The following is a 71,822-nucleotide window of genomic DNA, read 5'->3' on the forward strand; positions in this document are numbered from 1 at the left end:
ACCTGTTGACCTCGTACTTGACTAAGCATTACGCGGTATTGTTACCTAACGTTTATAATATGTGACAATAGTCAATATTCAACGTATGTGGTTTTGTTATTAAAATATGATTCAATGTGAAAACTCAAATACATATACTTAAGTAATAAAAGTTTAACTTAAAATATTAAAAAATGTAATACTAAAAACGAAACAAATATAATATTATGTATTTTATTTGTAAAATAAATGTAACTATAAACAATTACTTTTATTTACGACTTGAAGAAAAGGATCGTAATATCCAAGTTCGGTTCAATGTACCTATGTATAAAAAAAAATTATAGTTCTTTTTTTAAACTTTTCTCAAAACGCTCAAAACGATCCATAATCCGTTCCACTTGGGTTTGTATCACTGACGCTCACATGCTAGTGGAACGGGAAAAACTACAGTCTTGAGCGTTAGCGTTTCAACGTCATCTGGAACGTAGGGATTATAAGTTTATGCTTTGTACTATCTTAGCGTGAATCAAATATATACTAGTAAACTGTGGCGTGAATTAGATTTATTAATTTATATATTTGTGTATTGAGTTAGTTAGAGTTAGTTATTAAAGTATACTAAGATGTCAAAAATAGCAGAAATACGAATGCTGTTCGAGGCAAAAATTAAAGACGGTATACCGAACCCACCGGGATCTTTCGATCAAAGAGATTTGGACCGAGTTAAAAGTGATAAATACTTGTACCGGGTACTGGAACATTGCGAGAACAATGTTCAGTTAGCCGTGGAGATGCTCTTCAACCTGATGCTGTGGCGGAAAACCAACGCCGTCAACGAAATCACCGAAGAAAATGTAAATGCTGAATATTTACGCGACGGACTCTTTTTTCCGCGAGGACGCGATATCGATAGCTGTATCCTGTTCATTATGAAGTCAAAAAAATTCGTCAAGGGCCAAAAAGATATGGACGCACTGAAAAAAGTTATAATCTACTGGTTCGAACGCTTAGAAAGGGAAGAGGATGGCAAAAAGATGACATTATTTTTTGATATGGATGGTTGCGGCTTAAGTAATATGGACGTCGATATTATTATGTACATGATTACGTTATTGAAGAACTATTACCCAAACTTTGTGAACTATATTATAGTTTTTGAACTTCCATGGATATTGTCTGCGGGTTTTAAGATAGTAAAAGGGATTCTTCCAGCCCGAGCAGTAGAAAAATTGCGGACCATTAATAAAGATAAATTAAAGGATCTGGTCGCTCCAGAACAAGCTTTGGTAAGTTGGGGTGGTAAAGATGACTATGTATTTAAATTTATTTCCGAAGGGCAGACTAAAAGCCAGGAAAGTAAATTAGACACTGATTATTCTCCTGGTGAAATGGTAAGCTTGAGTCCTTCTAAAGTACTCACATTCAAAACTGAAAAAGATGTAATAAGTGCTCATTTGACCATCAAAAACATGGAGGATAGTATAATATCTTTCAAAATAAGAACAACTGCCCCAGAGAAGTATAGTGTTAAACCGAGTTCTGGCATCTTAACAAATGGGTCCTCCCAAACCATTCATATTAATGTTAACTCTGGCTTTTTGATTAATTCTGTTGAGAAAGATAGGTTTCTAGTTTTATGCATTCAGGTGCCAAAAGCGAATTTATCACAGAAAGAATTGAGTGAGCTGTGGAAGAATTCTGGTGGTAAAGCAGATGAGTACAGATTGAAGTGCGACTGCCATGAAACAGAAAAAACAACTGTGACTAAAGATGAGCCTGATTTCCTGAATGTTAAATTAAGCAACCTACAAGATAGTCACAGAATAATCATGCAGAACATCAAAGTGCTGAAGGTGTATCAAATATCCACAATGATCCTAACATTTGCGACTGCTCTTCTAGGATATTTTGTTTACACAAGCAGAAATACACACTCATGTGATGCATTATAATTTAAAGATTATGACCTTGTAGGCACTGGAGGTGAAAAAAAACTGTTGTGTCAATTACTTAATATTCAATCCTAACAGTTTGTTATACCTTTTGACAGCAAAGTGCGAGGATTACATCACATTCAAGGTTATTTGTAATTTGACAGAAGATTTGGGGCCACTGATGTGTTATTATTTCTACTAACACTACTAACTAAATGTTCCACACTATATTAATACCTCGATTGTGAGAAAACCAGACAATGCTATTCAATTGTTATTGTGGCCCACCTGGGCCTCTTGGGATTTGAAGTGTGAAGTAACATTTTTTTATGTTACTGACGTGAATTTTTACTTTTGCCAAAAATGGATTATGGATGTGGTATTTAAAAAAAGCCATCAATTATTTCTAAAGTATATTATGATCAAAGAGATATAATAATTATATCTCTTTGATCATAATATTATATTTTATTGTTTCATAATAATTATGTGGGTAATTTGACATACCAATTTGAGCTAAGAGGCAATGGGGGTGACTATTTCCGATATTTTCAGTTTTCACCCTTCCTATCATATTATGATTAAAAGTTATACATAATATTTTGAATAACATTTAATCATAATATTATTTTTATTATAGTAAGGATGAAAATATTGCAAATAGTCACCCTCATAGCTCAAATTTGTATGTCAAATTACCCACATAATTATTATGAGACAATACATATAAAAATTATGATGTGATGATTGTTGTGTTTTTAAAGTATGGTAATCTTTAGGAGTTATTTTATAGGGACCAATGATATAAAATATGTAACATTAAAACTTTGTTATAAAGAACTAAAACAATACTATAATATATGGACACTCCTTGTCATTCTTGAGAGTGATATAATATTATTATGTTGCCACTTGCCGCTATAAATGTACCATCAAATCTGCCTAGGAATCAACTTCTCCGATAGTACATATATAAGTTGAATCATTCATTGTTGAGATGAGGGCACTAGTGATATGATGTACCTATGTGTTAAAAGAAATGTAGAATTTGGTGGAGAAAAAGTTGTTGGGGGTGCTGGAGAGTAGGTACATTTTATTTGGGAAAATTTTGACCGTCGGCAGATATTATGAGATATAGTTCTTGCAATCTACGAGCATGCGGCGCCCTTAGTAGTGTGAGTGACCATCTATTACACGCGTACATGGCTCGCTCGGTACTGACTGCTCTGCACGAAATACAAATTACTCTGATCCGTCAGGTACACAGTATGCACACTAACGAAAATGTCTATTTACAATAATTATAACTGCAAAATATAAAGGCTACGCGCGTTCGTAGATTGCAAGAATTGTACCTAGTTATTTAGTATTTTATGGGCCCTGTCAGAGGTAATATAATTATGACTGAAGGATACAAGTAGACCAATGTGCAATGACATTTTTTTTTATGTTTACCCACATGTTATATTATAAATACATCATTTTGCATTTTATGAGCTTTAAGATTTATAAATTATATTTTTAGTTGCATAGGTACTGAATAATTGTTGATGTTTTTGCTATTTTAAACTTATATTTTATTTAAATATATGTATATTCAACCCAGTCAAACTATCTGTACAATTTGTATTTACTGAGTTACCATCATTAAATAACTTGCACTGTATTACACACTTTATAAAATAATGGCTAACGGAAATATTACTATTGTGTTTAATTATGAAGTTAAATCATCATTTTTGGGACTTGCGACCCTTTCGTGCTATAATGCGGGAACCGTTGTTACCCGATATTGTTTACTATAATTAGCTGCAGCGCAAAGCACAATGCCCGGGGCACGATTCTGAAATGTATGAATGATGTGGGCTAGCCTAGCCCACATCATTGGGGTTGAAATTTAGTTTTAAACGTGGTTTAAAGAAGACAGAATTGCTAAGTTATAAAGTAGGTATAAATATTAAAGGACTTAATTATTACAATAATAATTATTATTATGTAATTTTGATATTTTATTAAATGGTTTTGGTGAATAAAATATTTAATTTTTTAATTTTTATAATTTACTTGACCTACTTTTTTTCTTCATGCTAATCGCTTCTTAATCATTCATTTTCACAAAAAAGCTAATATTTTAATATTTTACACAGTAGAAACTACGACAGTAAATATTAAATCTATGGTAGAAACGCATAAAAATGTTGATTGAAAAATATGCCTTAGGCTGGTTTTATAGTTAAGGCTGGTTTTACAGTCACGCGTTTCGCAGCGCCGTTGGAGCGCGCGCGTTCGAAGCTGTAAGGCTGGTTTTACAGTCACGCGTTTCGGCAGCGCCGTCGGAGCGCGCGCGCTCGGATATGTATGGGGGTAGTAGTTGCGTTTTAAAGTCCGCGCGCTTGAGCAGCGCCGTTCGTCCATACGTTTGTTACAGCTTCGAACGCGCGCGCTCCAACGGCGCTGCGAAACGCGTGACTGTAAAACCAGCCTAACAAACGTATGGACGAACGGCGCTGCTCAAGCGCGCGGACTTTAAAACGCAACTACTACCCCCATACATATCCGAGCGCGCGCGCTCCAACGGCGCTGCCGAAACGCGTGACTGTAAAACCAGCCTAAGGCTGGTTTTATAGTTAAGCGTTTCGGCGTTTCGGCAGCGCCGTTGGAGCGCGCGCGTTCTAAGATGTACGGGCGAACGGCGCTGCTCAAGCGCGCGACTTAGAAACGCAACTACTACCCCCATACATCTTCGAACGCGCGGCGCTCCAACGGCGCTGCCGAAACGCTTAACTATAAAACCAGCCTAAGCGTTTCGGCAGCGCCGTTGGAGCGCCGCGCGTTCGAAGATGTATGGGGGTAGTAGTAGCGTTTTAAAGTCGCGCGCTTGAGCAGCGCCGTTCGTCCATACGTTTGTTACAGCTTTGAACGCGCGCGCTCCAACGGCGCTGCGAAACGCATAACTATAAAACCAGCCTTAAAAATGGCGCCGAAAACACTGTCCGTCTTTTTACTCAAAAAAATTTTTATGTGCTAAATGTACGAGTCTAAAATTGCCCAAAAATTATAAAATAATTAAATAAGAAATTAGAAATCATTTGTAATGTTGAAAACTTTTGGAGAAAAGATTTGGCCATTTAATTTCCCGTTTACACCTAAACGCAGTAAAGAACATGTCAAAGGTTTCGAGGAAAACGCGGTCAAAGTTGAAATTTTATTTTTTGTTGCCTGCACTGTGGCTCAGTTGCCGCGCGACTAGCGCGTAGAGTGGACAACTGCGCAGCGTCTGTTCGTCCCGTCGCCTTGCACTGCAATGTTGTACGTTGACGAAAGCGCAACCGTAAAAACAATAAAAAAGAAGATTGAAAATATGCAAATATCTCTCTCTCCCTCTCGTCTTGTATTGTAATTGCAAATTGCAATCACCCAGATTTTTCTCTTCTTTCTTTTTTTGATATTTATTGTTGCGAGCACGGCTGTGACAGCTACAGCAACTTTTTGACGTTTCGATAGTGACGACGCGACGGCATGATGTAAATACGATAATACGTCCAACTCTTTCGAAATTCGCGTATATAAACTGAGTTAGGGCCTGATTCGCAGAGTAGTGTAATAAGCGCCGCACTAACTAGGGTACATGCCCACCCTGCATGTAGGGCACTTCATATCGTGTGGTGTAATACACGTTTAAATGTTATTCCACTTGACAAAATTTTTGAGGATCCTAGCTAGGACTCCCTTAATAGGACAAGTGGAATAAGCGCTTAATAGGACAAGTGGAATAAGCGCTTAAATCTGTCAAATGTCAGTTTTCATCAATCAATTGATCTGTGGTTGTCATTTGTTTCATACCTATACTAGTAATCTGTGTTTCATACTTTCATACAGTTTCCACTTTCCAGACATTTTTTAAACAAAACGAAAAAATAAAACTTTTATTATTTTCGGTAAACTCGTTTAATGTAGGTGTTACAGTGTTTATATTATACAACATCTGGATAATCAATATCCTGCTTTTTATTGTGCAATATGACAACTGCGGATCTGCTTAACTTATTCGAATCCAAGTTGAAGGAAAAACCTGATCATGATTTTCACCCTTTGGACTTGGAACGTTTGAAAGATGAAAGATATCTAACGAGAGTAATGAAGCACTCGGAAAACGACCCAAAGCAAGCTACAGAGATGCTATGGGATATTTTCACTTGGCGCAAGACGCAGGGTGCAAACGAAATAAATGAAGGTAATATTAAAATGGAATATGTTACGGAAGGAGCTTTTTTTCCTCACGGTCGTGACATCGATGGTTGTTTATTGTTAATAATGAAGTCAAAAAAACACATCAAAGGTCAGAAAAATATAGATGAAATTAAAAAGATAATAATTTACTGGTTCGATCGCATTGAAAGGGAAGAGAACGGCAAAAAGGTCTCATTATTTTTTGATTTGGAAGGTTGCGGCTTAAGCAACATGGATATGGAATTGGTCAACTTTATTATCTCACTGTTTAAAAGCTACTACCCATTTTTCCTGAATTATATTGTCATTTATCAAATGCCATGGGTTCTATCTGCTCCATTTAAAATTATTAAATCATTATTGCCCGCTAAGGCTGTGGAAAAGATGAAGTTTGTAAACAAAGACACTTTAAAAGATATAGTTCCACCCGAGCAAGCCCTCACCTGCTGGGGTGGTCAAGATGACTATGTATTTCAGTTTGTACCTGAGAACAAAGCCCAAACTGAACACACACCTAAAAAAGTTACATTTGCCGAGCAACCTAACACCCAACATTCCCCAGGAGAAATGTTGCAAATAAATCCAAGCAGCTTGATCATTTTTAATGTCGTCAACGATGAGATCACAGGACAGTTTACGATAAAAAATATGGACGAGGGACCAATATCTTTTAAAATCAGGACAACATCTCCCGAAAAATTCCGTGTCAGACCCAGTTCAGGTGTTCTTACCGGTGGTTCATCTCAGACCATTGTTATTGTTGTTCAACCTGAATTTCAAATGCGTAATGTATCTAAAGATATGTTTCTAGTTATGTCAGTTCAGATACCTAAAACTGACCTATCGGCCAATGAATTACGGGAGGTGTGGCAAAAATCTTCGGGAAGTAAAGTCGATGAATACAGATTAAAATGTCAATTCCCTATTAAAGAAATACAGAAAAATGGAAAGGTTAATGAAGATTTGAGCATAGACAAGCCCGATTCTATTGTAAATGCTCTGAACAACTTACAAATAAATTATGAAATGTTGCACCGTCAAGTGAACAGTTTGAAGATACTTCAGCTTATAATATTACTGCTGACGGCTATATCTGTGGTTTTAGGTTTCATGCTTTTCCAGAACAAGGACCCGGAGGAATATTGTGATCGCATCTAGCCCTCGAAAGTGGTTCTATTAACCACTTTAAAAGAACTTTTGTACATAATTTTATTGATAATGTTGATGGTCAACATAATATTATATATGAAATACTGTAATTTATTGTATCATATGGAAGAATTAACATATTAACTGATATGGTACCATATTAAGGAAGCTAAAACTAGCTATGTAGTCATTTTATTCTACGGATGAAAAATTTTAAGATAAAATCTTTTGCAGAAACATATTGTGTGTTTTTTAAGTATGCTTTGTAGAATTTTGATGTGTGATTAATATGTGATTAATGATTAAATATGCCATTGTTTATCTTTTTACTAAAATCTATTAGTTTGATTCTGAATAAATCAAAGAACCCTCAGACATGTGAAGGAACTAATAAGTACATTCCATATAACTTGTGTTACTTCCAATTACACGTTTCTGTTACACAAAAATTATTATTAAGTGATAATTATTATGATGATAATATGTAATCAGTAATCACACTAATCAAAGCTATTTATAAAAATGTGATTGTACAATTTAGTGATTTAGATATAAATTATGCTAAGGGAATGTAAAATAAGTGGGTTTTTAGTAGTTTTAAACATGTTACAGGTCTTTAAATTATATTTGGTGTTGTATTGTTTATGTTACCTAATATTATAATCATTTTTGTTTAAACTTTTAAGATAGGAATACTGCTTTATATTGTCATGGAATTAATATTATTGTGTAAGTTAAGGTAATTTTTTCTAGGGTTGGAGTTTTCTTAATTATTATAAAAATATTGTTAGTTAAATTTCCCATCACATAGAAGTGTGTAACACTCTTTATTTTTGTTTGTTCTGTTTCTTTATAATTATTAAATTGGAACCAACAACCAAAACACAACATAAAACTTTTAATATAGTCATTATTTATTAAAGACTCTTTGCTTTGCTGGGAAATAGGTATGAATTTATTTTTTAAATAATAATATTATCTATAGTGAGTGTGGCAAAGTGCGCTATAATTCCATACTGCTGATTGGAGATTGGAAATCTCCAGTGAAAGCAGTATGGAATTATAGCTATATTATGTAATATATATATATATATATATATATATATATATATATATATATATATATATATATATATATTTTTTTTTTTTTTTAATGTGATAAGGGGGCAAACGAGCAAACGGGTCACCTGATGGAAAGCAACTTCCGTCGCCCATGGACACTCGCAGCATCAGAAGGACTGCAAGTGCGTTGCCGGCCTTTTAAGAGGGAACAGGGTAATAGGGGAGGGTAAGGAAGGAAAAGGAAGGGAATAGGAGAGAGTAGAGAAGGGAAGGGAATAGGGTAGGGGATTGGGCCTCCGGTAAACTCACTCACCCGGTAAAACACAGCGCAAGCGCTGTTTCACGCCGGTTTTCTGTGAGAACGTGGTATTTCTCCGGTCGAGCCGGCCCATTCGTGCCGAAGCATGGCTCTCCCACGTCAAAAAATATAGCACCACCACGTCATAAATATATAGCGCACATGCCGGGTAGGCGCGCTTCGCAACACTCACTCTAATTAGTGATTACTTTTGATTGATGTACACATGTGGCCACTATATATTTATTATATATTTTGGCCACAATATAACAAATTATAAAAATTTCAGCAGACCTCCCCACTAATTATTATACTTGTTTCCTTTCAACTATCGTATTAATATCGAAAGTCATGTTTACTAGAAATGTTTGTACAAAATATAAAAGCATAAATTATTGTTTTACTTTTAAATTTGTAAATCTTTTATAATAAACCTTTTGATATTGTAAATAGCCTGATAGCAAACTCAGAGGAGGTGTGTTCAAATTTTGTTAAATAATATAAGTACAATATTTTAGGAAATAGGATAAAAATATAATCAAAGTAATCAAGTATCCTAGTAAGCCTAAAAGATGCCAAGGTTTAAAATTAAGGGACACTTATGTATCAATTTTTAAAAGGTGTAGAAGTGTTTAGAAATTATATTATCTTAAAAAGTAAATACTTTGCCTATGTATGCATTTAAGTGTTGCTTATTATTATTATAGTTTAGTCAATAACAGCTATTTTCTAAGTTGATGGCTATAACAAAGTATTTTATATTTGTTTATTGCTTCTACAGGCTTCAACTAATGTATATTTAAACCGTATATTTTAAACTAAAAAATGAATTTTAATAAAACGTCATTGACTAAGCTATAGTAGGTATCTTGTGGTCATATGTATTTAGAATTCTACAATCATTATTATTCTTTGATAATGAATATATGTTTATTGTATTCAATTGTTGTTATTATATCTGCTTCGCCCTGTTTAAAGGTATTTAATAAATTATTATAATGTAAAATTAAGTGGTCCTTGAGACTAATTAAAATTTAGTTATAAAGACTAGTGGTTCTCTCAGAGTCTCATGACCAAGACGAATCTATTATACCTTCAAGTCGTTCATGGCTTAGAAAGTGCCAGGGATGAGAGAACAGACATACATCCACTTTATTGAAAACCATTCTTATGGCAATGAGTAATGACAGAAAACAATAAAATTAAATACATTAATATACCTACAGCGCCATCTGTTGGTAAGACAATTTTTTTATTTTGACAAAAGATGCACAAAACCTTGCACGGAACGGAAAAGTTCTGTTTACTTATCATTAAAAAAAGTTGGAAAATTAACAAAAATATTTTATTTATAATCATTAATACATCTAGGAAGTAGATTTTTTTACAAAAACTACAGACGACACGACGCTACCCACTTTCCCTCCAAACTTAAATTGCGGTGTCGGGATCACAGTTTTCAACGCAAATCTGTCGCCAAAATGTGATATTAACTCTGCCTCAGTCCAATTGCATGATGTTATAACAAAAATACCTTAAAAATAAACCAACATTAGCATTCTGTTGTAAATTGTAAGTAATAGATGTTGCCTGAAACTCTGTTCACCTCGATTCCTCGGAACTCACGCTTAGGAGGAGGCAAGTCGGGGCCTATGCCCCGGGCGGCAAATTCAGGGGGCGGCCAAATTCACACTTCTCGGAGTACGGACCAATGGACAACTTATCATTTATTTTACTTTGACCACGTAATAAATAATAGCACAAGTACAGCAATTTCATGGCCATATCAACTGGAACTTTTTAAGCGGGACTTAACGCGACTTATTTAAGTAGTAATGCTACTACGAGTACATACTTTTTCTCGACGTTTAACGACTAAAATAAGTCGCGTTAAGTCCCGATTAAAAAGTTTCATTATAATGCAACGCGAAAGTTTAAAATGTTAACATATCAACTGGACCGATAGCCTGAGCGCGGAGTAAGACGTGTTGCACGAACATTTATTATTCGCGAGGCCTAGGCATAGTTCTAAATACGCGCCCGGGTCCCACTCGCTTTTAAACCCTACCCTGTTCAATATATATACTACTTAATGATCGCTGAAAATGAAATGATATGGATGATAAAGGTGAAAACGGAGTAGTGGTCGAACATACAAAAAAAAAAAAATATATATATATATATATATATATATATATATATATATATATATATATATATATATTTTAGCCTAGTGCTGGCGCTAAAAGATTTCAATAAAGATTTTTTTTAATATGTAGGTACTTTCTATAACCATCAGTATATTCAATCAGATTGATGAATGATGGATCAGATTGATAAAAAACTGATCGTGTAACCTACGTATTACAACAATAAGATAAAAATATACATAATCCACACTTCCATACTAACATTATAAATTAGAAAGTGGTTCTGTCTGTAACCTCTTCAAGTCTTCACGCCTGCACCACTGGACCGGTTATGATTTTTTTAAAATGAAATAAGGGGGCAAACAAGCAAACGGGTCACCTGATGGAAAGCAACATCCGTCGCCCAAGGACACTCACAGCATCAGAAGAGCTGCAGGTGCGTTGCCAGCCTTTTAAGAGGGAATAGGGTTATAGGGGAGGGTAGGGAAGGAAATAGGGGAGGGGATTGGGCCTCCGGTAAACTCACTCACTCGGCGAAACATAGCGTAAGCGCTGTTACACGCCGGTATTTTGTGAGCCCATGGTAATTGGTATATCTATGGTAATTGGTATATCTCCGGTCAGGCCGGCCCATTCGTGACGAAGCATGGCTCCCCCACGTAAAATTTGGTATGCATATACACATAGGATAGTTTTTATGTCGAAAAAATGTACGATTCCCGTGCGATAAACGAATTTCGCCGCAACGGAGTTGCCAGCGTCATCTAGTATTCTTTAAAAAAGTACAAAAATACTTTTCTAAATCTTAAATTACAAGGTACAAAAAAGTTTTACCAACTCACCATTTTCACTAAGCATTTCTGTAACTTTTTCTTGGTACTTTAATTCATTCTGTTTGGGGTTTTCTGGATTAAGACTGATAGCATCATATGTCCCTTTATCGTGAACTAGACCAAATTTACAACCTAATTTTTCAATGTCGTCATTGATTATATCATAAACCTGAAATTGAAAAGAATACATTATTACAACTATAATATACATAATATTATTAATTCTATTGTATATTGTATGTTATACAAATTTAATTCATGAACAATCTTTGATAATATTGCAATTTATAGCCGCCGTGCGGCCAAAGTTTTGCGGATTTAGTTTTAGCAATTCCCCCTTTAGAGAAAAAACAGATTGCCGAAGGGCGAAGGCCTCTAATGAGAGGTTTTGTAACATACTTGAAATTTTAAATGTGGGTGTTGACTCTGGGCCACTTTATTTGCTAAAATGATTGCTTCTTCACAGTAATCCACACCTAGAAGATTTGTGAATCCCTCTCTGGCTAATTCTAATAAAGTATATCCATTGCCGCAACCTACAAATAAAGATAATGCATTTTCCTCCACTGGTCCATGGAGGTCGAGGATGTCGTGAACTACATCAGTAAGAAGACATCCCTCCACTTGAGGGTCGAACGTCTGCAGCCTCACCACAAGGTCAACTATAGTTCCTTTGTGGTGAAAGTGCTGACGCATCTTCTGTCGCCCTTTGAAGCGGAGGAATTCTGGTCGACTGATCACTGATATGGTCTACCGAAGGTTCATTCCGAAGACTCCGGAATGAAGCGCGCGTCACATCACCGATAACATCGTGATAAAGTGTAATTATTAAGTGTATATAATTTATATGTATGTTAGTCATTAAGGTATATATTGTATGGACCTATGTAGCCTGATATAAATATATAAATAAAAAAAAATACTATCTCACAAGGATGTTAAGATTCGTATATCGCACGGGAACAGGGAACCATACATTTTTGGAGGATTAAACGTCTATGTCCTTTACTGGGACTCTAAAGTATCTCCATACCAAATTTCATCAAGATCGGTTCAGCAGTTTTCGGTATGAAGAGGTGACAGAGAAACAAATACAATTTCACATATTTTATAATATTACCTCTAGTATGGATGTAGTATCTGGCCACCATAAGGTCTCTTTTAATAGACAGAGTGGCAGATTGATAGAGGTATAAGTTTTGTCCTTATATTCTGTCAAAAATTTTCGCATCTTATCCGAGGCCATTGGAATGTCGTAATTAGGATGTTGACTTTTTGCTACTTGTTTGTTTGATATGCAAAAATATTCTCATTGCATACTGCGATGATGAGACAACTTAATAAAATAAAGAGACAAGTTGTGATAGGTCATTGGCAGAATTTCTACATGTTTGTTGACCGGTCTCATTGAACTATTATTACCGATCTATACATTTTGCGTAAATCTATAAGGCTTTAGTCTATTGAGATGTATTCTTAGGTCAATAGTTATATCATAGTGATTCATACCCAAGTCAATTGTAGGGGTGTTTTTATCTATGCCACATTTTAAAATCCAGTTAACTACCCTCAAGGCGCTGTCTTCACCAAACCAGACGTCCCCAGTATCACCATGGTGGTCAAAATTTAATAATTCCTTTTGATAAGTTTTTTGCCAGTAAGTCTGAGTTCCTAATTCTGAAGAGTTCAGTTCATCATCCATATCTGATCTGTGAAAAAACATTGTGCTGCAATTATTATGAAAAATAAACTACGTTTTTCTTGTTGAATTTGTTATTCTTGAATTTGAGGTTAGATTTTGGAGACAGTATTATTTAAAACAAAGTTTTTACATTTGGTACATTTACATAAATATAAGGCATTAGGGTAAAACAATTTAGTACTATACTAAAAATATTTAATATAAATTAAAAAACCTACCTTTACAAAAATGTAAAATTTTCAACTATTTCTTGTTTATTATTGTTATTTGTTACGTAGTATATGACATTCTCTTTGTTTACTATCTTCTTCTTCTACTTTTTTAGCAAGTTTTTTTTACAGACTGGCGGCTGCGGGCTGTCGCCTGTCACTACTGACCAAAGAGAATGTCATATATTATGCTATTGCTACTGACTACTCACATGAATTAATTTAATTGAGGTAGTATCTAAGACTGGAGAGAGCCGGTGTATAAGCGTCAAAAGCGTGTAATGTTATGTCCTACTTACTAGGACATAACAAAGGAGTCGGTCTGCATATTTCATGTAATAAAAATGTTAGATATTGTTGAGTTTTGTGGTTCCGCTAAATAATAAACCTTAAGAAAGGCCAAAGAATGTCTCAAACACGTGGATTTAACATTAAATACGTGAGTTTTTGTTTTTTGGGCTTTACTATCGGTATTTTTGTAAGCTAATAAGATAATTTATAAGTTTATTAATCCCTTATTCAGTTGCTTTAAAAGTCGTGCGTGAGACGTGAGTAGGTTTTATAAGTAATAAATCTTTTTAGTTTTTACCTCTACTCTTTAATTACACACCTGTGGAAAGGAAGTCTTCCTTTATTTCATTGTGTGTAACCTAAGTGAAACGTAAAAAAATATTTGACAGTTGACATGTGACAATTGACGTGAGTAATGACATCACTTCGTGCAAACTGTGCTTCTACGGTCTAGCAATACTTATCGCAATTTATTTCGCATAACTGTTTATTCTTGGTGGAAATTATGTGACCAACGCGCGTCTGCCGTTCTTCGTAAACAGTTTCCGAGCATAAGTGCAAAAACAGTGCGGACTTGATTTGGAATTCAACGAATAAGTTATACCTGTATAAGGCCATTCGCCGAATCAATATTTTTGTGCGGTTAATCCTGATTTAAGAACTCGCTTCTCCTATATATTGTTATTAATTGTGTCTCAAATAGCTTCGACGGCGAGCCTATTACATTATTTTTTACGTAACAAGACTATCAAAGAAGACAAGATATTATTGTATTGGTAAGTAGTTCAACATAATATTATTATGGTAGACTATTTGCTTATTTGTGTTAGAATAATATTGTTCTCATTATTCTCTAAGGAGTATTCTCATATATATTTATATATACATACTAAGTCATGATATTCATTTAAGTATATGATATTTGTTAATTAACATTTATAAAGTAGTTATTTCCCATAACAATACAGGTTTACCTAATATTTTATAAGGTAAGGGTTTACAAACCTACCCCATTTTTTTTAATTCAATAATAATTATAAGTCGACGGACTCCTATTTCTGGGTGGTGCACAAAAAAATAACCACAATGGCTAAGGGCACTTGACGCTTGGGCAAATGGCACTTGATTGGGTAAAGGTTAGATGGCTACCCTCCCGGTAACCCAATCAACCCAATCAAATCTTATTGGGCCAACATTGCTGTTAATTACCTAAGAATTATAATATACTGTTCTTATATAATAGTTTTAGAATGAATAATTATCATCCCCCACTCACCAAAGCCTTATGAAGCCTTGAAAGCACTAAGTTAGTAAGTAAGTAACACATAAACACAAAACATATTGTGACCTTATCTCAAGATTACAAAAATTTCAAATGAGAAATTTTCCTAAACGTTTATCTAACCCAAAACATCCATCCTCAACCTTTCTGACCGCCAAAAAAAAAATTGGGGTAGGTTTGTGAACCTTAGCCGAAATCAGTAATCAACATTTAAACCACAGTTGAGCAAATGAGCTACAATTCCTATTTTTAATACCCACCAAGCATCTGACAAAAATTGCCATGAATTAAGATGTTGATGAGATGAGAATATAATTTCACAGATCCATTATAAATACCAGGGTTTGACTTTATCAGTCATGATATCCTAAAATATCTCCCATGGCATTTTGTTGAATACTAAGTTTAGTATAATTCATACAATCCTAATGACAGTGACAGTTTAAATGTCACATATGGATGGATACAGGATCTTCAATTTTCGTTATTTTCCTTCATTCAACTTTCATTTTGGCACATTCAACAATTGAATGCGTCAACAAACGCAATGCCAACATTGTAATTTTTGTTTTTTGGATACGGTCATGCATGCGTCGCAGGCTTACCTCACGTTCGCTGTTGACTGCACTATAACGCATGCCTTTGACGAACAGAAAAAGCCACAGTGTGGACAAAGCTGATTGGGATAGTACAGCCATTAATTATATCGTAAATAAGTAGTGCATGCATGCACCTTAAGTGGTGCAAACGTGGTGGAACCCCCTATGTAATTTATTGTAATCACACTCCACAATATCTAGACTATATCCACTAGCTATCAGGCCGTTTAGCCAAGACGTTTTCTTTACTACTTTTTTATAGAATCGCCAATAGAAATGTTTAAAATGGACACAGTGATTCTATAAAGAAGTGATAAAAAAAGTCTTGACTAATGGCCAGCAGTGCTATTCTCTAAGAGCAAATATTAAAACAGCCGTAATCACATCGGCTGTTACAGCCGTGAGATCGAGATTGGTATTCACTTGTTTATGTTTTCTAGGCTGTTCGATACTAGCGCCACGCGGCTGTAAGTGGGGTGATATGGAATCACTTTTTGACATTTCATGTAAGAAATTCGTATTCTCTAAGCTCAACAGCCTACAGCTTCGATTACAGCCTCGGCGAACGCCTACAACTTTTAATGTCAAACGAAAAGCTACTATTTCGTGGCTGTCGCCAAAGATTTTGTATGATTTTGTACTTATTTACTGAAATGTACACCCTAAATAATGTACTGTTTTAATTTTTTTTACGTATAAACCGAAAGTCAAATGCTAAGTCACTATAAAAATAACTCTTGCGGCTTACCTCAAAAAGTCGCTAGAGCCCCGAGTCCCGACTCCCGACAATGACAAAATTGTAACCACACACAAAAATCTTGAAATTCACGTTTTGTATAAATCTTTCTAGTCTCTAACTTTCTTCTACATACTAAACGGTGTTTTTATCGAGTTTTTACGCTTAACTTACAGCTTGTATGAACACTGAGTACAAAACATTAAACATACGCGGGTACATAGTTACATACCAAGTACTTATTCAATATTAGTTATTTTTTACGTAGCACATTTTATATTAATTACTTATTCACTTATTACAAAACCACATTGATTTACGAAACAAGAATCCAACTTTCACGAATCTCAGACAAAGACTATTCAATGTTTATGAAACCACGAAATATTTCAAGTGGTTGGCGCGGGTCACTCGAGCCGAGGTACACTACTCTTATCGCGTAGTACAAATTCTTTTTGTAAACAGTAAAACTAAAGCTATAATTTAAATGAAGTTAAATCTATTTCATGTCCCTTGGTTTGCACTTTTGTTTACATTCTTTATATTTTGTTTACATACGTAAGTGTAGAAGGCCAAGCGAGTTTTTTTTATGCGACGAGTAACTCAATGGATACGAGGTTCATATCTTGGTACTTTCAACTTTTTGGATATTTTTTCGATGCATTAATAATTTTGTCTATTTGAATTTGTTCAAGTATGTACTACAAATGATTATTACTATAAAAGTTCTAATAATATAGAGTTTATCGGGACAAAATAACTAAAATTCCTAAGACAAAAATGTATCTATAGTCGAGTCCACTATCTGAGCCGCAGCCTCGCCGACAGCCGCAGCCGAGACATCGTCGACGAGCTAATAGAGCTTACAGAATACGAATTCTACAGCCGTGGTAACAGCGAACGATGTCACGGCTGCGACATCCGTGATAACAGCGGAGAGCACAGCCTTAACGTGTTCCTTAGAGAATAGCCTAGCAGGATTGTGGTCGTGTAATTCTACCCAGGCGCGTCGCTTCCCGTGTTTCTCGCTGTTAGTAATGTAGCTCTATAATTTATATATTACTAGGCGTTTCGTGCGGTTTCTTTCTTGGTTTCTCGTTTGTAAATAATTCAATGAGATCCTGGTTGTGAAAACTGAAAAATGTACGGTTCTCGAGAGATATTTCAGCGCAACGCGGGTTATAATATGACATAATATCGTAGTTTGGCCATATATTCCATCCATAATACTCCATACTTATATTATAAATGCGAAAGTTTCTGTTTTGTATGTTTGTTATCTCTTCACGTAACCGCTGAACTGGGAAAGGACATATACAGTACAGTGTACTTCTAATTTCAAACTAATTTTGGCGCAACGGCCTGCGGGCTTCGTCTAAATAAGTTAGTGCATCATCGTCTCTTCTAAACAAGTTAGTGTCGCAGTCTATGTTCGAACTCTGCCGCCATCCTAGGCAGGCCCGGATCCCGGGGGTCGAGAGGGTGCACTTGCCCCGGGCGGCAAAGATTTGATTATTTATTTATTACAATTGACATACAATCGATCGCAGCTAACATTGAATAATGAATTGACATGAAATATATGTCTCTAACGGCCATTCCCAATATTTGATCTATCTCTGGTTTTGCCCTACTAGAGATAGGAATAGCTCACAATTGACATAAAATATATCATATAATTCTCTAATGTCTAATGTGAGCTATTCCTATCTCTAGTAGGGCAAAACCAGAGATAGATCAAATATTGAGAATGGCCGTAAATAAGTTAGTGCTGTCGACCTCTAACGGCCGTTCCCAATATTTGATCAATCTCTGGTTTTGCCCTACTAGAGATAGGAATAACTCACATTAGACATAAAATTTTATGTCAATTGTGAGCTATTCCTATCTCTAGTAAGGCAAAACCAGAGATAGATCAAATATTGGGAACGGCCGTAAGCAAATTCCTACGCGTGTTTACTGACGGCTTAAATGCAATTTTGCAATAAGTAGACATTAAGTATGTATTTACCGCGCGTGGAACCTGTTTCTTCGATGTAGGTCGATAACCACATAATGAAATGCCAGATGTGCTTAACACAATACAGTATACAGTAGGCCAACTCGGTCGTGTTGAGTGAATGCGATATGCGTTTCTAAAAAACTTTGAATTACTTATTCTCTGGGGGTGTCTGGCAAAACAATTATGTAAATTTTGAGTCGCGTACTACCAGGTGATCTTGTGCGTCCTATGAAAATTTCATGAAAATCGCTAGTTCAGTTCGGAAACCATTCGTTACCTTGTTCCCGTCCAGAAACCGAACGCCTTTGTAGTATACTCCGGGCGGTTAAGAGCGGTCTGTCAAATTTTGCTGTGTTTTTTAACAAGTATTAAGTATTACGATTTACGATCCTGGAAGACGATTGACTCAAATGAAATTGAAATTTATTTAATCATTGTATATTTATCTGATATTTGGCTAACCGAAAACACGATTCACTTATTTTGACTCGATTTGGGCTATTCAAGAAATATTTGTTACACTTATTGAGTTACTATCATTAAATAACTTGCTTCACTACAATCACACACTTTATGAAATAATAGCTAAAGGAAATATTAGTACCTATTGTATTTAGTTTTTAAGCAATCATCAAAAACAGTTTTGGAACTTACGACCTTTACTTTCGTGCTATAATGCGCGAACCGTTATTACGCGATATTGTTCACTATTAGCTGCAACGTAAAGCACATTACCCGAGAGCATGATTCATGGAATCATTGTACACGATTGGAGGATAGCGGTGTGTGTACGCGGGGCTAGCGTTTTGACAGTAGGCTCTTAAAACGAACGGGTCAAAACCGCGCGGTTCCCGCGGCTGTGTCTGGACCATAAAGCCTAGCGGAATAGAGAAACAAAGGCCTGAGCAAGCGAGATGTCACTATCAGTAATGCTGCATGGTAAAAAGAGACGTGTGGTACATGACAGCAGAAATTTTTTTTTCATCTATCGAACTGAACGTCAAGTCCAGTCGTTTTTTTGCGATTTTTGAAGGGTCATATTTTTTATTATCAGTAAATTTAGAAAAAATCGAACGTAGGGGCATAGATTTTACAGATCCTAAATTGTATAAAAAAATCATTTGTTTAGAGTCTAGACGCATTGTCCAGGGAGTAAATTGGAGAATACGTTTGTATGGAAAAAGAGTCTAAGGGGGATATTAGATTATCATATATATTGGATCCGAGATCATTGAGTCAATGATATTGGTTAATGTAATATAGATATATGATTAATTTCTTCCTTGGTCATAGATTTTTGACATTTGCTGAGAGATTGGATCCAATACGGTCATAGAAATAGGTGTTGCCAGTTATTTAATATAAAAAAGAGTTCATAATTTCTTGTTCGTTAATATGTTTCAAATAATGTAATGTAATTATTTTTCTAATACTTGGATAATCTTGCTGAAATAACAAAAAACAAGCCATACTTATTAAAAATGACGATGTCTTTTGACAAATCGAATTCTCTGAGATCCTGGTAACCCTGACGTCAATACCTGTCAGCGTTAGCGCTCTCCATTGGCTATTGAAAAAAAGGATCAATGAAATATGATAATGTAATATGCAGATATGATCAAATGATCATATATATTGGATCCTATATATGATCATAGAAATGATTATATATAAATAATAATGTAATACCCCCCTAAGACTGGGTTGCACCAGAGGCGTGGGTAAAGTTAAAGTTAAATATGGCGTTCAAACACCCCATATCTCATACGACATCTGTCAATTTTTCCGGTTATAGTTAAGGTTAAAGTTAGTTGGTGCAATCCAGTCTTAGCGTTTACTCTTAAGTGCGGACATATTTAACTGATAAATTACAGTCAGAAAACCTCAGAAAATGTGTCTGAATGCTCTCGGTTTAATATGAAAACTAGCTGCGAGTAGCTTGGCTATTGTCATCACAATCATCATTATCGTAATCTGTCATTACATTATGGCTATTTGTGGCAATCGCTGTAGTAATGATACTGGTAATATAATGTGTTATACTACAGTCGCAGTAATGACACTACTACAATATTACTGCTGGTACAATTTCCTGGATTGTTAATAGGGTCATGCTAGGTGCATGCATTAGTGTTTTTTTTTTCAAAATTCGACTAAACCTCAACTACTTCTGTACTCAATCTTCATTCGTTTGAAATCGCCAGTCGGTACCAGCCAAGGACCCCTATCATTAACTTTGTCAAAACCTGAGCTAATCCGTGCAGGTATGTAAACAGTTGTAAAGTGAGTGGTTCTGTTTCGGTATCATTTGCACTTTTACTTCTCAATGGTTTTAACCTGTAATATTTGTCTCTGAACTGGATTAAGAAATGTCAAACACGAACGTCAAATTTGACTAACGGAATTGTTTTTTTTTTAGGAATTGAAATGGCTTAGCCATAACGACTAACGGAAAAATTGTAAATCAAGATGAAAATATAGTTTAAAAAAAGATTGATATTTTTTATTATAAAATATACTATTTTCTAATATATAACGTGGTCAATGTAGGAATAGTTACTTTTGCACCGATTTATTGTATTTAAAGGTAATTATTATAAATGTGTAAATGGTTTTATTTATATTTTTTGGTATTTTATAAGCCCTTTATGAAAACACTGAGAAAATAACACTCCTTCATGTTTATATTATCACAAGCATGGCGATCTAGAGGAGAAAGAATTCTCTGACATTGGCAACTAACTGAGTCGGCAATTAAAAAAGAGAAGAAGAAGGAGACAAAAAAAAAAGATAATTAGATATTGTTATTAAGTTTATAGAGATTATGTTTTAAGCAAGAAATTGATAAGTTTATTATATCCTATACCTATTTGATACCTACACTAAATAATCTACCATGAAAAAGTCTTAGAAATGCATCAAACTTGTGGATTACAATTACATGCATTACAACAGAGTTGATGTCATGAGTTGAACATAGTTTGTTGAACTTGAACTCATTCTTGAACACCTACGTTTTTTTGAGCTTTCAAATAGGTATTATTGTAACATAAACAGGCAATTTATAAGTTTAATAATCCCCTTTTCGTGCCTTGTAAGGCATTTTACATTATTAGTACTGTGTACGCTGAACCAAATATTTTTCAGGATAAAGAATGATTGCTAACACTGAGATACTATAAGTACTACATTTTATAATAAAGAATTGCAAGTGTAATGATGACGAAGTCCTAGGAAGATAATATATATTCACTCAAAAGCTTTAATTAAAAGAAATTTAATAAATACTCGTTTTTAAATGTTTTTTCATTTATTTTCTCACTTAAATATACCTACCTTAGATACATATTCATACACAGCTTTCATCAATAGGTACTACATTTGTCTTTAACCTTATTATCAACCTAGTATCAGATAGGCAAGTGTTAAATCTCTTTTATATTATACTTATAAAAATATTTATACAGCGGAAATCTTAAACAAGGTCTTGTCACTTAAAATCAAAGAAGATGAATCAAATATCCCTTGTGTAAATATTAATTTATTATTATTAAAGGAGTTCAAATACCAACTTTTGATGAAAGATAAAAACAATATTATAATTTCAGACTTTTATTTGGCAAACCAATAACAATTAGAAACTGCATTGCAAGTTGCAACTATGGGAAATTGCCTGGGATATCTCAGACAGAGAGCGGTCAAGGGTTTTGTGTTCTTTGTGTTGTATTATGTTGTAGAATGCCACACACACACTGACTGCTCCAACGCAAATGCTTCAACGCGTGACCACTCTGTCTGATAGGTCCCTAAAACGACCACATCTTTTTAAAATGTATAATACATGAGGACTTACTAAAGTCCTTATTACATTAAAATTTAAAATGTATTTTAAATTTTAATGTAATAATATAAAACTAATATTATTATTATTGAGGTACAAAAGAATTTTTGGTAATAATAATATAAGTTCCAATGAAAATATTATGTTTTATGAACAATAAGTATGTTTGTTTTGCAATTTTTGTTATGTCTTTTTGGAAAAAGTACTATAAGTAATGTAGGATTATATTTTTGAGTTTTAGTGACTATTCCCATTATATATTATATCATATTGTAGTCAAGAGAAGTTATAAATGAAAAAGTGCATATGAGAATTTAGCTAATTTGGATTTTATATTATCAATGATTTAACTTTTCTAGTAGTTTAGGTGTATGTGTGTGTGTCAATATTTATTCGTGAATATACATGAATCTAAAGTTTCAAAGGTTGTGTTCTCAAAATTCTTGTTATTGAGAAAGTAATACCTTTGAATTTACCTCTTTGGTGCAGCGTTTATCATGGAAATAGTTTGTGAAATAACACAAAGACCTACTGCAATCAAAAGATTGTACGAAATGCTCCTAAGATAGGTTCCTAAGAAGTACATAGTAAGTCCTCATGTATTTTAAGTTTTAATTTAATATAAAACTAATACTTATTATTATTATTGAGGTAAGTACAAAAGTATTTTTGGTAATACATAATAATATATGTTCCTATGATAATATTATGTTTTATGAACAATAAGTTCCATATGTTTGTTATGCAATTCTTATTAAGTAAGTCTTTTTTGGAAAAGTACTATAATGTAGGTTTTTGTTTTTGAGTAAAATTTAGTGATTTACACTATTCCCATCATATAATACCATATTGTAGTCAAGAGAAGAAGTTATACTTAAATGAAAAAGTGCTCATATGAGAATTTAGCTAATTGGGATTCTATGATATTATCAATTATTTAACTTTTCTAGAAGTTTAGGTGTGTCAATGTTTATCCGGAGCATGTTATACATACATCTAAAGTTTAAAAGGTCGTGTTCTGAAAATTCTTGTTAAAAGTAAGTAATATTGAATTTACCTCTTTGGTGCAGTGTTTATCATGCATATACCAATAATACTTCAGATTTACAAGGAAATAGTTTGTGAAATAACACAAAAACCTACAATGCAACTATAAGATTGTACCTGTAGGTTTTTGGTGAAAATTCATACTTGTTTTACAGTAAGTAATTATACACAACACTTGTGTTCCTTAAACCTTGTAAGTATGTGTTTCTTGTGTACTAAATCAATGCAGTCTTAGCTCATCGCACAAATGCAAACCTTATTGTTGACTAGACATATAGGTATACTACACCTCACTTATGTTATTATTCTGAAACCTCACTAACACTAAATGGATTACTAAGGTCTCTACGTTTCTTATGTATCACTTCGTGATTAACTTGAGAATACCTACTTAATCGTTTTCCAAAAATTTGGACACTTCGAATGTTTAGTTTTTTGGTTTTAATAACGAATTATTTTCACTAAAATATATGCTATAGACTAAAATATAACTTATTAAGTAACTAACCAACTAAATAGCAATATAATTTAAGACTAAAAAGTATGTAATATTAATAAATAAAATTACTAAAATGTAAACTATTCAGTAAAAGCTACTCGTTGGCACAGACGTAAAAAAAGTACGGACGTAACCTTCTCTAATCACGAGTGAAGCCTAGTTATGGCCGCCCGTGTAGGACGTGTGCGTGATATGAGGGTTGCCATGTAAATCATAAACTTCCCTACTTTTAAATTTTGTAAACTCAGACAAGTTAAATGTATTTTTTATACTTAAACATATTTTTATGTTTTTTTCGCTTCAGAAATGTAAGCGGTTGTTAAAGATGTCATAATGAAAATATTATTTTTATGACACTATAGATAGAAAAAAAACACATATTACGTACAGAGAAGTATATTATTTACATAACATTATTAGTAATAATGATTATGTACAAACATTTACAATAATAAAATTATTACTAGCTATTTGACCGAGCCTTGCTCGGTATTCGATAAAACACGAATAAAATGACATTTTCTAAAAATAATTCCTAGCTAGACAGATTTATCGCCCCCGAAACCTATATAAGAAACCTGTATACGAAAAGATATAAGATACTTAAGTCCCGTAACCCGTTTCATCAAACAATTAAGTAATGTTAAATAAATAATGGCTTGTTAAATCAGTTAACGGCCTGTTAGAGCTATCGAGAGTTCTACCATGCGCTAACGTCAAATCAAATCCCCTAACATGGTGTTAAATTTATTCCTGGTCTAGAGGTCCATTCAATATTTTCATTCCTACTAGGTCTCAATGACGCTCGGGTGACTACACCAATAGCACCTTCCCTCCCCTACTACTGAAGGAAATCTAAGACAACAATTTTATCTATGGACGCTTCACACCACGTCAGTCTGACCCCGTGCTAAGTACCTGAAGGACTTGTGTTACGGGTACCAGACAACGGAAATATATTTAATACTGTTATACTATACATATATTTAAGATTTTTATTATATGATACACATATTTAATACACACCCATGACCCAGGAACTTTGAAAACTTTTTGTTCCGTCGGCAGGATTCGAACCCGCGACCCCCGGCTTGAGCCACCGACAGCCCACACACTGAGCCACAGAGGTCGTCAAACAACAGTTATATCCACTTTTGTAAATTAAGAAATTAATAGGGGTGTAGACTATTTTTAGGAAATATATTTATTTTACAGATGTACCATCAAGGAAGTTGATTCCTATGCAACTGACAGACCAACGTTATTTGGTCGAATACTTATGTCAATTCAATGTTAATTGTGATCTGTCGGCTGGGTTTGACGTAACGCAACCAAACTACTTATGTCCCCGATTTGCATAGGAATCAACTTCTCTGATAGTACATAAGTATTTTGTTACACCTAAAAATATGTATAAAAAATAAATACACTCTTATTTCAATAAAAAAAATCACTTATTAAATATAAAAAAATATTATAAAGTTATTATGTAAAATATGTCCATTTTCGGTAATTCTATAATACAAACTCTCAAAAAAACAATAATTTGTATTAGATTTCGTTTACTGTCTACACCCCTATTATTGTATTCCTGCCTAATTACTGGTCAATAGTATGCTAAATACTTACATGACACTAATAAAAGACAATAAAATCAATTATTTGATTATTTGAAAATAATTTAAAATTTTCCCCGGTTTGGGGAAAATTTCCCCACTTTGTTATGGACATTACTGACCTGTTGAAGTTGAATTAATATTTACATTATTTTATCAAAATACTTTAAAAATATGTTATCTTACCTATGAAATATTATTCCTTGATGTTTTTTGTGTAAGGTTGTATTGTTCTTGCACCATTTTACAACACAAGATGGCATATTTATTTTTATTTATGAATGACAAAGATGTGTCACCGCGATGCAGTCTAATTGCGTAATGGCGGTACGATCGGCTTATTACAGTGCGAGTGTTTGTGCAAGATGTGTACATATGATCGCCTGGGCTTATTAAGGGTGCTTCACTCATTTCTTAATGGCGATCCGTCCGTATTTTTTTTACGTCCGTGCTCGTTGGTTGGTGTTTATTGAATTGCTGTATTTGACGTAAAAGCAAGCGAGCTTATGTCAGAAGTGTTGTCATGATTCGAAATTATTACTCAGTTAACAATGGAGAAGTGAGTTTTGTGTCACGTGACCACTGACTGGCTGGAAAATAGAGGTCATGGTACCAAAATGCGAGCCAGTCAGTATTCTGGCTGGCTTTAAGAGCTCATGATAGAGGGGCAGAACTGAAATAAGTACTTGACATAGAACTTAGCCAGGACTTCAAAAGAATAAAGATTGAGTACAGAATAAGTTGAGGTTTAGTCTATTTTGAAAAAGGCGCTAATGAATAATAAGGATTATTTCATACTGTTTAGATTATTTTAAGAATATTGTTTTTACTGTGGAAGTCGTGTTAATTTTTTTTGTTAAGAAATAATAATTTTACTCATTTTAGATATCTACAAGACCCATAAAGTTAATATACCTGGCGGAATAGAGAAACAAAGGCCTGAGCAAGAGAGATGCCACTATCAATAACACTGCGTGGGAAAAAGAGACGTGTAATACATGACAGCAGCACTCTTTTTTTGACGTCCAGTCGGCACGTGCCGCACGTTGACAATTTAATCTCATAGAAATCTGTTCAATCATTCTTGTGTAGTTATTATTATTATTATTATTATACGTAAACATATTTTTACACACAGATGAAACCAATTTCGGTTTCGTTTGACAGCTCGAGATTGTTACTCTATTCCGCTAGACGTATATTAACTTTATGACAAGACCACAAGGCTTTATGCGTAAATAACGACTAAAAAGATAACTATTCACATTATATTACTGTAAGCGAAATTGTGGTAAGTAATTATGTTTGCATGCCGTTATCTTTAAGTAAGTTTTCCTAAGAAAATAAAATACATTCATTAAGATTATATACAACACAAGAATTTTGAAAATCGGTCCACAAACAGCGAAAGAGTCCTAGACTGTACCAGAACATTCATTTCTTGAATGTACCCTATTCGTGTAAACAAGTGTGGAATATTTCTGGAAGTCTAACGAAATATTTATATCGAGTAGAGGGTTTTAAATGCGGTTTTAAATTCCCCGTGTGGTTCCACAAGTTGACGCTAGATGGCACTACGCGTCCGTATCCGTAACAATAGTATGGAGAATCTGTCAGATAAGTTGTGAATAGCCTATCCGGCACTTATCAGGAAGTGGTGAAGCAGGCCCTAAGTCGGCATAAAATATAGTTTTCTGAACTTATTAAGTAATAATGGGTGTGTCAATGAATAAGATACACTAGTTACCAAGCCCAAGATGACACTCAAGTAGCACTTTCGCAGTATTGAGCACGAGGCCGCATATATTAGTGTTTTGTTATGTGAAGGCGCTAAAACCGAACACCATTTACAGCGATAAACATGCTGTAATGAAAGTATAAATTAAGAAATAGAAGTTTCTGCAGTGTTTACACGTTAGAGGCAGCACCAGCATAGAAGTAGTTGACGTTTTTTTCATAAAATCAGGGGGCAAACGAGCAAACGGGACACATGATAGAAAGCTACTGCCGTCGCCCATGGACATTCGAAACATAAGAAAAGCAACTATGCGTTGCTGCCTGCTGGCAATATAAGACGCTATCTTCTCGAAGGTTTGCAAATCGTATTGGTCCTAAAATACTCGGTCCTAACGTTTGAGGATTTTTTCAATTTTAATTATTTAATATTGTTAATTATTGTTTATCTACTGTCTGTGCTAATAGCGGCCTTGGCTCCGACCTTATTATATCATAGACTGTAAACAGAAAAACTTTTTTTTACTGGCTATGCTTGTACTGCCTCTAGCGTGAAAATATTGCAGTTTTTTATGTAATAACTAATAAGGGGGCAAACGAGCAAGCGGGTCACCTGATGGAAAGCAACTTCCGTCGCCCATGGACACTCGCAGCATCAGAAGAGCTGCAGGTGGGTTGCCGGCCTTTTAAGAGGTAATAGGGGAGGGTAGAGAAGGGAATAGAGGAGGGTAGGAAAGGAAATAGGGGCGGGCAGGGTAGGAAAGGGAAAAGGGTAGGGGATTGGGCCTTCGGTAAACTCACTCACTCGGCGGAACACAGTGCAAGCGCTGTTTTTTTTCTGTGAGCCCGTGGTATTTCTTCGGTCGAGCCGGCCCATTCGTGCCGAAGCATGGCTCTCCCACGTTAGTTAATAAATATCCTATTTCTTGGAAACTCAAGTCAGTATCAACAAACCTTTACACTGATAACGGCCCTTCGTCCTCAGAACTCCGGACCTTGATAAAGCAGCTTGTCTTGCCCTATAATAATGGTGGCCATACACCATCCTTCCTATCGTCCAAGTGTTTGCAGCCCTTTCAAATGAACTATACCGTCTGTAATTTGTACTTTGTTCTGCATCAGTTGGCACTTGGCGTTTGGCGGGCGTTTTCATTATCTTTATTGTTTAGGCAAGGACAAATCAGACGCAATGTCAATTACTATAATAACTCCCATTGAAATTGTAAATATCTCGGTACAGTTTTGAAGGAAAACAATACTGTTCGCCGATAAAATTACAGCTATACCGCTTAATATTACAGTTAGGTATACTTATATTAGCAATGTTCTAAAATCTAAATAAAGAAGAATTTATGTTCTAAATATAGCAAGCTATGTTATAAATATGGAGTATTACGCAAAGGTTGAAGCAGAGGGCGCTAGTAGCACAAACAGTAAATAATCCGACCAGAAGCGTAGTTTGCCTTGGCAGTCCCCGGTGCCCCGGATAAAAATTTGTTTGGGTGCCCAATTTAGGAGGGGGAAAGTTTTTATTAGTTTTGCTGAAAAACGTTGGTGGCTCCGTATAGTTGATACGGCAAATACGGCGCTAGCTACGCCCCTGAATCCATCCAAAATCCGACATGTTGCACACGTTATAATAATAATTATACAGGGTGCAATTAAACCTACCTGCCAAATTTTTTTTGGGGCTTAGGTATCATTAGGTGAGTCCATTAAACCAAAAAAAATTGGGTGTTAATTTTTTTACAATAACATATTTTATCCCAAAAAAAATCGATGCACAATGGTCACTTCATAAGTTCATAATAATTACGATATTGCGACCGCTACTCCACCGCGCGGGATATCCAATCGGAAGACCGGTTGGTAAAGCGGGGGTGACGCGCGGGGTGGGAGGCGGGAGGCCCGCCGGTCGCTAGCGACCGTTCAGTGCCACGCGCGTAGTTGTATAGCTAACACGTAATTATTTTGTTTGTCACGGCCCCCCCGGCCCACGCGCTTTAATTAGTGTCTGTTACAAATTACAATGTACCCTAACCACGATCGAGTGTTATGAAATGTGGAGGTGCTACATTTTGAGTGGCGAAAGTTTACGCGGAACCCAGAGACTGTACGAGCAAGAAAGCCTTCCTCGTCTTCGTAACAGCTGATTGATGATTCTCGAATGCAGCAGCTGTACTCTGAATCAGAATCGCGAAACAATCAAAGACTCGGATTATGGACAGTTCGCTCTTCGCAACACCTGCACACGCCTAGCCAGCCTCGAAGACATGCCTCTGACGAGGTTAAAAGTGACAAAGTTGTGCTTAACAAACTTTTAAAGTCTTAAAGACAATGTGCAAAACGCGCTAGACTCTGCTTAGAGCAAAACGGATTGCAGTTTGAACTATGTTAAGTGTAGACAAGATTGAAGTAAATAAGATTTAGAGGTGGGTTATTTTGATTTTTAATTAGTTGTACTGTGTACATAAGTTAATTGAATTCTTTAAATACGCCTAAATGCAAAGGTTGTGGTTTAGATTAATTATAAATTTCTAAAGTGCTTATTTTTCGTAATTAAAAAGTTGTAATTTTCCATTCTTTTGATGTGTATCAATTAATTTTATGCTAAACATACCTGTCTACGTCCTTTACATTTGACGGTCCTAAGTCCGTCAAAGTATGAAGAGAAAATTCGCAACTTATGATAATAACAAGAATGCAGTGACGGATTAATCAAATTAAGCAATTGCCTAGGGCATCACGTCTGAGGGGGCACCAGAAGAGTTAAGGTTCAAAGACCGATTTTGATATGGATCGAGTCGGTCGAGATACGGATAGGGGGGCCCACAGGCATGGATTGATGTATTTGTAATATACTTAAATATTTTAAAAAGTTTACACTTAGCTGTCTATGTAGTCACCTACCATCTATTACTACTGTTACTTTATAGTTTTACAATAAGGGTTGTCTGGAAGAAATCGCTTGTAGCGATAAGGCCGCCTTTTGTACTTTTTACTCTTATAGTTATTAAGTATTGTATGTCATGTTTGTTTTGGTGCAATAAAGTATTTTCATTCATTCATTCATTCATTGCTTAGGGCATCAAGTAGTCTTAATCCGTTACTGCAAGAATGTCAATGGAAGGGCGCGGCGTGGCGAGGCCAGGTCGCGCATGTGTCCATATTTTGTGGTGTTTGGTAGGCTAACTTTCGGAGGCTATTTCTCAAAATTTTAGTACTGAGTGATTATAAAAGAAGAAATACGTGTATTTTTATTTTTAACAAGGATCAATATATCCAAATTTGGCAGGAAGGTTAAATTGCACCCTGTCACAGAATATATATTAGTAGTACCAACAGAAGTCCAACTCGTGAAACCCGTTTAAAAAAATAACAACTCTTGCTGCGATACTATAAAGTTCAAATTCCGACCGCGCAGTGCTAGGTGCCTACAATTATATTTGCCTACATGTGCGCTCTCTTTCTATCGCGTAAGAGGTACCCTTTCTGACGAAATCAAAATTGTCACCTTTTAGAAAATAAAATAATCTTCTTTTAATTACTATAGCTACTAATAGCAAACTTTTTTATAGTAATAATCGAGTTTTAGTAACCCAACGTATATTTTATAATAGTTTTATTCGATTGTAGTAGGAGCTGGTCAGGATTTTTTTACAACTTAAACATAGTACCTTCTGTTTATTTATGTGTTGTATGCGGTTTGTTTGTAACAAATTGGTTTATTTGCTATGTTTGTGTATTTTTTTATCTTTTTTTGTATTTTAAAGTCTTAATTACTTTATTGAAATATTTCTTTGACTTTTTTCAATTGTTCATATTTATCAGATTAATAATGATTCTGTCACAGCGGTTAAATCAGTACGTAGTAGTAGATATATGCGACGAAAAAATCATGCGCGCGCGTCACCGCTCGCTTGTGAGTCCCTTGTGATCTGCCCTTTTAAAGGGGTACTTACAGTTCGATACCGAGTGGGACAGGCCTGACCCTGTATTAAATATTGATAGCAACGTTGTCAAACGTCAAACAAAACTTTTGGTTTACTTTCTATGCTGGTAGCACTCTAGCGTAAATAAAAAAACGGCCAAGTGCGTGTCGGGCCACGCGCAATATAGGGTTAGGTTAGTAGCGTTACCGTAGTACCGTTAGTTTCTATATTTTATTTTTCTATGGTCAATGAATGTACATTTATAACGTGTTTTAAATCTTAATATTTCACAAATGGATCCCTAAATCGGAAAATGATCTATGAATGCTCGTAATATTTTTAAAAAACCTACTCAACGACACCCCACAATGTGGGGTGGACGCGAAAAAAAAATCTTCCCCGCTTGATGTGTAGGGGAGACCGTACCATATATTTTTTTAAGATTTCATGTACCATTTTGTCGGCATCATTAATATGTGATAATGTGCATTTTTGCCGAATTAGTTTTGTAGGTCCTATAGTCAGACAGACGGACAGACAGACAGACAGACGGACGGGCAGACCGAAACTATAAGGGTTCCTTTATGACTACGGAACCCTAAAAAGTATCGTATGTCCCTACCCAGAACTCAAAGTATCTTCATAACTAACAGCAAAATCGGTTCAGCGGTTTGGGGTATGAAGAGATAACAGACTGACAGGCACACTTTCGCATTTATAATAATAAGTATTACAGCTCGACAAGGCTTTAAATGAACGTGGCGAGAAAAGAAACTAACGCTGCCATCATACAAAAACGTCATTTTTGACAGTTCTCCTTTACCAGCAGCGCCCCGTCCACATTCATTTAAAGCCTTGGAAGTTGGAACACTATAGTATGGATTCGTAAGGCGAAGGAGTTGACGAATGTGTCCTAAAGGTACAGTTACACATGCTTATTTCAAGCACGAAAGCATTCTTCAAGCGAGAAGTTGCTGCTCACGACCACGTGTCCAAGCATTGCTCAAAATAAGCATGCTTATTTTGAGCATACCCAAAAATCGACAGGTGTGCGATTTTCGAGCACCTGCGGCGCCCTTGCCACCCTTAAGCACGTGTGTTCAAACAGAATGCTTATTTTAAGCCTGATAATAAACTTGCTATTTTGAGCAACTATCGTTCTCATAGTATATTTTTATCGACGTAACTTCATATCGATTTCATGACACACGAGATAAGATAAACGCCAAATATTGTGAAAATACAGATAAGGATTATCAAGGATATACTTTAGCAGTTACCTAATAACTTTATCTACGTTACAGGTAATTCCAGGGGGTTTACCAGCAATTATCTTGGAAAGGAATAAATTAGGAAAATGTCTTATATTATTATTATCACAAGATAACATGAAAAGTACATATTATTTAAATCAGCGACCATGTGGTCGCTGATTTAAATCTACTTGCTACACACGGCCTATTACCTGCTCACACATTACCTACTAGACTAGATGCAGGCTTGGATCACGTTGTTTTGAAAACACGTCTACCAGCCTCTACTCAAATCGCACATTCAGCTTTAACAGATCATGATACAGTCATCATGTTTCTATCGAAACATGACTAAAAGCTATGTAAAGAAACACTCTGTTCGCATTAATCGTGAACAAATAGATGAAGACTTTAGAAAGATAGATTTTAGTGGGGTATACGGTATACCTCACCCAAGACCCTAATGAGGCCGCAGAAACATCGGTGAACCAGATTAGACACGTAATAAATAATAACACTAAAGCAACGAAACCCGCCAATCGTAAAAAAATAATAAAGGCTTGGATAACTCTGGGTTTGCTAAGGTGTATGCGTCATCGATTTTCGTTACACAAAAAAAAATTAAACGAGAAAAAATCCACCACCAATCCACAACCAAATAATGAAGCTCTAAAAATTTATTTTACTAGGTACAGAAACTATTTCAACAAATTATAAAGAGACATTAGAATGCAATTTGAAAATAATGAAAAAAAGCCGGTAAAAATCCTAAATTAATCTGGTCGGCTATCAATGAAATAGCAGAAAGGAATAAAAAAATTAACACGTCATCTCACTTACTAACCACATTGGACTTAGCACAAGAGTCTATTAACCATGTAAATAACTATTTTGTCAAAATAGAGGAAAATCTTGCTAAATGTATTCAGAGCCATCAACAACAGGTAGTAAATACTGACAATCCTAGGACGGCAAAATCGATGGTTATACTGCCAACAGACGAAATAGAGATAAGAAGTATATTAAAAATCACTTCATAGTGATTGTGCTGTAGGATGGGATGGTATATCCAGTGCCCTACTTAAAAAACATGAGAGTGCAATGGTTCCAATACTTACGTTTGTAATCTCGCCATCTCCACGGGCAAGTTTCCACGTGCATTTAAAAAAGCCTTAGTCCATCCAGTTCATAAGAGTGGTCACAGAAACTGTGTTGATAACTATTAACTATCGACCAATTGCCGTGGTCACAGCATGCTCCAAAATATTAGAACGCGTGAGGAATAAACGACTAGTTTACTATCTAGAAAGCAATAAGATGTTTGCATAAATACAATTTGGATTTCGTTCGTCATCTAATGATGCCGTACATGAGCTCACTGACTGTTAGTTACAAAAATGGTCAGAGGGGATAAAGCTACTTAGGGATATTTTTGGGTCTGGCAAAAGCCTTCGACACACTTTCTGTCAAAATACTTGTTCATAGATGGAATGCCTAGGAATCAGAGGTCTACCGTTGAATCTTTTTAGAGACTATCTATGTAATCGCACACAAAACGTTAAAATATATGACTTCACTAATGAGGATCAAGTACTTACCTACGGAAATCTTCAAGGATCAGTTCTCGGTCCTACTCTATTCTTGATAGACAATTTGAAAGGTTTTCTAAAGTCTTAAGTCTAAACTATATAATGCATTAAAAGCCGTCATTCAATTGTTATTTAATTGGACTCCAAGTCGGACAGCCTGAGGTCACAAGAGCCTTTCAGCGTGTTCTTGTCTGAGAAAAATATTATGACTGTATTATGGAAATGGTAGCTGCCATATGGAGACTGCCGCGCTACCATAAATTTCATACAAGTCTCGCACATTTTACATTTTTTGTCGATGTGCATTGTTTTTGGTAAAGAAATGTGCCGTATTGAGTTTAGAAACATACATACACTTTAGTCAGCAAATACTTTGAGTTATTGTTTACGTAAACACAATTTTGCGATGCGTGTCTCACGCAAAGCCACCGAATTTTAGGTCACTTCATATTATCGAAAAAATCTGTAAGCATCGAAGGGTAGGCAGAATTATGTGGTTCATCAATCAACCTATACAATTTAAAGACGTTTCATATTATTCAAAACTGTTTAATAGTTACTATTAGCTCTGATACTTTAAAATTATATTATTAGGCATTAAAAGTACAATTGAAGTGTACTCACTGAGCTGACAAAGAATAAACAAGCTATCCATAATGATTTATTTAAGCTGTTATATATAATATTCTACTAACATTTTTATTTCGTTGAATTCCAGATAGCACGATGAACGAAGCAACGCCATCTACCGTCGCGCGAACGTAACTGGTGACGATGTGTTCCCTCGCTCCACCCGTATGAGCCATGCCCCGAATCAGATATGCATCCATTCTACGGATATTCGTTATACTGGGCTTGCTTTGTGTGTGGCTACAGATAATGTTGTCAGCGACCACTGGCATATTGGACAAAGATGGTGGTGAGTTTTTTTTTTTATTTAAAAAATAACACTGGCCGTTTTCATCCAAAATGCAACATGAAATCAGTAACGGCGTTAGAGGGAGGCGACGCTAGGCGACCGCCCAAGGCACCGGATAAAAAGGGGTGCTGATGGCAGAGAAAAAGCGCTGCAAGCACCCTGGACGCCGATGGAATCTCGCCCAGGGCGTTGATAGTACTAAAACCGGCACTGAATGAAGTGATGAAGAAAGAATAGAACATTATAGCTAAACTTGGACAGCGATAGTATTATTTATTATATTTTCCTTAACAACTAATTAAATGATCACTATTAAGTTTCTTCCATTATCCTCAATAATAAATAAATAAAACATTTATTCCTTATTTATACTCTATCATAATAACAATGTAATATTTAAAACTTTCCAGATACTAAAATCGAGGATAGTTTCTCTATTAGTAACAGCACTACTAACCCAGAACTACCGTTTGAAGGTTTTTTTATTTTAGTTTTTTTTGTTGCTTATTATGTTGTTGTTTTTTTTAATTGTACATGTATTACGTTTTTATATGTGGTGTACATTTCATTCAGCTATAAATTTTGTTAATCTCTCTAATTTTTACTGACGTGTCCTAATATCATATTTGTTTTTGTATCATATTAACTTTTTTACCTAATATGCTTTGTATATTGCTTTTATAGTTTCGTCCAACTTGTCGTTTTCTACTTAGCTTGGTCTCAGATTTTCTTCTTGTTTGTGATTGTATAATACGGGTTTAATATTTAATTTACCATCAGTGACTACCGCAACCATTATTTCAAAAGTTTGAGATGAAGTATAGATATTTTCCAACAAAGTCTTCATAAATAGATAAAATGTCTGAGTAATCTTAAAATGTCTGAGTGTATGTATGTGTTGTAGAACAAAATATGGCCCACAGCAGACATGGGCCAGCTCGCATAGTTGCCAAACTTTTGCAGCTCAAAATGTCTAAAAACCATGTACTTTAAAATTAATTTTTGGTGTTTGACACATAATATCAGCCAATACTTAAAAGTTAAAACAAATAAAAGGTTGCTTTGTGCTTAAAGCACACACTACATAGTTGAACTTTAAAGTTAAAGGATACGTTCAAAGTTTGTCTTTATCTTGCTACTAGATGGAATAGATAAAGCTATTTAATAATTTCTATTACAATATAAATGGAGGGATTTCAACAATTCTATTTGCCACCAGGTGCCGCGATGTAGCCGTCAGGTCTGTCAAATAGACATATTATCGTGACTCATGACAGCTATATCGTGAATCGTGATATATTCATATGACAGCAGTATGACACGATAGACCTGACGGCTACATTGCGACATCTAGTGGCAAATAGAATTTCAAACACCCTCATTGCAAATATTGATGGATTAACCAGAGAAACGTTCAAAGTTTGCCTCTATTCGTGCCGCTATAATGACCTAATTTGTATTGGCATATTAAAATATTGTAAAACATTGACCATTGCTTCCAGAAGAGCTGATGAATTCGAATGAGACGTCGGAGCAGGTGCTGGCGTTGGTGCCGCCGGAGCTACACAAGTACCTTACAGTCCATCCCAAAAATATCACTGGTGAGTTGACTAATTGGCCAGATAGATGGACAGAAAGTCATAATCATAATCTTTATCTGTCAAAGACTGACACTTTCGCGGGAACCGTACATTTTTTCGGGATAAAAAGTTTCCTACGTCCTTTCCCGGGATTGAAAGTATCTCCGTACCAAATTTCAGCAAAATCGGTTCAGCGGTTTGGGCATGAAGAGGTGACAGACAGTCAAGTTTTGCATTTATAATATTTGTAAGTACTTACCTATACTTTTACTGACTCCATTATATTCCAGCGAACGCCACAGAGCGGTACGCGGGGCGGAACGTGTCAGACATCCGGCGCGCGATACGGCGGTACAACGACGCGCAGACCGTCTATAACGAGGATATCTTCGGACCCGTGCAGAACGACACCATCATTATAGCTATACAGGTACTGTGGATGACACTAGATGATTAGACCATAGATACCATAATTATAGCTATACTTACAGGTACTGTGGATGACACTAGATGACTAGACCCTATACACCATCATTGCCATACAGGTACTGTGGATGACACTAGATGATTAGACCATAGACACCATCATTGCTATACAAGTACTGTGGGATGACACTAGATGACTAGCTTATAGACACCATCATTATAGCTATACAGGTACTGTGGATGACACTAGATGACAAGACCATAGACTACCTTTGGCCCGCCCGAGGCAAGTGTTAGGATGGGGCAAGATCGAATCATGGTGCCCTCTTGCTTGCTTGAATAGGGTCCAATTTCATCACTAAGGCGTTGGTCTTGGTTGGTTTGTCTAACTAGTTGATCTGGATGCTGCTGCGGGGCTGCTCAGTTTACCCTATGCTAAGACCGGCCTGCTAACAACCGTACCATTGGTGGTTTCCTCGAGACTTCTGCCACACATGCGCCGATTATCCTCTCCAGTTTTGCCGAAGTTATGTTATGGTCGTGTAAACATCAACAATAGGATATATTACTACAATGTTTTAGTTGTTTTACGCTTGTCGGCTTCAGCTTGTCGCTTGTCAGCCCCAGCACAGACAGTAAACAAATAGTTATGTTCGATGTTTGACAACGTTTCTGTCAATATTCTGATATGAATTGTGCAACATGCCAGATTTTGGTCGGATTATTTACTGTGTGTGGTAGTAGCGCCCAGGGCCCCCATAAGGGCTACTGGCGTCTGTGTGCAAAAAAAGGATTTTGGCTCCCCTTTAAGCTTAGGCCAAACCTACGCGACCAGGCGACTGCGAAGCGGAGCGTCAAGTTGTCAAATGTGTGTTTTGTATACAAATATGGTATATATTATCGATGGCGGATGGATGGCGCCCGTGTGCATTGCACACATTGCACATATGGTAGCGGGGGCCCTGGTAGCGTCCTCTGCTCCGACCTTTGCCTAATATGCCCAATTTTTTTTTTTTTTTTTTTTATATGTAATAAGGGGGCAAACGAGCAAACGGGTCACCTGATGGAAAGCAACTTCCGTCGCCCATGGACCCTCGCAGCATCAGAAGAGCTGCAAGTGCGTTGCCGGCATTTTAAGAGGGAATAGGGTAATAGGGGAGGGTAGGGAAGGGAAGGGAAGGGAATAGTTGAGAGTAGGGAAGGGAATAGGGTAGGGGTTAGGGGATTGGGCCTCCGGTAAACTCACTCACTCGGCGAAACACAGCGCAAGCGCTGTTTCACGCCGGTTTTCTGTGAGAACGTGGTATTTATCCGGTCGAGCCGGCCCATTCGTGCCGAAGCATGGCTCTCCCACGTTTCAAATTTCCGTCTCCCAAATTTCAGTGACCGGAGCTATGTATCAGATTAATCCGGCCTTGGCGGTTAAAGGGTTGAGGCGATTAAAGTTAAATAGCCATTAACTCGTTAATGTGCACGATCACGAAACTCTTAAATAAATAAAAGAACAATAAATTTTAAAACACGAATCGATAATAGTGTCAAGGGTGCTGCAAGGACATATTTTATGATTATTTTTTAAAAGTAGCAGTACTTAAAGAGTTGTATGGGGAAATTCATAACGCTGGAGGGCTTGCCCATACAAATAACAAAAAAATTTGTAAGGTGTCAAGGGACACCCGAATGGAACGAAGATATTTCTTATGTTCAAAAAACCTGTATGTACTATCAGAGAAGTTGATTCCTATGCAAATCGGGGACCTAAGTAGTTTGGTTGCGTTACGTCAAACCCAGCTGACAGAACACAATTAACATTGAATTGACATATTCGACCAAATAACGTTGGTCTGTCAATTGCATAGGAATCAACTTCCTCGATGGTACATATACACTCAAACATTAAAAAAAAAGACGCCATATATTGACGCCCAGGTATACTTACTATCAACGCCCTCCGCCCCTATGCGCAGGTACTAATAAAATACTAATAAAAAGTGTCGAGGTCAAATCAAGATATTATATCATTCTGTCTAGCCTTCAGATTTACACCGAACGCGCGATAAGGAACTTCGTTCCAAAAAACTCTTTCAGCGCTGCTACTTTCACAGTGAACTCTATACATGCGACACATACACATCCTCAAAGTATTATCACTTTGTTTGGTTACACTATGAATACGGTCGAATTAAAAATTCTATTTTTCGGTTCAAAATCCTAACATATAAAAAAAACTGCACAATACATAATATTATTATATTATAATAATATTACCCATTTTATTGAAAGAATTTCGGCTTGCTCGCCCTCCTCTTTGCCAACATAAATTGTTTCGTACTCATACCATTCAATATTTCACGGTTATCTTTCGTCTCATTCTGTTTAGGTGCTTTTATCTCTTTCTCCAACTCAAAGAGACGCTCCATCCAAATGAACTGCTTGTCACTCGGGATGTTCCTTTGAAATATAAATTTTCTGGGTACCTGAAATTATGTTGCGGATCATATATGAAACTAGTACATAAGTCGCGCACAACTTAAGGATTGCTCCTAAAAAGAATACAAGGCACAATGTTGGATTTTTATGTCTCTTTGATGGGAAAGGAGTAAGCGAGCGCAGGGACACCATTGTGTTGCCTCTTTCCCCAAAGGGCCTGGGTTATCCTCTCTACGTTGGAGTATGATGGACATGGGCCAACGGCGCTGTATTTTTTTTATAAAATAAAGGGGCAAATGAGTAAGGGTCGCCTGATGGAAAGCAACTACCGTCGCCCATGAACACTCGCAACATTAGAAAAACTGCAGGTGCGTTGCCGGCCTTTTAAGAGGAAATACGCTCTCATCCTGAAGGTTTGCAGATAGTATTGGTCCGGAAATACTGCTATACACTATCAGTAACACTGCGTGGTAAAAAGAGACGTGTTAATGTGTGTTACATGGCATCAGAAATCTTTTTTTGACGTCCAGTCGGCACCTATCGGCATGTTGACAATTTAATTTCATAGAATTCATGCATTTCAATCATGCTTCAAGTGTAAGTGTATACAGGGTGTAACAAAAATAAGTGATAATACTTTAGGGTGTGTACGTGTTCCTTGTAGACATTTCACTGTGAAAGTAGCAGCTCTGAAAGACGAAAATTTTTTTTCACTTTTGTATGGGCAAGGGCCCGAGCGTCACGAGTTTCCCCATACAAAAGTGAAAAAAATTTTTGGTCTTTCAGCGCCGCTACTTTCACATTGAACTCTCTACAAGGAACACGTACACACCCTAAAGTATTATCACTTATTTTTGTTACACCCTGTATACGTATATATTTTTCACACAGATGAAAACCAATTTCGGTTTCGTTTGACAGCTCGAGATTGTTGCTCTATTCCGATAGGTACCTATATTAACTTTATGGGTGAGACCGCACTACGCGACACAACTAGACGCGACTTTTCACGTTCCATTGAACTGTCGTTACACAGAAGTGTCGCGTTGTGTCGTTTCGCATTAGTGCGGACTCGTACTCGTATTTCTTAGTGCTCTCTTATATCTGAAGAGCTGTTTAGGTCCTACAGCGTACTAGATATGCTAACTCACCTGATACTCGTTGCAACGTTCGTCTGGGGAGCTTTGAGTTTTCCTTTTCTTTTCAACTCTAGCGAACTTGGTGCAAGGAAAATCGGGCTTTTGATACCTGTTTACAAATGTCATTTTTGGTTTCTCTAACTTTGCAATTCGAATGCAATTCTTACTCTGTTTTAATTTATATGAATGTCGCGTTTTAACCTCTCAATAAATACAAAGACAATAATTTGATCGGATTTAATTTTCTTTGTTTAACCACGAGGCTAGTAAAAAAACTTATTAATGAAATTATGTAACTAACCTAATGGTTTTGGATCATAAAACAATCGTTAGAGGAATTCTTACCAGACCATGTCCCAGTGGTCTAGAACTGTAGGCTCAGGTCCGATTTTATTCATCCATCGTAGAATGTCGCATCTAAAACGTTGTTTGATGTTATTTAACATATTGCGAAGTTATAGGGCACGTTTTATTTGATGAGGTATGTCAGCACTCAGCCGCTGTTCAACAGTTCATAATATGGTCATTATTGACAGAACCGAGACGAGGCTTTTTATATAAGACGTAAGCCATTCAATACTGAAATATATTTAGTACAGAAGAAGTCATACATTGAATTGACATACTTCCCGCCCGCGGTGTTGGGCTGCCTATTCCAATTTTGAATGGCTCTCTTAAAAATTCATACGCTTCGTCACGTTGCAATGTAAGCAGCGCGACTTCTATACTAATAAAAAAACGAACATAGAGGTATATACCATCGAAGTGAGAAATCCCTTCCTTTTTGGAAGTAGACTAAAAAGAATCGCGCGGTTGTCGCGCTGGTCCTATTAGCATATTCGCGCTGTCGCGCTGCTGCCGCACTACTGGCGACCTTTTGTGAATGCACCCTTATTGTACTAAACACACCTGTTCCAAAGAGTCCGAACACCCATAGATGGTCCTGTTTGCGACTTGAACCAGGTGCAGTGAGTGAGAGGTTTCCTGTACGGTAGACCTAAGCTTCGTGTGAACCGTATCATCTCCACGCCAAATAGTTCTCTCACTTTCGCTGTGATTATCTACAAGTATAATATTGTTACCAGCACCGAATTTATATTTTTCATGAGAGTAGGCCACTTTATTTCCACCGCTCCGTGTAAGTAATCCGTAGGGCCTCTATGGCCTCTCCAGGATGCTGCCGCCTCTAGGCCGCGGCCTATATAACGACCAGTTTATAATTCCGGGGCTGATTGTTACTGTTTATTATGGAAGGTAGATGGAGGAGAACTATCTTATATGGGGGATATTTGAAAAAGTGTCCAGCTGTACGCAGTAAATAACAGTTGAAAAATCCTCCAAGAGTGGCGCTAGCTGCAGCAAAGGGTATGGAATGAATGTAGCCGTTGGTGACAAAATATAAATTGAATTATATTAAAATATAATCTAAAATAGCTGACAAAATATAAATTGAAGTATATTAAAATATAACCTAAATAGCTGAAATAAAAGCTGCTAAATAATTTAAAATTTACCCTGTTGCTACTGTAGCGCCACCTAATTTAACGCATTTCAGCGGACACTTTTACATACAGAGATAGTTCTCCTCCATCTACACTCCATACTGTTTATGAATAAGCTGTCAAACAAAACAACAGCAACAACAAATTCAACCCAGTAACTTAGGTTCAACAATAAGATCGCTCGGAACTTTTACCTTAATATGTTCGAAGTTTGTTACATTCATCTTTGGCATTTTCGACGCGTCTTCCAAAAACAGCAAGCGTCTTCCATTCACGATGTTTTTTGTAATGCATTCCTTAAATAATAATAACTGTTTTTATTTATTTATTTAACATTTTTATGTACCTAAATAGTGTCTTGTGTGCACACAAGACACTATTTACATAAAAATTGACATAGAAAGACGACACAATTCACAAAGGAACTAAGTATACTAGAAATGCCAACATTTTGTAACTAATTTGAAGTTATAAAAAATCTTCAGAAATCAGACATAAATTTATCATACTTTGTACAATGATAGTCCACATTCTTTTTCCATCCATCGGGCTACGTCAGACTCTGACCAGTGGAAGGCGTTAGGGAAAGGCAGCTGGTTGACCACTTTACTCGCTAGCTCGTAGAGAGTCAACGGGGACTTCTGACAGGGGCTGAGCTTTCTGTAAGAGATAGAGAATTATAGGAATTGATGCATAAATATGGTGGAGCTATGTTATTTTGTCGGGTTGTTTCCAGCTTATCACAGGTAACATTGACTTGACAACATTGTGATTGTATTCTCTTTGAACTTGATATAACCCGATCAAATCTATAATGCAATAAGATCGTAATTCTTGTGTCGCGGCATGAACTCCAACTTCCAAATCCATATTAGAAACAGTTAGGATTTTTTGGAAACTGTTGAAAAAAAGATGTAAAGAACATTCTCTTTCAGTCTTATTTGTTTTTGTTTTAGCTGTTCTGTCTGTCAAATAACTGCTTATAGTTTTGATTTTGGTATATTTTCTTACAAATACAATCCTTCCGACGTTGGAAGAACGCTTGAATACTTACTTATTCCTAATGTAAGGTTCTTCAAAACAAGAACACACGAGGAACGTACAGTCTCGAGGTCTATACATAAGCTGCTGGTTGCGTCTCATTTTACTATTTTACTATAATTTTAGTTTGTAATCAAAGTAATGAAAATAAAGTGAAATATTTTTTAAATTTCGCTGGCCGTGTGACGTTGTCATATTGTGTTTTTTTCATGTAGGTATCCATACTTCCATACGAATATTAATAAATGCGAAAGTGTGTCTGGCTGTCTGTTACCTCTTCACGCATAAATCGCTGAACCGATTTTGTTTTAATTTGGTATTCAGATACGTTGAGTTCCGGTTAAGGTTAATTTTTTGGTAAAAAAACAATTTTGGCGCATCGGAGTTGATATTTCAGCAAATTAGATAGCTAGCTATAATATGTTCACTGTTCGCGTTATGTCCCCGGGTCCACACCTAGTTGACTCAGTATTTCTGCCGTATGTTCACTGTTAACGTTATACCCCCAGGTCCACACGCGTCTGACGTACCTGCGCCACCTGATCGTGTCGCTGGCGCAGGCTCGCGACATCGACAAGACGCTGCTCATCTTCTCCCACGACTACTACGATGAGGAGATCAACAGTTTGGTCAGGAGTATCGACTTCACCAAGGTAAGAGGATCCTGCTTATAGGTGTGATTATAGCGCGACCCTTCTTGTCTTATATATAAAATTCTCGTGTCACAATGTTAGTCATCGTACGCCTCCGAAACGGCTTTACTGATTTTTACAAAATTTTATATGCATATTCAGTGCGTCTGAGAATCGGCTACTGGGTACTTTTTATATTGATGAATGCATTTGGAATAAATAATAGTAAATTATTACAACTTGAGACTGACGGCGACCATTGTTTGTGCGACGGGATAGCGATGGACGTTGCCATGATAACATACTTATTTACTCACTTCAATAAAATAATACGGGCAAAATACTTTATATGGCAAATAAACGTTTGCCGGGACAGCTAGTCACATATTATAAGTATGTAGTGTAAAGTGTCCCCTAGCTCCGCTGCAGCGTATTGTCGCCTAGTGCTGTCACGAATTTCTTGTTAATGATCTTTTAAAATGAACGTAGGTTTTTAAGTGTCTAAACACACTAGGCCGAAGTTACGCGGCGTAAATTCCGCATGATACGTTCGCAATGCCAAACGCATACAAAATACGGACGGAACGCGACGGAATAGTGTGTCATCGGTAATTTAAAATACATTGCGGGCGTAATCATGTGGAATTTACGCCGCGTAACTGCGGCCTAGTGTGTTTAGACCATAAAGTTAATATACCTAGCGGAATAGAGAAACAAAGGCATGAGCAAGAGAGATGTCACTATCAGTAACACTGCGTGGTAAAAAGAGACGTGTGATACATGACAGCAGCACTCTTTTTTTGACGTCCAGTCGGCACGTGCCGCACGTTGACAATTTAATCTCATAGAATTCATGTTCAATCATGCTTGTGTAAGTGTATACGTACACATATTTTTCACACAGATGAAAACCAATTTTGGTTCCGTTTGACAGCTCGAGATTGTTGCTCTATTCCGCTAGGTATATTAACTTTATGGTTTAGACACTTAAAATAATCAAGATATTATTTACAATGCGATTTAAGCTTTTTAGAAATTCGCCTTTAAAACGGTATACCTCTGAACCTTAGTCGACAGTCATGCCAACTGGTGAGCAACACACAAAGTATTTTACTAAAGTTTTATTGATGTTTTACATTTAACGTTCCTCAGGTGATGCAGATATTCTACCCGTACTCGGTACAGACTCACACCAACGAGTTCCCGGGCATGGACCCCAACGACTGTCCGCGGAACGCCAAGATGGAGCAGTAAGTATAGTCCGGTCGACAGGTGGAGATAACTTTGGCTCAGGGATCACCAAATGGCGGACCGCGGTCCGCATCCGGATTCCGGACCGCCGACCCACTGTGTGCGGACCGAGCACTATCGAAGATGAACTTCGTTCAAAATAAATTTCGGTATCGACTTAGTGATGAACATTTCCAGTATTTAATATCATTAGCTTGCACTTATCGCACTCCAAACATTAGAGAGATAATTAGGTACAGAAATTGACACTTTTCTCATTGATTTGTAAATAAATACCTCTGTAAATTCCGTAATTACCTTTTTTAAATCTTATCTTATATCTTTAAACGAGCAATTCTTGTATATATTATATAATTGGAATCTCGGAATCGGCTCCAACGATTTTCATGAAATTTAATATATAGAGGGTTTCGGGGGCGATAAATCGATCTAGCTAGGAATCATTTTTAGAAAAATGTCATTTTATTCGTGTTTTATCGAATACCGAGCAAAGTTCGGTCAAATAGCAAATTTTTTTTAATGTGTGGACCGCGAAGGTCATTTCATTTTTTAATATGGACCCCGAGCGAAACTAATTGGTGACCCCTGTTATAGGTTCTTTCAGTAATTCGTTTCCCTGCACGTTTTACATAAACAGTAGGCCTACTACGAAACCGTTTTGAGACTCAAACAATCGAATGAGAATGCCGCGTCCTGCTCTAACAATGTCATTTTACGTTTGTTACAGTAGGACGCAGCATTCTCGTACGATTGTTTGAGTATCAAAACGGTTTCGCGGTACGGCCCGTGGCTACCAATTTTTCGCCCGTAATGAAAGACAAGCGGCCAATAGACCAATTTATTTCCTTTACCTTGTTATTTGTAAAGCTTGGGAATTGAACAGGAAGAGATTCTTTCATAGACCTATTGCATATTCAGCAGTGTCATTTTGCAAATTCTCTATACTGAATTTAGATGTAATACATGCGTACATTACGCATAGAAATAAATTGACCTATTGTCCGCTTGTCTCTTTCACTCGATCCAGCTTTGTATTTTTATATTGAAAATTTAAACACTTTGTGTTTCAATTTGTGCTGTTTTTTTTTATTATCTGTTTATTGTTATTCCTTTACTGTATTTATTAATTCATTGATTCATTCACGTTTCAGAGCGATAAAGATGAAGTGCAACAACGCGTTGCACCCGGACCTGCACGGGCACTACCGCGAGGCGAAGTACACGCAGACCAAGCATCACTGGTGGTGGAAGGCCAACAGGATCTTCAACCAGCTGCAGCCCACCGCCACGCATACTGGTGAGCACCGCCTCTACTAAGTGATAATACTTTAGGATGTGTATGTGTTCCTTGTAGAGAGTCCACAGTGAAAGTGGCAGCGCTGAAAGACCAAAATTTTTGTTCACTTTTGTATGGGGAAACTAGAAACGCTGGGGCGCTTGCCCATACAAAAGTGAAAATAAATGTTGGTCTTTTAGCGCTGCTACTTTCACAGTGAACTCTCTACAAGGAAGTGAAGGAACACGTATACACCCTAAAGTATTATCACTCACTTTTGTTACACCCTGTATAGTGGCTGGTGATCCAGTGGTTTAGAGCGTGGCTCTTGAGTCGGAGGTCGTCGGACACGTTGGAAACGTGTTATTTCCAAGTTTGGTTAGGGTTGCAGGCTGATCCTGAGTGTCTGAGAAGTAAGATGATCCATGCGTCGGATGGGCATGTAAAAGGTCGGTGCTGCGCCTGACCTCTTGCCAGTCGTATCGGTCGTCCGTCCCACTGGGTAAAGGAATAGAGTGATAGTGACGAGTTGTAGACATGACTGTAGTCAACGAGGACTTGTTGATTACAGAACCCTAAAACGGAACCCTAACTAGCAAATTTTTTGTATATTGATAAGTTAATAGTTATGTATATAATTATTTATGAGTAACATTGTCCTACAAATCCGTCAAATCGAAATATTTAATCCTTTCTATATCTGTTAGCTACCACTTTCGAAAATTTTCGCAGAGGAAATTGTTATTCGTCTTATCAAAATTAAGCTACTCACGAGAAATTAGTTTGATAGATATCAATTTAAAAAATATCTAGGGAACCTGTACTTAATAATATTAATTATGTGTCAAAATATTTTCCAGGAATGGTGGTCTTCCTAGAAGAAGACCACTACGTGGCTGAAGACTTTATCCACATGTTGGGTCTACTCCGAGCCACGGCGGACAAGAACTGTCCCAACTGCGAGATACTGTGCCTCGGGACGTACCTCAAGACCTACCAGTACCACTCCAATAGTGATAAGGTAAATTACTCAGAAAACCTAGACCAGTGCCGGTTTCAGCCATAAAGTTAATATACCTAGCGGAATAGAGAAACAAAGGCCTGAGCAAGAGAGATGTCACTATCAGTAACACTGCGTGGTAAAAAGAGACGTGTGATACATGACAGCAGCACTCTTTTTTTGACGTCCAGTCGGCACGTGCCGCACGTTGACAATTTAATCTCATAGAATTCATGTTCAATCATGCTTGTGTAAGTGTATACGTACACATATTTTTCACACAGATGAAAACCAATTTCGGTTACGTTTGACAGAAACAAAACTTTTTGTTTACTGTCTGTGCTTGTGCTGCACTCTAGCGATATAAAATGATGTCGAGGATATATAACTGCAATGCTTCAAAGCATTGCAGTTATATTCTATTGGTTAATAAAATCGCTATTGAATAGACTCAATTACATATCCATATATTTAAGAGACAAACATATAAACAAAATTTATGTTGATTTCGCTTAGCTTTGTCAATGGAGCTTTGTGTCGTTGTGTGCAAATACTCACACATACACATACACTCACACGCACTTATCACTAACGTCAAATATCTTTTTTCAATATCTATTCAGCAATGGGCAAAGATATTTGATGGATATTTTACCACATTTTGACTCTGTTCGTTAGGCCTTTATCTTTAAACTAGTCGCGACGGCATTTACTGTATGCATTACTTTTTCAGTATAGCAATCTTTCCGACCGGGTTTTTCTTATAACAATGCACGTCGCAGCGCATTGACGAAAACGCAAAAGAGCGAGATGAAACATAATGAATTGCCGTTTGACGCGTGAGACAGAAGATTTGTCAATCAATTCTTTGCGGGTCGCAACGTCAGTATGCCACAATCCTACATCGCGCTATCGAAGTTTCTGAGCACGGCAAGATTATATTTAACATCTGAAATGAGGTCGGTGGGCTTCGGCCTGAACGAGGATTCTATTCCTAAAAGAGTATAAGATAAAAGTGAAATACGAAATAGCGGACTCGACATCATTATTTTTTGCAAATTATAGTACAGCGCAGGCGCATCTAGCGAACATAGTCATAGACATGTAACACGTCATACTTACACAATATGTTTGTAGTGCCACTAAAAGTAACTGCCGCATTTAGATAATTCAATGATTACTAAATTTTTATTTTTAATCAATCAATGACGAATTTGACATATAAAGTATGGAGTTATGTCAAATTATTCATTAACTTAAAGTTAAGTACTTAATCATTAAATGTCTTTTACTGCGGCCGTAAGTCAATAGTTCACCAAACTGAAGTTAGGTGCAGATGCCAAATACATAAGAACTGTAACATGCATCTAACTTCATTTCAAATCAAACCAAACCATCAAACCAAATTACGAAATATTTCAGGCGTACAATATCTATATATTAATAAACCTAATTTTCTATATTTTTCTTAATCTACCCTCGAAACAACACGCAATTTTGAACGTTATTACCTAACAGAGAAGGAAGCAATTAAACCTGAGCTACATTCAGCAAGTGCGAGCTGTGAACGAAGAGAGAAGAAAGAGACAGCAGGAGAGCCAGTGGAATTTCCAAGTTTACCCCAACCTCTATTCCAATACGCAAAAGGTTGTTGTAGATAAGCTAATGCTTGACTTTTAGAGACGACCGAGGTGCGACGCGGCGCTGCTGGGTGGGTATTCAAAATTGAACTTTATTAATGCACAGTATAGTGTATTTTACACTTTTGCTTAAAAAAAACTTTAGACAATTTCGAAGTGCCGCGTGAGCTCTTACAACGCAATTTGTGTTCTGGCATAGTATATAAAGTTCAATTTTGAACAGCTATTAAAAATGCAGCGTTGCGTCGCAATTCAGTGCAAGACTTTTAGTCCCTTTTAGGTTAGGCATGAATCATGATATAAAATGATTATCTAAGTTATGAACCCAATTCTAGTAGCATTTTGGTGCATGGATCGTTTTGCAAACTTTTAAAATAAGTTTAAGTAAAAAAATGATTAAACAAGAAAACATCATCTATTTTAAATGACAAGAAGAAAACTGTGAAACTAAAACTGCCCCAAAAGTAAGGCGGTTGATTCAGGGACACAATAAAAAACTATTCCTGATCTACACGGCTTGACTCTTGTGAAAAACATCAAAATCCGTTTTAGTATAGTATCGGAGCCTATAGAACTAAATTAAAATTAAAATTTTTGCTCTTTATGATGTTAGTACCTATATATTTTCTTTTAGTAGGATCTCTTTTTGTATTCTCATAATTACTTTAGAAATTGTGTTTTAGTCAGAACCATGAGACGAGTCAAAACATTCGTAGCATTTAGGATATTAGTCGGTTAAAGGGTATATTATAATATTATACATTGTAAATATTACATGCTCCTTTATAATTATTATGTTGTTAAACAAAATCATTTAAATCTCGAGTTTTTCAGTCTGCAAATTTTTTTTATTCAAAATTTTTATGCTATATTCTTTCAAATCGTTTTTTCTTAAACCTCTATTGTAAATATTTTTATTAAAGTACTATTTTGATTTTTTGAACCTCATTTGTTTATGAAACAGGAGAGAAAACACGTTTTGAATTTATAATCTACTCCTGTATATATTTAGCACTAAGCATGTAAAAATAGCTTAACTCCCTTAACTTCCCTATACCCTATTCGCGTTGAGAAGAAAGTAAAAATTAATCAATGAATAAGCCACGCCCATGTTCGCGTGATTACTGAAATGAACTTCTTGCCGCGTATAGACTATAGCTACAAAAGGCTGTTTTGTAAGCTTATTTGCCATCACTATAACCTAATTGTATGTCGCAGTCATCTGGTTAAATCTGCTATTTGATTGGATGACTAGCGAATTCTTTGAATGAAACCGCTTAATTTAATGACTACTACTAGGCCAACTCGTCAAGTCTTTAACTGTAAATGAAAATGTTTCATTCAATGTATTCGCTCATTCAATCAAATAGCTAATTCAACCAGATGATTGCGACTACGAGTGGTCTTAAACCACTCGTAGTGCACTAAACCGCTTGTATACAGCATGCTTCAGCATGGCATTCGTAGTTTGTAAGCAGGATGTAAGAACGAATATATTTTTACACCCTGTATATTGTACTGTCGAAAAAATTAATTTATAGGAAGCTGGTGAACCTACGTTCTTTAGTAGATAGAGTTTTGTTAGTTGAATGTTTTTGATGTATATTACAGACTAATTCATGTACTGCCTTCTGCCTTAGGTTAATTTTTCTGATAGTACACACGCATACTTTTTTCCAATCTTTTTGTAAATAAAATTCATAGTAGGGTAGTACGAATGTTGGATAGTGTTTACATTTAGAATTACTTAAAAATATTCAAAACTAACCCGGTTATGGGTGCCCAGAAGTGTATCTCTCCAGCTTAACAAAATGGCGCTAATACAAAATGGCGGCGCTCTATTGACAGTGACATTGACGTTTGTATTTTTTAATTTTCAGGTCGAAATAACGCCATGGCATTCGAGCATGCACAACATGGGTATGGTGTTCAATAGGACTGTGTGGAACAGTATAATGGAACTGCAGGAACAGTTCTGCGCGTACGACGATTACAACTGGGACTATTCTTTACTACATCTGTCCCAGAATAGGCCGAAAAGAGAGAAGTTTAAGGTTATACTGTGTAAGGGACCGAGGGTGTTTCATATTGGAGAATGGTGAGCATTATATCTTCTGATCGCGTTTAGCATTCTATATGCTGTTAGTTATGCGTACAAATTTTGAAATTGACTATATTGATACTAAAGTGTTCACATAAAAAAATTGACATTCTTGTTATATCTATACTAATATTATAAATGCGAAAGTATCTCTGTCTGTCTGTCTGTCTCGCTTTCACGCCAAAACTACCGAACCGATTGTAATGAAATTTTGTATACAGATAGTCTAAAGCCTGAGAAAGGACATAGGCTACTTTTTTACTGAAAAAAAGGGTTGTAAGGGGGTGAAAATACGAAAATTTGTTCAAATTAAGTTAGTGCCAAAAATTCATACTAGATGGCGCCGTGCGTCTCTTACATCGCGCTAACGCTTGCCCAACATCTTTCTATAAGAGGTGGTATCATCATACATTCGAGTTTCGATTTTTTTCGATTGCTATTTCTTCTTTACGTTATTTGTTAAGTCAGTACTTTATATTATATACAGTGACGTAACTTTAAACCTATCAATGATAAATAGTTTATGGGTAAAGTTGATTGGGGGGCTGTATAAGCTTTAAAATTTGGCATAAAATATAAAGTTTAATTTTAAAAAATGAAATATTATGTGCACACTGCACAGCTGTTTTGATTTAAGGCGTACCAGGGTTTTTTTACCGACTTCCAAAAAGGAGGAGGTTATACGTTCGGCTGTATGTATCTTTTTTTTTTTTGTATGTTCAACGATAACTCAGCTGTTTGTGATCCGATTTTCAAAATTCTTTTTGTGTTGTATAGGGTTTAACTCGAATTTAGTACCATGTTCACAAAAGTGGTGATCTGATGATGGGATCCTGGAGGAATCGAGGGGACTCCTTGAAATTTGTATGGAAACATATAGTGATTTTAATTTTTTCTGAAACATTCGAGGTAAATGCTACCAAAAAGTAAGATTTCGCACCAGGTTATACCCTGGATCCGAAGGTACCCAACAGAACTTTTGAATCCTTATAGATACAGGTTCGAGGATTTCGGCGTTGTTTAAACAACTGAAAGCATAAGCCAACACATCAATTTATTTAATCATCATCATCAAAATCATAATTATGCTATGGGTCATCACATTATGACCCAATTATTGATGCTTTTCGTGATATTTTGCATCGAAGCAGATGTTTTTGATCATTATTTCGCTGTTTGTGGACCGATTTTCAAATTTCTTGTGTTGTTGTATAGGGTATAATCTTGATTTTGTATAATAATTACGAAAGTGGTGAGCTGATGATGGGATCTATGAGCAATCGAGGGAAATCCTTGAAATTTATCAAAAGACTCATAGTGGTTAAAATGTTGTTTCTAGTAACTTAAACATATGTTACGAATAAGAGAAAGTTCATACGAAGGTGTCTCTTGGTCCAAAGACACTGAAAAGAACTCCTGAACCTTTAAAGATAAAAGTTTTTAAATTGCAGCATTGCTTAGATAACTGCAAGCATTTACCACAATTTCGCTTACAGTAACATAATGTGAATAGTTAACATTCGTAGTGGTTATTTACGCATAAAGCCTTTTCTTGTAGATAACTAAAAAGAGTGAAATTATTATTTTTAACAAAAAATTAAAACCGACTTCCAAGGTAAAAACAATAATAATATGAACAAAAAGTATTAAATAACTCTTACTCTATATTAGTGCCTTTTTCAGAATTCGTCTAAATCTCAACTATTTCTGTACATACTACAGTCTTCATTACTTTGAAGTCGGTACCAGTCCCAAAAGCTTCAGATATTTTGACATTGACTGAACTCACGATAAAATTAGCTGGTACCGACTTCAAATAATGAAGACTGTAGTATGTACAGAAATAGTTGAGATTTAGACGAATTCTGAAAAAGGCACTATTATAGAGTAAGAGTTATTTAATACTTTTTGTTCATATTATTATTGTTTTTACCTTGGAAGTCGGTTTTAATTTTTTGTTAAAAATAATAATTATAAAAGCTTTTGACACCAATTTTGTTGACATCGCGCCAATGATATTCTACTTATACAGATATGCTACGTCCATACTATTTTCCGGCTTAAATCTATTCCGAACAATTTTCAAATTCAAAATTGCAGACATTGACAAATTTGACAGATAAGTGAAACAAAAGATACGAAAAACCATTAACATAAAAGAGACAGTTCTATTTTTAAACGTCGAATCGTATCGCTGTCTCTTTCTTCGCCTGGGCTATGACGAAAATTCGATTTTTTCCAGATTGTTCGAAAAAATAATTGAAAATGTAAATAATCGAGGTATTTAATGCAATCAAGACATGTGGTAAGAGATTCCATGTGTTTTGTTTACTTTTGAGTCATAATTGGTACATTTTCGAAACACGCACGACGTCATTTTCAATTTATTTAGGTAAGACAAGACGAGGCACGTTCGTGACTGCGCTCGATGCAGACTAAACAACAGACGGCCCAGTTGGGCCGTATTTGAAGCTTCACAACGCGCGCGGTAGTAACTTTGAGTATTTCATCATTGCATCGCGCGCTATAAACTGAAGTCCACGCGGACGAAGTCGCGGGCAACAGCTAGTATATAATATTTTGAGGCTAACGCTAATGCATGTGGCTGACAGCAATATGGATTAACGTAAGCGAGGTGCGATATTATTAACTAATCAGCGCCCGCAACTCCATTGCGCTAACCGTACATATTTCCGGTATAAAACGTAAATTAATCTATGTTTTTTCCCGGGAATCAATGTATCTCCATACCAAATTTTACCAAAATCGGTTTTGAAAAAATTTTTTGGACTTTACATATTTTTTCTAATCCGACTTACTCGATTTACTTTCAGTGGCGTCCACCACAAGAAGTCGAACTGCAACGCGTCGACGGTGATCAGCAAGGTGCAGAAGCTGCTGAAGAACGCCAAGCCGTACATGTTCCCTGCCCGGGTGACCGCCACCATCACGGCAGGCGGCGCCAAGCACAACAAGAAGCTGACTAAGGGCAACGGCGGCTGGGGGGATATTAGGTGAGGGATAGCATTATAATAATAATAAGTCCCACACCGGTTTCGGTGACGGTGGCCGGTTTCATTGAAACCAGGCCAGTTACGCAGGAGTAATTTTATAGTGCCCAAGTGTGTGCGCAATACACAAGAGCACTCTCTATTCCTATTACTTTCATAACCCATTGGGACGGAAGACCGACACGACCGGCGAGAGATCAAGCGCAGGACCGACTTTTTACATGCCCATCCGACGCATGGATCATCTTACTTGTCAGACACTCAGGTCAGATCAGCCTGCATTGTCCTAACCAAACTTGGAAATAACATGTTCCCAACGCGGGAATCGAACCCACGTCAAGAGCCATGCTCTGAACCACTGGAGTGATTGGAGCACTGGGCAATATAATATACAGGGTGTAACAAAACTAAGTTACTTAAGGGTGTGTTATTGTATCTCCTCCTAGACTATAGAGTTCACTGTAAAAATAGCAGTCATATTTTTACAGTGAACTCTATAGTCTAGGAGGTATTTTTTTGTGATTAGTATGGACAAGCGCACCAGCGTGATGAATTTTCCGGTAAAAAAGTTTAAAACTCTTTCAGTGTTGTCACTTCCACAGTCAACTCTATAGGTATTAGGGACTCATACGCACCTTGAAATATTAGCACTTTGGTTTGTTACACGCTATAGATAACTAGCAGACCCGACGGAAGTAAAGTTTAAATTGTCAAAAGCGGATAGGTAACGTGAATAAAGCTAGAAACAAACTATCGCACGCATCCGTAAGTCGAGGCTGATGGATGGGGCTTAACAATGTGCACGGTTCTGCCGCGGACGTCCGCGGATGCAAAAACATCCAATCAGCCAGATTCTGTTCGGACGTCCGAATGCTCAAGGTCACGTCCGCGACTTATGTCAGACAATGTGCACAGTTTAGTGTATTTTTTATTAATCAAATAGAAACAAGCCATTCAATCAGCCGCGACTGACGGACGCGTCAGATAATAATTTGTTTCCAGCTTAAACATTTCTAGGTCGTAAGGTCGTAAAGTATTTCTAAATTTTATAATTGACTACGTAATTTTTCTTTCATTTTCATTAGAAACTTTCTCCTATAATAGCAAGCACAACGGAATAGATTTGTAGCAAAATTGGTTCAGCTGTTTTTGAGATTAGCATTTAGCAACATTTAGTTTGCTTATTATTATATTATTATTACGTTTATTTTGATTATTATTTATTTTAATGAGTTGAAAATATTAATACTTTGTTCTTTTTTCAGGGATCAAGAATTATGTACTAATATGACAAAGATTGGTCGGCAACCGAGAAGGTATACGTATTACGCATAGAATTATATGAATATTAGTCATGTTTTAAAAGAGGCCTTGGCCTGTATGTGGCATACATACACGTAGATAAAGACTTGTATTCGATTCAAATTAAAGAATAAAATGTTAAACAAAAAAAAGTTTGACGTCGATGAATAAAGTCTACAGATTCAAAAAATTTAAAAAAAGACTGTCATTTTTGCCGCGTTGATGTTTCTTTGTTTACATTTTATCTTGTATCGAAATAATTATTGTTGTTCATCAAAATATCGCACAACAATCTAATATTCAGCACCACACACAAATATACAAGTTTGTTATACCAAATATTACTTAAACTAGGATAATGGAACTGTTAGCATCGAACAGTATAGGATTGCTTTAAGACTTGCGATCAAAATATATTTTGTGTAAATATTTTGTGGGCAGAAAAACTAATTTTGTTTGAAAAGACTGACGAAGTGTAAAGTATAGTTGTAAGAAACAAGGCCTTTTAGACCCAGGACAAAGCTGAGTGAGACGGATGTATAACGTATTTAGTTTCTCTGTCTACAAACTTTAGTACTAAGTTTTTAGAACATAATATTTTTTTATTCACTTTTCCGGCCAGTACGCACTAAACTAATGTTTAGTTTAATCGTCAAATTTAATTGTAAAATTGCGCCAAAAATCCTTCTATCCGGCCGCACATTAAGCGAATTTCTGATCAGAAAAATTCGGACACCCGCCGGAACACAATCTGTTCATACAACAAAATGTTGTGGACCACGCATACTATCAGAATTCTGACGTGTCAAAATGTATGGCATCCACTACACGGTAGCATTCGCTGTCAGTTTTACCACAGTCATGGCTGTAACTGATGGATAAACTACCGTGTAAGAGCGTGGCAGACGGTTGCATGGAGTTGATTGACGAACATCTGGATATTTTGATTTTTGCTTCACGCAACCATCAGTCAATAATTTTGAGTGAGTGTTGTCACATCTGACAAAATAGGAAAAAAATTAGAAACGTATACCTTTGAAAATTTTGGCTTTGACTGACATAAAACTGAAGAGAATTGAGTGACCGACTAATATAATTCGTCAGTCCATCAGTCACCATCAGTCAAACATAATTCATGATTGACGGAATTTACTGTCGCTTGTTTGAGCGTGTAATGGATAGCGGGGCGGAGCGTCCGAATTTTTCTGATCAGAAATTTCGGATAATGTGCGGCCGGGCTAATCGTCAAACAAAAGATTATATTTTTTCTTCAATTTTCTAATGCTATTTCTTAAATGCAACACTAGCACTATTTTGTTTTACGTGGTACTTTTTTAATTTAAAGATTTTTTTTTTAAGAAAATGAGTAATTTTAGTCATTTATTTTTGTTATGACCTTATTTTCTTTTTATTTAGTTCAGTAAAAAAATTGTTCGTGTATATAACATTTTTAAATACCTGAGAACAAATAAAACACGATCTTTAGGTATAGTCTGGCAAGAAAGTGAAGAAATTAAAAAGTGGCAACATCGTAGTGTCATCCCTTTCAAATTATTAATCTAGAAAAAAGGGATGACACAGCGATGTTGCCACTTTTAATGACATATCCTGTTGATAAGCTTATTGAAATACGCGAATGAATTTTGTGAATTTTTGAATCTTCATCTCATATGAATCAACTTCTTCGATGTCACTAATGAGCGCCATCTCTTGGCGGACGAGCGTCAAAAACAAGTGATTTTATATCGATTGTGCCACAAAAACGGCGGCTATATTTCGTAGTAATGGTGCAATAAAATTTGATTTGTTCTATTCCAATAATGTTTCTGAGATGTGGTTTATTTTCTTTGCATTTAAATGATGAAGCGCCCAAATTAGAATTACGAGTATTTTTGTTCTACTTTACGATGCATCATCATTTTTCGTGCTCGAATCTGTACTGTCTACCACGCTGCTAATGGCCGTTGGCAATTTTTAAAACGATAAATGAAAAGCGACAGTCGCCGAAGGTCATTAAGATCGTGGCCAACCTGCACCTGTCATCTACAATGTAAATGTGTATTTAATGTATGCTAGTCAAGTGTTAAGTTGTATTCAGGGTTTATGGACGTACAGGCCGCGCACAATTTTAAGATTGGTCGCCAAAAATGACCCTTTTTTTAGGTATCTTTAGGCCAGGCGCGCACTAGCGGGCAGGTCGCGGTGGCCATCGAAAGTATGGTGTGGCCGCTGGCCGCCGTGCGGCCAGGTGAAACCGAAGACCACGGTCTTCGGTTTCATACTAAGGTCTCGATCTCGATGGCCGTCGCGACCTGGCCGCTGCGGTTTGGCCGCTAGTGCGCGCCCGGGTTAGTGTGATAAAGGTGTTTTTTCTTCTTTTATTAGTGGCTAATATGCACATGCGTCGAGTTTTGAGGAGCGATCTTAATATTGCGAGCGGCCTATAGTTGTATCGTACAAAAGTCTGCACTAGTTCGACCACTTATTTGTAAGTTAGTCAGAAATATAATTTAATATCAATAGTTGGTAATAACATTCCCACAAAATATAATAGTCTCAGAAAAAAATACCTTCAATATTCTGATTTCAAATTTTAAAAACTTATAATAATACAACTTGTTACAGTATAACAACTTACTAATGAAAATATTTACACGATACATAAGCTATAAGATGTTTTGTTATTGTCTGATGTTAGAAAAGTCACATGCCAGAAAATGATAACATATTTTTTATAATCTTCTTTCTATCTATATCAATGAAAATTAATTTAAAATGTTACTCTCGCTAAAACTCGCGAACGGCTGAACCAATTTGGCTCTTGAAATATTCGTGAAAGTCCAGGGAAGGTTTAATTAGGAGGGAAATGTCATCAAGTTAATAATATGGCTTATACATTGTGTAACTATTTTTATTAGCAATTCCATGGCGAAGGTACTCTCGTCATAGTTGCTGTTCGACCAGGCAAATGTAATCTCACCCACACATACTTAAAGGTTATCGCACATTTATCAGCGTCGCGCACGCACGCGCCGAACGCGCCGCATTTTAGAATTCGTTGTATGAAATGATGTGAAACCTCGCACATTCGTCCGCACCGTACACGCCGCATTTCGTACGGCGCGTACAGTACTGACAAATATGCGATCAGCTTTACTGGTAATAACACCCCTCTTTTTTGTCGGGGGTTAAAAAGGGAGTTTTAACTATGCTAATCGTTACAAATATTTTAATCAAAAGGTAGTCGTTTGGATTAAAATATTTGAATCAGCAAACTTGACAGTAAGTCATATGGTCGAGCTGAAACTTTGCCGATTTTTAATATACTTACTAATGTTAAAAGGTACTTTGTCAACCTATTTATTATATCGTTGTTTGTATGAAGCGCGTATTCCGTTGACTCATATCAATATTTTTATGCCCAAGAACCGATAATTCAATTTACTATCAGAAAAAAATATTCATAGGCGGATATCAGACCTACGTTATTTGGTAGGGTTCTGTCAAGTCATCAATAAGAATATAATTTATTTAATATAATTTATTGTGCACAAGAAACCTTTATATGCACAGTAGGGCGAACACAAAGAATCTGCTTATTTCTAATAAGGAATCTCTTCCAGCTGCCCTAAGGAGAGAGATAGGATTAAGGCAGCAGATAGGGCGTGCATATGTCGCAGCCGACTGGTTTAAATAGACGTTCAATTAAACAGCTAGCCCTTTGACTGAACAACGCCATTCAATCACACGGATATACGTCGTTTAGCCGACTTGTTGACTACAACGTTCAACACTACAGCTAGACGACGCTTAGCTAACTGGTTTGTTTTTGTTTTGGTGCCCCCCTTTTATTTGACGGCGGTCGCCGGCTGCTGCCGCAGCACGCTCGCTGCACTCGCTGGGATCCCTCTGTGTTGTGGTCTAAGTTCTAACCTAACCAACTTTTGGACTTTCTTGTTTGTTTTTGTTTTGATGGGGGGCTGTGCCCCCCGAACCCCCCTTTCGGGGGTGGCTGCGTCTGTCCATTTCATAATCCCGTAATTTCTCCTCGAATATTTGTTGAAATTTTTATTCACTCGTATGTGCCTCCACAATTTTTGTCTCTTTAATAACACTTGTAACTTTTATTAACTACTTTCTTTCCGAAAAACAACCACAAACACCAACAAACACCTGCTAGTTGACGCCATATTGTAAATAAAACGCACCTAGCGCCACAGCGGTGCGCGCTGAACTACTTCAATTAGACGGCGGCTTTTGAATCAGCTGTAGTGTTGAACGTTTTGAGCGACTAAAATATTCAATATAAAAGCTAGACGTGTGATTGAATGGCGTTGTTCAGTAAAAGGGCTAGCTGTTTGAACGGCTATTTGAACCAGTCGGCTGCGACACATACATCCTGACTAAATAAAGTAGGCTCCTTATCTGCCTATGAATGAATTCCTCCGATAAAATGAAGTCCTACGTGCTCCGCTACCGTAGTTTAGAAAATTACGTTATTCACACACACACATATTGTATGTTACGTTTTGCTAGCCGTACATATTTTAACTGTTAAACATTTCTGTTAAAGTTTTATTGAATGGAAATAATATTATGTAGATGTAGGGTTAATTCAGACCGCAACGCGAAGCGTAGATGTGCATTTCTAGTTTTTATTTTTTATGGATTTGACAGATTTGCAAGACGTCTCACGCAATTAAAATCTGTCAAATCAATACAGAATTGCATCTACAACGTCGCGTTGCGGCCTAAAATGACCCTAAAGGTGAGACCGCACCAAGTGACATTACGCTGCAGTGGAGTTACGCGACACTAAACGGCAATTGTATGGAAATTGTCGCGCTAATGCAGCGCGGTATCGCCTAGTGCGATCTCACTTTGACCATTTTTATACAAATAATGTAAATGTACAAAATGCTTACGTTAGTTTCGCCGTCCACACATTTTGTTTAGCGCCATCTGTCGGGCGCGGACACTAAAATTGTGTAATATTTTTTAGTCAAAATCAGCCCCGACACGAACCACTAGGTATTATAATAACGAACAATTACTATTTGAATGAAATATAGATGAAAACAAAAATTGTTAAAAATCTTAGACCCAGTCAGTGCACGTTTTACAGAATCTTTGTCGTCATTTGCATAATATTTCATATCGACTCTGGTTTAATATGCAAAATTGAGTACTTATCTATAGCACAGTTGTTTTAAAAGAGGACTTTATTTTGACTGTGCTAGAGTCCATAATCAGAATGCAGATGGCGACGAGACCTTTCTGTCGACAGTGCACTTAGGCCCTCAGAGAACTGAGTTATGCAAGTTTTTTTTTTCAATTTATGTTTGTAAAAAGATAGTTCTCTAAGGCCAAGAATTGCATCCGGCATTCTACCTCTGAGTAAATTCGTTAAGTTCCTTCAAGTATTGAAATTAAATTCAAAGTATCACATAAGGATCTTAATTATATTTAAATGCTTGAAATAAATGAAATTTCCTATAAAAGGTTTTTTATTCGCTCTGTTTTTACCCGACTGCCGGGAGGGTTATGTTTTATTATCTAAGAAATAATAAGGCTATGTAAAATTAAACTAGAAAAGCAAATCAACCCAATTTATTATTCTACAAAGTAAGAGGAATGGTCACAACGAGTAAGATACTAAAATAAAAACTATAAAATAAGAATTAAAAGATTTTAATTTACAGACAGATGGAATTCACAACAGTGTTCCCAGTGGCGTAGCTAGGTAACCGAGGACCCAAAACTAAAAGTAGGGTCCCAACCAACGGTGACAAAACTCGCAAGACGTAAATTTGATGTGTGCAAAACCTTCTCTGTGCCAACTAACTTTTGCAAGTTATTAGTTAAAATTTGTAGACTGTAAATTGGAGGTTTGAGTGCTGAGCATGGAAGCCCCGGGTACCACCCCACTTTGCCACTTAGTAGCTACGACCCTGAATGTTCCCTTATTTTTTTGGTCCATAGCCCGATAGTAAATTTCGTATATTGTTGTAGGGTATAAGCTTTGGCGGCGACGCCACCTCGCAGGCGCAGTAGCAGTTCTTGGTTCCTTCCGGGCCTTTCGGCATGATAAGCACTTTGAATTTCAAGTCTGTCTGTATCGCTTGTAAGCCTGGAAAAAAATATTTTTGATTATAAATAAAAATTACTACACACTATATAAATACTACAAAGCGAGCAGTACGGGCCTTATCACGCTGGCGATTAGCGAGCGATTTGAAAGCAACACGACTGCGCGGCGTGCACGCAGCTTGCCTTCGGCGTTTTGGACACTCAGCAGCAAAATGGATTTTGACGTCACTACCTAGACGAGTCTACTATATATAATAATCTGTGTAGACGAGTGTACAAAATGGCGTCCACGCCACGCCGCGCAAACGCGGCGTGTGCGCTGCGCAGTCGCGTCGCTTTCAAATCGCTCGCCAATCGCCAGCATGATAAGGCACTACATGTATTAATTTATCTTTATGCAGTACAATTTCAAAAGTTCTTTAAGAGTGACTTGCATGAACTTACTTTAACTATAACAAATTTATGAATCTCTGGCTTAGTCAATAATGGATAACACAATTTTAACAATTGTTAAAATGACACCATATTTAACGATACCCGTAACTGCTCGAATTTGGTCGGTTATGAATTAATATGTAAACTATTTACCTGACCCACCGCAGATATTACCAGGTCCATTATTGCCAGGACCTGCTGTTCCGGGACCTGCTGGAGTAGCCAATGTACCGTCTGTAGATCCTGGTGGATTTGCAGGTATCATTGGGCCTAATCCTTGGCCTGGTGGAGTTGCCGGTGTACCGTCACCAGAAACAGGACCAGTTGGGTTTACGGATGTCGTTGCGGGCGATCCTGGGCCTGGTTGTGGAGTTGCAGGTGTACCGTCACCAGAAACAGGACCAGTACCAGTTGGGTTTACGGATGTCGTTGCGGGCGATCCTTGGCCTGGTGGAGTTGCAGGTGTACCGTCACCAGAAGCAGGACCAGTAGTAGTTGGGTTTACGGATGTCGTTGCGGGCGATCCTTGGCCTTGTTGTGGAGTTTCAGGTGTACCGTCACCAGAAACAGGACCAGCTGGGTGTACGGGTGTCGTTGCGGGCGATCCTTGGTCTTGTTGTGGAGTTGCAGGTGTACCGTCACCAGAAACAGGACCAGTACCAGTTGGGTTTACGGGTGTCGTTGCGGGCGATCCTTGGCCTGGTGGAGTTGCAGGTGTACCGTCACCAGAAACAGGACCAGTTGGGTGTACGGGTGTCGTTGCGGGCGATCCTTGGTCTGGTTGTGGAGTTGCAGGTGTACCGTCACCAGAAACAGGACCAGTACCGGTTGGGTTTACGGATGTCGTTGCGGGCGATCCTTGGCCTGGTGGAATTGCAGGTGTACCGTCACCAGAAACAGGACCAGTACCAGTTGGGTTTACGGATGTCGTTGCGGGCGATCCTTGGCCTGGTTGTGGAGTTGCAGGTGTACCGTCACCAGAAACAGGACCAGTACCGGTTGGGTTTACGGATGTCGTTGCGGGCGATCCTTGGCCTGGTTGTGGAGTTGCAGGTGTACCGTCACCAGAAACAGGACCAGTACCGGTTGGGTTTACGGATGTCGTTGCGGGCGATCCTTGGCCTAGTTGTGGAGTTGTAGGTGTACTGTCACCAGAAACGGGACCAGTTGAGTTTACGGATGTCGTTGCGGGCGATCCTTGGCCTGGTGGAGTTGCAGGTGTACCGTCACCAGAAACAGGACCAGTACCAGTTGGGTTTACGGATGTCGTTGCGGGCGATCCTTGGCCTTGTTGTGGAGTTGCAGGTGTACCGTCACCAGAAACAGGACCAGTGCCGGTTGGGTTTACGGATGTCGTTGCGGGCGATCCTTGGCCTGGTGGAATTGCAGGTGTACCATCACCAGAAACAGGACCAGTACCAGTTGGGTTTACGGATGTCGTTGCGGGCGATCCTTGGCCTGGTGGAGTTGCAGGTGTACCGTCACCAGAAACAGGACCAGTACCAGTTGGGTTTACGGATGTCGTTGCGGGCGATCCTTGGCCTAGTTGTGGAGTTGTAGGTGTACTGTCACCAGAAACGGGACCAGTTGAGTTTACGGATGTCGTTGCGGGCGATCCTTGGCCTGGTGGAGTTGCAGGTGTACCGTCACCAGAAACAGGACCAGTACCAGTTGGGTTTACGGATGTCGTTGCGGGCGATCCTTGGCCTTGTTGTGGAGTTGCAGGTGTACCGTCACCAGAAACAGGACCAGTTGGATTTACGGATGTCGTTGCGGGCGATCCTTGGCCTGGTTGTGGAGTTGCAGGTGTACCGTCACCAGAAACAGGATCAGTTGGGTGTACGGGTGTCGTTGCGGGCGATCCTTGGTCTGGTTGTGGAGATGAAGGTGTCCCGTCACCAGAAACAGGTCCAGTACCAGTTGGGTTTACGGATGTCGTTGCGGGCGATCCTTGGCCTGGTTGAATTGCAGGTGTACCGTCACCAGAAACAGGACCAGTACCAGTTGGGTTTACGGATGTCGTTGCGGGCGATCCTTGGCCTGGTGGAGTTGCAGGTGTACCGTCACCAGAAACAGGACCAGTACCAGTTGGGTTTACGGATGTCGTTGCGGGCGATCCTGATCCTGGTTGTGGAGTTGCAGGTGTACCGTCACCATAAACAGGACCAGTACCAGTTGGGTTTACGGATGTCATTGCGGGCGATCCTTGGCCTGCTGGAGTTGCAGGTGTACCGTCACCAGAAGCAGGACCAGTACCAGTTGGGTTTAATGATATCGTTACGGGCGATCCTGGGCCTGGTTGTGGAGTTGCAGGTGTACCGTCACCAGAAACAGGACCAGTACCAGTTGGGTTTACGGATGTCGTTGCGGGAGATCCATGGCCTGGTGGAGTTGCAGGTGTACCGTCACCAGAAACAGGACCAGTTGGGTGTACGGGTGTCGTTGCGGCAGATCCTTGGTCTGGTGGAGTTGCAGATGTACCGTCACCAGAAACAGGACCAGTTGGGTTTACGGATGCCGTTGCGGACGATCCTTGGTCTGGTTGTGGAGTTGCAGATGTACAGTCACTAGAAACAGGACCAGTACCAGTTGGGTTTACGGATGTCGTTGCGGGCGATCCTTGGCCTGGTGGAGTTGCAGGTGTAACGTCACCAGAAACAGGACCAGTACCAGTTGGGTTTACGGATGTCGTTGCGGGCGATCCTTGGCCTTGTTGTGAAGTTGCAGGTGTACCGTCACCAAAAACAGGACCAGTCGGGTTTACGGATGTCGTTGAGGGCGATCCTGGGCCTGGTTGTGGAGTTCCAGGTGTACCGTCACCAGAAACAGGACCAGTTGGGTTTACGGATGTCGTTGCGGGCGATCCTTGGCCTTGTTGTGGAGTTGCAGGTGTACCGTCACCAGAAACAGGACCAGTTGGGTTTACGGATGTCGTTGCGGGCGATCCTTGGCCTGGTGGAGTTGCAGGTGTACCGTCACCAGAAACGAGACCAGTTGGGTTTACGGATGTCGTTGCGGGCGATCCTTGACCTTGTTGTGGAGTTGCAGGTGTACCGTCACCAGAAACAGGACCAGTACCAGTTGGGTTTACGGATGTCGTTGCGGGCGATCCTTGACCTTGTTGTGGAGTTGCAGGTGTACCGTCACCAGAAACAGGACCAGTTGGGTTTACGGATGTCGTTGCGGGCGATCCTTGGCCTTGTTGTGGAGTTGCAGGTGTACCGTCACCAGAAACAGGACCAGTTGGGTTTACGGATATCGTTGCGGGCGATCCTTGGCCTGGTGGAGTTGCAGGTGTACCGTCACCAGAAACAGGACCAGTTGGGTTTACGGATGTCGTTGCGGGCGATCCTTGCCCTTGTTGTGGAGTTGCAGGTGTACCGTCACCAGAAACAGGTCCAGTTGAGTTTACGGATGTCGTTGCGGGCGATCCTTGGCCTGGTGGAGTTGCAGGTGTACCGTCACCAGAAACAGGACCAGTACCAGTTGGGTTTGCGGATGTCGTTGCGGGCGATCCTGATCCTAGTTGTGGAGTTGCAGGTGTACCGTCACCATAAACAGGACCAGTACCAGTTGGGTTTACGGATGTCGTTGCGGGCGATCCTTGGCCTTGTTGTGGAGTTGCAGGTGTACCGTCACCAGAAACAGGACCAGTTGGGTTTATGGATATCGTTGCGGGCGATCCTTGGCCTGGTGGAGTTGCAGGTGTACCGTCACCAGAAACAGGACCAGTTGGGTTTACGGATGTCGTTGCGGGCGATCCTTGCCCTTGTTGTGGAGTTGCAGGTGTACCGTCACCAGAAACAGGTCCAGTTGGGTTTACGGATGTCGTTGCGGGCGATCCTTGGCCTGGTGGAGTTGCAGGTGTACCGTCACCAGAAACAGGACCAGTACCAGTTGGGTTTGCGGATGTCGTTGCGGGCGATCCTGATCCTAGTTGTGGAGTTGCAGGTGTACCGTCACCATAAACAGGACCAGTACCAGTTGGGTTTACGGATGTCGTTGCGGGCGATCCTTGGCCTGGTGGAGTTGCAGGTGTACCGTCACCAGAAACAGGACCAGTTGGGTTTACGGATGTCGTTGCGGGCGATCCTTGCCCTTGTTGTGGAGTTGCAGGTGTACCGTCACCAGAAACAGGTCCAGTTGGGTTTACGGATGTCGTTGCGGGCGATCCTTGGCCTGGTGGAGTTGCAGGTGTACCGTCACCAGAAACAGGACCAGTACCAGTTGGGTTTGCGGATGTCGTTGCGGGCGATCCTGATCCTAGTTGTGGAGTTGCAGGTGTACCGTCACCATAAACAGGACCAGTACCAGTTGGGTTTACGGATGTCGTTGCGGGCGATCCTTGGCCTGGTGATGTTGGAGGTGTACCGTCATCAGAAACAGGACCAGTTGGGTTTACGGATGTTGTTGCGGGCGATCCTTGGCCTGGTGAAGTTGGAGGTGTACCGTCACCAGAAACAGGACCAGTTGGGTTTACGGATGTCGTTGCGGGCGATCCTTGCCCTTGTTGTGGAGTTGCAGGTGTACCGTCACCAGAAACAGGACCAGTACCAGTTGGGTTTGCGGATGTCGTTGCGGGCGATCCTTGGACTTGTTGTGGAGTTGCTGGTGTACCGTCACCAGAAACAGGACCAGTTGGGTTTACGGATGTCGTTCCGGGCGAGCTAGGGCCTGGTTGTGGAGTTTTAGGTGTACCGTCGCCAGAAATAGGATCAGTTGGGTTAACAGATGTCGTTGCGGGCGATCCCTCGCCTGGTTGTGGAGTTGCACCTGCAACTCCACAACCAGCTGGTGACGGTACACCTGTACCGTCACTAGAAACAGGGCCAGTTGGGTTTTCGGATGTCGTTGTGGGCGATCCTTGGCCTGGTGGAGTTGCAGGTGTACCGTCACCAGAAACAGGACCAGTTGGGTGTACGGGTGTCGTTGCGGGCGATCCTTGGTCTGGTTGTGGAGTTGCAGGTGTACCGTCACTAGAAATAGGACCAGTACCGGTTGGGTTTACGGATGTCGTTGCGGGCGATCCTTGGCCTGGTGGAATTGCAGGTGTACCGTCACCAGAAACAGGACCAGTACCAGTTGGGTTTACGGATGTCGTTGCGGGCGATCCTTGGCCTGGTGGAGTTGCAGGTGTACCGTCACCAGAAACAGGACCAGTTGGGTGTACGGGTGTCGTTGCGGGCGATCCTTGGTCTGGTTGTGGAGTTGCAGGTGTACCGTCACCAGAAACAGGACCAGTACCGGTTGGGTTTACGGATGTCGTTGCGGGCGATCCTTGGCCTGGTGGAGTTGCAGGTGTACCGTCACCAGAAACAGGGCCAGTACCAGTTGGGTTTACGGATGCCGTTGCGGGCGATCCTGATCCTAGTTGTGGAGTTGCAGGTGTACCGTCACCAGAAACAGGTCCAGTTGGGTTTACGGATGTCGTTGCGGGCGATCCTTGGCCTGGTGGAGTTGCAGGTGTACCGTCACCAGAAACAGGACCAGTACCAGTTGGGTTTACGGATGTCGTTGCGGGCGAGCCTGATCCTGGTTGTGGAGTTGCAGGTGTACCGTCACCAGAAACAGGATCAGTTGGGTGTACGGGTTGTGGTGGATTGGCAAAAATGGCAGGTGTAATATTAATGTCAGGTCTATTGCTGTTGGCACCTTGATTTTGACTTTGTGCTAGGGGATGTTCTTTTATGAAGTTGATCGCTTTGAGTATATCTGAAAAAATATAAAAAGTTTAAATTAATTTCTAGACATTATGTAGATAAATAATTAACTAATAATTAACTAGATATTATGTAGATAAGTAAAGTGTATATCTGTCGATAGACAGATAGAGACTTTACTTATCTACATAATACTCAAATCAAATTAAGTACAATCAGTTACTTAAACTAAACTTAAGAAAAACATAAATGTGGGCAAGGGCGGCCTTATCGTTATAAGCGATCTCTTCCAGGCAACGCTGCAGGAGAGGAAAACTTGAATCTAAAAATAGTATGCAGGGTAAAGAATGCAGTACTAAAATAATAATAATAGGTAAATATTGAATAACAGTTCTACTGGTTTTTTTTTTTAATAAAAAAGAAGTATTTTTAATTAGTTTATTAATTTTTAATTTTTAATTATGACTTTTTTTTGGAAGTCCTAAGAAGGTTTGTACAATGATAAAATATGTTAGGACGGAAGTGATAACAAGTTCACCGGGCCATGTAAAATAAATCTAGTAATTATGAGAATAAAATACTTTCAGCTGGGTGGGTCATTGGAAAAGCCACGAAAAGCTCACGATCTATCTTTTGATTGTGGACGTTTACATTTGTTTTTTTTTTATTTCAACCTGTATAGTAATATAAAAATATATCATAGTTTACTAAGTACACATGTTGAAATTTTAAAAGGGCATGATAAGTAAAATCTGATTCTTAGGAGTTAACTAAAAAAGTAAAAACATTGAAAGGCGTTGCAAGTAAATAATACATACCGGTTGTTCCGGCCAATACAATTATTTTCTTCATAGCTTCAATGGGTTCTGAAAATAAATAATAAAATTTAAGCATAAACCGACAAACGACAGTCGTATCAGCTGATGGTAATCGATTGTCGATTGTCTTACAAGGTGAAAAAAGTTTAGAGGGTTTTTTTTCCTATATTTTAGTCACGAAATTAAAGTTATATTGAAATTGAAATACACGAAATTTATTATTGTTATTATTGCAACAAAGGCGATAAGAATTATTATATCACTCATTAAAATAACAAAGGAACAATATTTGTTACGTTCAGGGGCCAGATTACAAACTTTTCCTCTTACTTTACTAGATGCCATAAGTTTATAATTTCAAGCCACGAAAATGTTGATTAAGTAAACAAAACAAAATATTACCTCTGTTGCCAGTCACTCGTTGGACAATAATGACAGAATCCTCCAAAGCTGAAATTGTAACACAACATTAAAACATATTATCATTATTATGTAGCAACGAAAATGCAACACAAGACTTAGTTAAACAACAAAAACTTTAACGCAGAATATTTTAGAAAGAAAATTCCCAAAATAGGGTCTGTGGCATAATCTTTATTAAATTTGTTTTACCGTACAGTAAGAATAATCTATAGTATAGATTCTATACTAATATTATAATTGGCAAGAGTTTGTTTGTTTGAACGCGGTAATCTCAGGAACTACTGGTCCGATTTGAAAAATTATTTCAGTGTTAGATAGCCTACTTATCGGGAAAGGCTATAGGCTATATTTTATCACGCTAAAACTAACAGGAGCGAAGAAATAGAGGAAAGTGTGGAAAAAACGAGGGAAATTATTTGAAAGGGCTTATTTGAACGTACTGGAGCAGTTTTTATGTTATTTGGGCTTTGGCACACATGAAGAATAGACCACGTGAAAGGACATACGTTTCTTTTTTTGCGGAAAAATGTACGGTATCCGTGACATTCCTAAATTACGCGGGCGAAGCCGCGCAGAACATCTAGTATACAGTGTGTAACAAAAATAAGTGATAATACTTTAGGTTGTGTACGTGTTCCTTGTAGAGAGTTCACTGTTAAAGTAGCACCTCTGAAAGACGAAATTTTTTTTTCACTTTTGTATGGGCAATGGCTCGAGCGTCACGAGTTTCCCCATACAAAAGTGAAATTTTTTTTTGGTATTTCAGCGCTGCTACTTTCACAGTGAACTCTCTACAAGGAACATGTACACACCCTAAAATATTATCACTTATTTTTGTTACACCCTGTATAATATTTGTAATTATATCATTGGTAACCAACAATGTATGGAACCAAATCTTCTGGGTGGAGTAAAATATAAAAATAAATATAAGTACTTACAGTGTCGAGTACTGATTGTCACGAATCTTCTGATGAAAGTTATAATATCTGAAAGTTTAAAAAATTTAAAATTAATAACATTATTTTACAATCCTGTAGCTGGATAGGGAAAAAATCGGACATTGACCTATAGCAGCTTGTCTCTTTTACACGTTAACAAAATAACGTGTGCGTTGAAAGGAGATAACAAGTTTTGTGTACAAGTAAAATAGACGATAGCGTTAATGGACTAATTTATTATTGTCCTACGACCAGGATATAGAAAGGAGTGGCTTACCAATAGTGATAATAGTGCGAATAATTTTGATCCATCTGAAGAAACCTGCAATAAAACAGTAAGTATAATTTATAAGTCCTGAACAAATAGCAATACAATATATATTTTTTTAATGTTTTCTTGATAGGAAAATGATTTAGTGATTGAGTAATAAACTAATAACTAATATTGATGTACGTATTGATTGATGGTTGGTTGCTATTGCTATAATTTGTTTGGCTGATTGGGTGCTATTGCTATGATATTATATCGATTAGGGGATTGGTTACCATCGCTATAATATATTGATTGACTGATTGAGTGATATGGCTATACTGCATGGTGCTATTGCTATCCTATTAATTTTATAAACCAGAAAACATTGTGAGGATGTTTGGTGCCTTTTCGCGCAAAATCTTGCTAAATGGATTTTCATGAAACTTCACAATATATTTTAATTAATTTAATATCTATGGACGCTTAACACCACGTCAGTCTGGCCCCGTGGTAAGTACCTGAAGGAATTGTGTTACGGGTACCAGACAACGGAAATATATTTAATACTTTTATACTATACATATATTTAAGATTTTTATTATATGATACACATATTTAATACACATCCATGACCTAGGAACTCTGAAAACTTTTGTCACGTCGGTGGGATTCGAACCCGCGACCCCCGGTTTGAGCTACCGACAGCCACTGAGCCACAGAGGTCGTCAAAAAAAGCTATATATTGTAGCTTGCATATCAGAAATCAGAATATAATATATGCATTCATAAATATAAACTTTACATGCGGGTATTATCACCACGCGAGTGAAAACGAGGGACGAAGTCAAGCCAGTCCACACGGCGCGTTGCATCAGCGTTGCTTCGACGCAGCGCTGCCGTTGCGTTTTTTTACATACAAATAACCAAGGTGTTCACACGGACGGCTGCGTCGTCGCAACGCACACATGACAGCAGCTCCTGTAGGTCTACTACGAAACCGTTTTGAGACTCAAACAATCGGACAAGAATGCTGCGTCCTGCCTGCCTAGCATACGCCAACGAGATATCTCACTCTACATGTTTTCTCGATGTTTGATGGTTTGTCTCTTCATCTCTATTGACCTTAGCATAACAAAAATTTTTTTTCGCGTAGATCTATCATCGAAATAACACATTTTTATTGAGTTTTGTCGAGATAATGTCGAGATTTTGACATTATGAGACGAGTAGTTTTTAATTATCTCGAGAGTGAGATATCTCGTTGGCGTATGCTAGGCAGGCTGCTCTAACGACGTCATTTCACGTTTGTTAGAGTAGGAGGCGGCATTCTCGTCAGATTGTTTCATGGTACAAGCCCTGAGTCGAATCGGGAGGGGGTGTTGACGTTAAGACTGCTTCGTTAACGCTGCGATGACGCAACACCCGTGTGGACAGGCTCTTAGTCTCGCTTTAAATGACTTACCGGTGACTCTGAATATCCTGGTGACCTTGTTGCAGGCGGAGCGCACGTCGCTGGTGTTGGTGACTCTCATCCAGGTCTGGAAGAAAGTGATGATGTCCACCTGCGTGTACGACTTGAGGGATTTAACCACCTCGAAGATGTCTGCAAATAGTGGTCATTTTATTAACATAAAGTATTTAGGCAGCTTGAAAATTTAACAATAATTTCAATTGCTTAGAGCGGGGGTCACCAAATGGCGGACCGCGGTCCGCATCCGGACCACCGACCCAATGTGTGCGGACCAAGCGTTTTCGAAGATGAACTTCGTTAAAAATAAATTTCGGTCTCGACTTACATCTCCAGGATTTAATGTCAATAGCTTGCACCAATTTCACTCCAAACAAGTAACAAAATTGACACTTTTCTTATTGATATTTTATTTATCAATTATTATATTAATGACCGATTTAACTAACGATTGTTAAAGTTAATGCTCGAATTAGTATAATGTTACCTCTTTAGTTTACCATATGAATGAAAA

General features: G+C 37.8%; 6 protein-coding genes and 2 long non-coding RNA genes across 12 annotated transcripts in view; 4 read left to right on the forward strand and 4 right to left on the reverse strand.

Moving 5' to 3' along the window:
• The first annotated feature begins 478 nt into the window (after positions 1-478).
• Positions 479-2,519, forward strand: LOC121736667 (motile sperm domain-containing protein 2-like). Its single transcript, XM_042127998.1, has one exon. The coding sequence runs from the start codon at positions 606-608 to the stop codon at positions 1,932-1,934; it is 1,329 nt and encodes a 442-aa protein (XP_041983932.1). The 5' UTR covers positions 479-605; the 3' UTR covers positions 1,935-2,519.
• Positions 2,520-5,791: 3,272 nt separating this feature from the next.
• On the forward strand, positions 5,792-7,779 carry LOC121736658 (motile sperm domain-containing protein 2-like). Its single transcript, XM_042127989.1, has one exon. It carries the CDS (start codon positions 5,937-5,939, stop codon positions 7,302-7,304), a length of 1,368 nt encoding a protein of 455 aa, XP_041983923.1. The 5' UTR covers positions 5,792-5,936; the 3' UTR covers positions 7,305-7,779.
• Positions 7,780-10,022: 2,243 nt separating this feature from the next.
• LOC121736732 (EEF1A lysine methyltransferase 2) lies at positions 10,023-13,601 on the reverse strand. The gene is made up of 5 exons (XM_042128117.1): positions 13,559-13,601; positions 13,148-13,347; positions 12,038-12,174; positions 11,648-11,807; positions 10,023-10,189 (listed from the first exon to the last, which is right to left on the reverse strand). The coding sequence occupies exons 2-5, from the start codon at positions 13,338-13,340 to the stop codon at positions 10,023-10,025; spliced, it is 657 nt and encodes a 218-aa protein (XP_041984051.1). The 5' UTR covers positions 13,341-13,347; positions 13,559-13,601.
• Positions 13,602-14,282: 681 nt separating this feature from the next.
• On the forward strand, positions 14,283-56,038 carry LOC121736486 (alpha-1,6-mannosyl-glycoprotein 2-beta-N-acetylglucosaminyltransferase). 5 transcript variants are annotated; one of them, XM_042127706.1, is made up of 13 exons: positions 14,283-14,616; positions 34,689-34,889; positions 35,300-35,365; positions 36,392-36,490; positions 36,760-36,899; positions 43,517-43,660; positions 44,792-44,889; positions 46,042-46,187; positions 47,027-47,187; positions 48,685-48,813; positions 50,687-50,904; positions 53,742-53,921; positions 55,184-56,038. In XM_042127706.1, the coding sequence occupies exons 2-13, from the start codon at positions 34,775-34,777 to the stop codon at positions 55,251-55,253; spliced, it is 1,566 nt and encodes a 521-aa protein (XP_041983640.1). In that variant the 5' UTR covers positions 14,283-14,616; positions 34,689-34,774; the 3' UTR covers positions 55,254-56,038. The 5 variants fall into 5 exon arrangements, with proteins under 5 accessions (XP_041983640.1, XP_041983643.1, XP_041983641.1 ...); XM_042127709.1 differs by lacking the exon at positions 48,685-48,813; XM_042127707.1 differs by lacking the exon at positions 35,300-35,365.
• On the reverse strand, positions 30,136-36,254 carry LOC121736489. Its single transcript, XR_006037026.1, has 3 exons — positions 36,091-36,254; positions 33,761-33,763; positions 30,136-30,150 (listed from the first exon to the last, which is right to left on the reverse strand). It is a non-coding gene; the product is annotated as an uncharacterized LOC121736489 (long non-coding RNA).
• LOC121736487 lies at positions 39,132-43,136 on the reverse strand. The gene is made up of 7 exons (XM_042127711.1): positions 43,021-43,136; positions 42,476-42,626; positions 42,161-42,262; positions 41,374-41,525; positions 40,810-40,881; positions 40,477-40,573; positions 39,132-39,372 (listed from the first exon to the last, which is right to left on the reverse strand). Exons 1-7 carry the CDS (start codon positions 43,107-43,109, stop codon positions 39,169-39,171), a joined length of 867 nt encoding a protein of 288 aa, XP_041983645.1. The 5' UTR covers positions 43,110-43,136; the 3' UTR covers positions 39,132-39,168.
• Positions 56,039-65,119: 9,081 nt separating the features above from the next.
• On the forward strand, positions 65,120-65,505 carry LOC121736701. Its single transcript, XR_006037058.1, has 3 exons — positions 65,120-65,141; positions 65,313-65,372; positions 65,451-65,505. It is a non-coding gene; the product is annotated as an uncharacterized LOC121736701 (long non-coding RNA).
• Positions 65,506-66,412: 907 nt separating this feature from the next.
• The window catches only part of LOC121736733, an 18,019-nt gene continuing 12,609 nt past the window's right edge, over positions 66,413-71,822 (reverse strand). Inside the window, exons 19-26 of the mRNA XM_042128118.1 lie at positions 71,303-71,443; positions 69,865-69,909; positions 69,588-69,635; positions 68,626-68,673; positions 68,224-68,271; positions 67,074-67,457; positions 66,475-66,721; positions 66,413-66,419 (exon numbers count right to left, since the gene is read on the reverse strand). Of these exons, the coding sequence (XP_041984052.1) occupies positions 66,413-66,419; positions 66,475-66,721; positions 67,074-67,457; positions 68,224-68,271; positions 68,626-68,673; positions 69,588-69,635; positions 69,865-69,909; positions 71,303-71,443 (968 nt within the window). The remainder of the gene's footprint in view (positions 66,420-66,474; positions 66,722-67,073; positions 67,458-68,223; positions 68,272-68,625; positions 68,674-69,587; positions 69,636-69,864; positions 69,910-71,302; positions 71,444-71,822) is intronic.

The sequence above is a fragment of the Aricia agestis genome, chromosome 19 (genome assembly GCF_905147365.1).
Source record: "Aricia agestis chromosome 19, ilAriAges1.1, whole genome shotgun sequence".
NCBI classification, from domain to species: domain Eukaryota; kingdom Metazoa; phylum Arthropoda; class Insecta; order Lepidoptera; family Lycaenidae; genus Aricia; species Aricia agestis.

What these genes read in the sequence shown, in the direction of transcription:
- LOC121736487 (XM_042127711.1), bottom strand. Translation starts at nt 43,109, where the DNA reads ATGAGACGCAACCAGCAGCTTATGTATAGACCTCGAGACTGTACGTTC. An exon ending in CAAACTTCGAACATATTAAG is followed by an intron (nt 41,526 to 42,160) that starts GTAAAAGTTCCG and finishes TTATACTTGTAG; the next exon opens with ATAATCACAGCGAAAGTGAG. An exon ending in GTTCGGACTCTTTGGAACAG is followed by an intron (nt 40,882 to 41,373) that starts GTGTGTTTAGTA and finishes ACAACGTTTTAG; the next exon opens with ATGCGACATTCTACGATGGA.
- LOC121736732 (XM_042128117.1), bottom strand. Translation starts at nt 13,340, where the DNA reads ATGGATGATGAACTGAACTCTTCAGAATTAGGAACTCAGACTTACTGG. An exon ending in CACCCCTACAATTGACTTGG is followed by an intron (nt 12,175 to 13,147) that starts GTATGAATCACT and finishes CTTTATTTGTAG; the next exon opens with GTTGCGGCAATGGATATACT. An exon ending in ACCCACATTTAAAATTTCAA is followed by an intron (nt 11,808 to 12,037) that starts GTATGTTACAAA and finishes TTTCAATTTCAG; the next exon opens with GTTTATGATATAATCAATGA.
- LOC121736667 (XM_042127998.1), top strand. Translation starts at nt 606, where the DNA reads ATGTCAAAAATAGCAGAAATACGAATGCTGTTCGAGGCAAAAATTAAA.
- LOC121736658 (XM_042127989.1), top strand. Translation starts at nt 5,937, where the DNA reads ATGACAACTGCGGATCTGCTTAACTTATTCGAATCCAAGTTGAAGGAA.
- LOC121736486 (XM_042127706.1), top strand. Translation starts at nt 34,775, where the DNA reads ATGCCCCGAATCAGATATGCATCCATTCTACGGATATTCGTTATACTG. An exon ending in CCCAGAACTACCGTTTGAAG is followed by an intron (nt 35,366 to 36,391) that starts GTTTTTTTATTT and finishes CATTGCTTCCAG; the next exon opens with AAGAGCTGATGAATTCGAAT. An exon ending in GGCGGCTGGGGGGATATTAG is followed by an intron (nt 53,922 to 55,183) that starts GTGAGGGATAGC and finishes TTCTTTTTTCAG; the next exon opens with GGATCAAGAATTATGTACTA.